This window comes from Akebia trifoliata, unplaced genomic scaffold (genome assembly GCF_017979445.1).
Source record: "Akebia trifoliata isolate Shusen 1 unplaced genomic scaffold, ASM1797944v1 Contig00256, whole genome shotgun sequence".
Lineage (NCBI taxonomy): Eukaryota > Viridiplantae > Streptophyta > Magnoliopsida > Ranunculales > Lardizabalaceae > Akebia > Akebia trifoliata.
In genome coordinates, this window is record NW_028236905.1 from 1 (window position 1) to 53,334 (window position 53,334).

Genomic DNA, 53,334 nt, shown 5'->3' on the forward strand with positions numbered 1-53,334 from the left:
CACTGTCGCAAGTCGCAGCCGTCGCAGAGACGAGAGACGAGAGAGAGAGAGTAGAGAGGGTTAGGGTTTTCTCTGTATTTTATTTTTAAAAATGATTTTGGTTCGGTTCTCGCTTTGATTCGGTTATTTACAAACCTTGAATCGAAAACCGAACCGAATCTATCGGTTCTTAATTTTTTTAATCCGAAACCGAACCATTATTCAGTTAAAACCGAACCAACCCAATCCAAAACTGACGGATTGGTTTAGTTCTCGGTTTGAACCGAATTAAGTTGCACCCATAGGTACAATGGTGTCGGTTCCAAACCAAGGTCATGTGGCACCCCATTTTTATGCCACGTGGTAATTTTTTTTTGTTTTGTTTTGTTTTGTTTTGTTTTGTTTTGTTTTTGTTTTGTTGTTGTTGTTGTTGTGATCTATTAACCATATGGATATGTGGTCCATCTCTTGGTGAATCTCTACACACAAAAGATGAGTTTGATTCGTGATGTGCATCCATTGATTATAGCATCGTCTTAACTCTTTAAAATGACTTTTAATCGTTGGATTTAAACTATTTTCCAAGAGCTTAGATCTAATGGATACAAGTTATCAAACATGAGGAAGAGAAGAGTTTCTTGGTGACGTGTCCAGTGCTTCACATCCTTTAACTTGGTGGAAGTGTTAGTGTTTATTAATTGAGTAATGTGAGAATCGATGTCAATTTTAATGTTACTATAGCATTTTCCTTTGGGGTTAAATTAATAGTTGTGCTAGAGTGACCTCAGGGGACACATGGACGTGGTGGCGTACACATGTCCATAGATGCATTTTACTCATATTTCGGAGAAAATGCATTTATGGCATGCGCACCACGACGTCAACATGTCCCCCATATATCCTCATATATTGTGATAATACCGTAGTTATATTCTTCTCTAACAATGAAAAATACTTGAACGATGTGTAACACATAAAAGTCAAGTACTTGGTGATTAGAGAAAGAGTCAAAAAATAGTTAGTGTGATTAGAAAACATTAGTACCATTCTATTGATATGTATAGAATATTATTTGAAGATGTGGAATTTTGATTTGATTAACTGAGATAAAATATCAGCCTATGGTTGTTAAAAGGACGGTAAACATTCCCTTGGATGGAAGACAATTCAAAATGCGAGTTAAACTGTTTATCGAGCATTCCCTTTGAAAAGAATTCGGGTGTTGGAGAAAAATTGAATTTTTATTGTCAATTGAAATAAATTGTAATTTGGAACTACTATTTTCTATGTGAATTCAAAATGTGAGTTGAACTGTTAATCCAGAATTTTTACGTTTTACATGAATTGTTCAAATGAGACACGTTTTCAATTCAGAACCCTATTATAGGTGTCAAGTTAGGTAATGGATTTCCCAGCCCACCTCACTATAGTTATATTGCAGTCCACATTCAGAGCAGCTGATATAGATTGGTTCGCATCGATGAAGAAATATGTTACCAATTTAGTGTTTATTGATCGAAGATCTGGAGATTTGATTGGCGGCTTTTGTGGTAAATTATAGCTATGGATTGTCAACAACGGATGGTAGTCGCAAATTAGTGGATAGCATGACATAATATCAGTATAAAGGTGAATTGTGAATTGTACAAGGTAGTTGGTGAGTTATTTTATATATAGTGGATATGTAGATCGCCTAGGAATGGAAATATGTGCAAAAGATCAAACCTGGGATTTTCAAAGTCTCTGAGTTGATGCATCTTTGGGGGTGTATCGTCTTTTGCTTGCAGTAACATTGTTTTGCAGATGTGAGAAACATCTTAAATAGAGCAACCTTGTCTGCACCTCAACCTAGTTCATCTTCAATTTTGATTGTAGGTTGTATTCAACATCTACTTCGCAAGCAATTATTTGGAAAGAGATTGAGGTACCACACAAATTTATTTTCAAGATATCTAACAGGATCTCATGTTGCTTGAATTCGATTCTCCAATTCTATAGCTTCAGTAACAGCTTTTTGGTGTTCGTCCGAGCTATCTTTGTTTCGCTTCTCTTTATTGTTGCTTGTCGTTTTATCTGGTGAAGATAGAGACAAAACAGGAAGAGATGCAGAGCCCCCGTAGTCGGCTGGGGTCACTGCAAGGGAACTTAATGCAATTGCACCATCGCTAATCATGGGACGTAGGGTAGCTTCGTCTTGGAGACTCATGGCAGAAACACCTTTTTCGGTCTTGAAAAGTGGTTGTGCCTGTGCAAAGATTTGTTAGTAGAAGAGTTCTCCAGCAATCCAATGTTCATTCTGCCAATCAAACCCAGCAGATTACATGGCCTCTTTAAGGTCTTCTATAGGATATTCTGAATTGTATCCAGATAATTTTCCTTTTGCCATACATTGTATTCTTGAGGAGGATGCGTCTCGGCACTCCTATGTAAGAGTCTAATTCTTCATCTATTTTAGCCCGAACCCCCAAATACCTTCCAAAAAAAAACTCAAATAAACACATAAAGTTGATCTCACAACATTATGAAAATGCACGTAAAGCTCAACATCCATAGCTTATCGAAGAAATTTTTTGTGTTAGTTGAAAACCAACCAGCAAGATTCGATAAAAACTACGAAGATGTTACAAGCTTTTGATAGTAAAATAAGCCATTGAATAGTTCTATACTTGCTCAATAATATACTTTTTGTAGAAGCTGCAACTTAAGCCCACTGGACAACAAAAGCGCACACCTGTAGTTACATTGCAAGATACAACCATGAAGACATTCTTGACAAATGAGTCGACTGTTTTGCGAGCAGGTTGGTCCAAACTCCAAACACAAATCTCCTTAGAGAAACTATTGAAGACTACTAATTGGACTCTTTAGAGCAGACCAATTAATAGCCAAGGAAGTTCAAAGGTCTTCCATCAGGTCCGCTACCTCACAATGTTACTTGATACCTGAACAAGTTGATTCTAAGAGCGTTTGGTGAACAAATGTTAACATCCATTGAATAACCCTTTGTCCAACAAAATGTTCGCTGACTTCATATCACGATGTATAACAGGGGGAATGGCCCTGTCATGCAAATATTCAAGACCTTTGACGGTTCCTGTTGCTATTTTCATTCTTGTATACCAGCCTAATGGCTTTTGGCCCCGGTGCAAGATCTACAAAAGAATATGTAACGTATATTGAATTACTGTAAATTCAAAGGAAGATTATCAATTAAAATGTTTCCTTCGATGCAATATTGTGAAATCAAAAGATTTAATATAATTGACATACGTAGAAGATGTTTTTCTAGAGGCCTCAATGGGATGTACTCCTAAAACAAATGCCTCTCATCTCCATCTGCACAATATCCAATGAGATTAACCAGATTTTGATGGTGGAGGAGATCTAACATTAAAACCTCAACAAGAAACTCCTCATGCCCTTGCAACCCATTATTGTTAAGTTGCTTAATAGCCACAACCTGATCGTAATGAACCGAAATAAGATGAATAAGAAGAAGAAGAAAGTCTCAATTCAAGCACTAGAGTGGTTACTGCCATAGACTGATATTCACCATTAGCACTAGAGTGGGCCACTGTAGGTTGCTTTATAGATATCCAATAAATACAATTTGCACCAAGAAAAACACAATATCATGAGGTTGATCTTCTTGTATCAGGGTATCCAACCCAACCAGCATCAGAGAAGGCTTACATAAATTAAAGGTGGTTTGAGTGGTAAGACAGAGACCAGAGTCAATTGAGCTTTTAACATATCGAAAAATTCGTTTCACAGCAAATGACAAATATTGTTGTAGAGCTCCAACAATACTTAGATAAAATTAGAGTCAGACTGAAGATGAGGAGTCTGTTTCAAGATGTAAGTGATGTTTCTGAGGAAGAGGAGTAGAAAGGAGCTTACAATCCAGAAGGGAAAATTTTGAGGGTATATTTAGCTTGAGACAAGAATATACCACTAGAGGATCAATACCAAGAAAATAATGCAAATCACGCAAATCATTAAGAGAAAACTTAGAACCCTGTCGGTCAATCAAACATAAAATCATATTCAGATTAGAACTTGTAATCAAGATGTCATCCACATAGATAAGCATAAGAATCAACCCATGTGGATAATGTAACACAAATACTGAAGAATCAACTTTATTGCAGTAGAAACCAGAACTCAATAAATAAAGAGACATGCAATCAAGTCAGAGAAGGGAGAAAATGATCCAAACCATTCACCATCATTGAGATATTTTGATGAGGGGACACAAATTTAATGGCAACACATCCAACTGGATCTCCTGTTGTTTTCTTTATTGTCGCTTGACATTTTATCTGGTACAGATAGAGACAAAACAGGAAGAGATGCAGAGGCCCCCTCATCAGCTGGGGCCACAGCAAGGAAACTTAATACAATTGCAACATCGCTAATCAAGGGACGTAGGGTAGCCTCCTCTTGGAGACACATGGCAGCAACAGCAAGCGCTTGATACAAACTTCTTATTGAGAAGTCCCCTTGAAGAAGTGGATCTGCCATTTGAGGGAATCTTCTTCGGTCCTTGAAAAGTGGTCGAGCCTGTTCAACAAAATAACAACATTAACATTGTAAAGAAACGACTTTTAATCACAGTTTCAATCAACTCGAATATAAACTAGACATGTACGCATGATTGGACTTGGATATATATATATATATATATATATATAAGGTATATGACAAGGCTCACTCATCCATAAAGTTGATCTCGCAACATTATGAAAATGCGTGTAGAATCTCAACATCTATGACTTATCAAAGAAATTTTACATATTAACAGAAAACAAACTAGCGAGATTCGATAAAAACTACAAAGATGTTACGAGCTTTTGATAGTAAAATGAACCATTGAAGTGTTCTATACTTGCTCAATGGTACTTATCCATCAAAAGTATGAGAAGCTCCAGCTTAAGATCTCCGGACAAGAAAAGCGCACGACTCTAGGTACATTACAAAATGCAACCTTAAATACATTCTTCACAAACGAGACAACTGTTTTGCGAACAGGTTGATACCAACACATACCTCCTTAGAAAAATATAATTGAAGACTACTAATTGGACTCTTTTAAGCAAACTAATTAGTAGCCAAGGACACTCATAGGTCCTCTGCCAGATCTCCTACCTCACTATGTTGCTTTGATACTCGAACAAGTTGATTTTAAGAGCATTAGCTTAGACTGAATACATTTACATGGACGATTCGTAAAAAATGGTCTGTCATGAGTCCTATATTTAACACAAAATGATGGGATTGACCTCATAAGAATTACGACTTGTCCCAGCTCTTCTAGAAGCCATGGGAGCTCTTATTAACTTGAACAGTAGCTTTTATTTCATCCACAACAATTCCAAATTCCTATTCATAGAAAATAAAACAAAAAACAAAAAAAACAACAACTCTTAACGGATTCACATTCAAGCAAGGAGAAACAAAAAAAGTAAAGAGCAAGGAAGAAAATTACCCAAGGAACTAAATTTTGCTCTTCTGTTGGCCTAGTGGTGTCGATGGTTCTTCGCCCTGTGATTAACTCAAGTAAAACAACTCCAAAACTGTAAACATCCGATTTCAAGGTCTGCTGACCTTTTCTTGCATACTCCGGGGCACAATATCCATATGTGCCCATCACCCTCCTTGATACATGAGTCTTATCTCCAATAGGACCAAGCCTTGCAAACCCAAAATCCGAGATTTTCGGAATGAACCCTTCATCCAACAAAATGTTGGACGATTTCAGATCACGATGTATAATAGGGGGATTGGCATTGTCATGCAAATATGCCAGACCTTTAGCAGCTCCTGCTGCTATTTTCATTCTTGTATACCAACCTAACGGCTTCTGGTCTGGTGCAAGATCTACAAAAAAACATAAGACACGTATTGAAATATGTGGCGTGTATTGAATTATTGCAAATTCAAAGGAATATTATTACTTAAAATGTTTCCTTCAAAGAGAGATCACAAAATCAAAAGATTAAATATATTTTTGCCATACCTAGAAGATGATTTTCTAGAGACCCAAGTGGCATATATTCATAAACCAAAAGCCTCTGATCTCCATCAGCACAATATCCAATGAGATTAACTAGATTTTGATGGTGAAGACGACTTAGCAATAAAACCTCAACAAGAAACTGTTTGTTTCCTTGCAACCCATTCTTGTCAAGTTGCTTAATAGCCGCAAGCTGATCATAATGAACCAAAATCAGTCCTAAGTTTCTTCAATTATTCCAAGAAGCACTCAACTCAATTCATAGTAGTTAATTTAGTCCTCATTTACCTGCCCACTCTCAAGGCATCCCTTGTAAACTCTTCCAAACCCGCCAGCACCCAATAGACATTCTGCTCGAAAATTCTTAGTTGCCAAGGCAAGCTCATGGAAGGTGAACGTTTTTGCAGCAATAGATACATTATTGTCTTTTTCATTGGCTTCTTTTTTGTTTTTGGTTTCAGGTGAGGTTTCTTGATTAGGATTCTCTGCAAAACAAAGTGTGGGTGAATAAGTTTTTAATGACCAAAATAATTTTACACTTGCCAATCGATGTTTATAATAATTATGTCTGCTCAAATCTAGTTTTCTATCAAATTAAGCTCATTAATAGCCAATGCCAGTAAGAAATATCATATCCAAGTGCCTTACAAACTAAGAAGAATGAACCTAAAGGAAGGGAAATGTTTGCTCATCTTGAAGTTTTTTGAAGAGTAATGATTTTCTGACTCCTCCACGTGGCATACTAAAATTACTCTCCTGTTGTGGCATGTGCTAGAACCATAGATCTTTTTCCTCGTGATACACAACTGCACATATTTATGGGGATGTGCAGATGTGTATCCCGATGCATAAAATATATGGTTCTAGCACATGCCATGCCAGGAGAGTATTTGAGTATGCCACATGAGGGAGTCAGATTATTACGACTTGTGTTTCGAAACTGATTATAATTGAATTTGATTTTTTTTTCCTTTTTCTAAAGAATAGAGTCTCATTTTATGGAAACCAGTCGTGCACAAATAACTTTACAAGTTGCAAGGAAACATAAAATCTTAGATCATCCGATAGTGAAAATTTTGTATCGGATGCATTATGAAATGACGTTGGAGTAGGGGAGAGGGATATATTAATAGTTAAATAGATGTCCAGTCCAAAAGTTACACCTTAAAAGCTATGATTTGTTTTTGCACCAAAACAAACGTGGATGGAGGTAGTGAGAGTAGATATGAACACATTTGAACTAATAGAAATCAGTATTTTTTAAGGAAAGGCTTTGAGTATGATTCTCTTCCATATATGCTAAGGCAAACAGATTACTCACCGAACGGTGAAATGGATTCTTTAGGAGAAGCTGGTGGCAACTGTAAGCTCTTGCTACTATTTATTCTCTTTGACGCCTTCTTCTCATGGGCTGCGAAACACGAAAAGCAATTTTTGAGTCGATAAACCAATAAATTCTTTTTGAATTCTCAGATATGGAACCTTCAAAACATCAATGGAACCTTGAAAATCTTAGGTCATGTTTGATTGCAGGGAGAATAATTATCTGGCAAATCCTTTTCCTATGTTTGAGTACAACATGGAAAATCACGCTAAAAAATCACATTAAATTGGGTGTATAAGTTTATCTTATTTGAGTAAGTCTGGCCTTACTAATGGGTTGTTGAGCCACCTTGTGGCTTCCAAAAGCATGATTCAATGTCGCAGTGATGTAGAGGACAAAATTCTATGAACTTTAAAGAAAAAAAAAAAAAACCTTGAAAAAGGTTATTTTTCAGTGCTAGATTTTAATTTTAAATTTTGGAGTTCGATGGGAGTTTGGTAACCGTCTATTCTTAAAACCTTGGATCAAGTAAAAAAAAAAAAACAAAAAATCAATTTTTTTTTATGATCTGAGTATTTCCATGAAATCAAGAGGGCTATGGTGTTGGATTGCCAATTTGATACGTATTTGAGCTCGACGGCTTAGTAAGATTCGAAATCTTACTTAGCTCTCTCTTTTTTAAAAACAATTAAATTAGAAGAAGGTACAAGCGGTTTCATATGTATCTAAAGAGCTTATTTGTAATTTAAAATATTGATTATAGGATTTTAAAGATTACACTTCCGAAAAAAAAGAAAATATTTTTAATAGATTTGAAAATGAAACAAATCATACCTTCCATGTTGTCTTCTTGAACATAGTGATTGAGGTCAAGTCCACTGTTCACAGTAATCCTATTTGTGATTTGTTCCTGAATATAGTGATTGCGGTCAAATCCACTGTTCGTTGTAACATTATAATATGTGTTGAGCTCTTGATGTTCAATGCGATGGTTCAAACCAAAGCCATCACTGTTGACCGTAGGCTTAATGTATGTGTCGAGCTCTTGATGATCAATGCGATGATTCAAGCCAAATCCGCTGTTGGCCGTAAGATTATTAAATGTGTTGGACTCATCAATTTGGTGGTTCAAGCCAAATCCACTATTGGTAGTTGAACTATCCATGCATATTAATGTATAATGGATATCTAATATTGGGGTTGATTATGATCTATTTCGGTTCCATATTTTTATAAGTAGAAGGCTCAATCTGCAAAGAAGAAAACAAATACACCTTAGAGAGGTTATGAAAATTGAAAAAAACATAAGGGTACTGATAATCTGACTTAGCAACTCAATCGACTTACTTGACGTGACAAGCTTGGGAATTGCAGATGTGCTCTCCTTGGGATACAGAACTACGGTTCCCCATAAAAAGGTGCAGTTTTGTATCCCAAGGAGAAGGCATCTACAATTTGCAAGCCTGTCATGTCAAATAAGTCGATTGAGTATGCCACGTGCCTAAGTCAGATTATCACGCCTTAAAATATAAATGGTGAAAAAGGCTAAAATTCAAACAAAAATCACTGAACTCTTACTCTCTCTCTCTTTTGGCTGATTTACCAAAAGATGCGTTCAAAATTGTAGACTATTCATTTTAATTGCAAAAATGGTAAATTACTATTTTTGAAATTAAAATATTTTACATAAATAGGAAATATTATTATATATATATCATAAATATTTTTCTCGCTAAAATTTTAATAAAAATAGGTTTAAAAAAATGTCACCTTATAAAATAGTAAATTTACCCTTACTAACGTAAAATAATTTAATTTCAAAAATTATAATTTACCATTTTCAAAATTAAAATGAGCATTGTATCATTTTTGAAGTCTTCAACTTTTTCTCTACCGGTTAGGTAATTTCCATATCAGCATATAATAATATAATAATAATAATAATAAATAATAACAAGAAACCCTCATATTTGAACTGAAATTAAACATTGCTTAAGGATACCCTTAGATGCATTTTTAACTTACAAGATATGTAGAAGCAAAAGATGTCGTTGGAGAGAGAAAGAGAAAACCTGTATTTGGGTGCAAGATTCCTCCATATATATATATGCGGAGGAGTTCGTCGAAGCTACCCAAAAATTAACTACTTTTTGGACGATTGTGTGTCGAAACTACACATAAATTAAGAACTTTTTGGATGAGTACAATGGTGTCCGTTCCAAACCAAGGTCATGTGGCACCCCACTATTATGCCACGTGGTAATTTTTGTTTTTTTGTTTTTGTTTCGTTTTGTTGATGTGATCTGTTAACCGTATGGGTATGTGGTCCATCTCTTGGTGAATCTACACACAAAAGATCAGTTTGATTGGTGATGTGCATCCATTGATTATAGGATTGTCTTAACTCTTAATAATGATTTCTAATTGTTGGATTTAAACTCTTTTCTAGGAACTTAGATTTAATGGATACAAGTCATCAAACATGAGGAAGAGAAGAGTTTCTTGGTGACATGTCCAGTGTTTCACATCCTTTAACTTAGTGAAAGTGTTAGTGTTTATTAATTGAGAAATATGGGAACATTTTCCTTTAGAGTTAAATTAAGAGTCGTGCTAGAGTGACTTTAGGGGGGACACATGGATGTGGTGGTGCACGTATGTTCGTAGATGCATTTTACTCGTATGTCAAAGAAAATACATCTATGGCATGCGCACCACCATGTCAAGATGTCCCATGTGTGTCCCCATATATTGTAATAATATCGTAGTTATGTTCTTCTCCAAGAATGAGAAGTACTCGGACAATGTAAAATGCATAAATGTCAAGTACTTGATAGTTAAATAAAGAGTTCAAAAACAGTTAGTGTGATTAGAAAACATTAGGACCACTCTATTGACAAAATGATCATCACAAAAAACTTACAGAGAATATATTATCAAGATGAGTCTTTTGAAAAAATCTTTTATATATTTAGAATAGATTACTTTAAAGTGATTATGTAATTGACATTAACATTTGTACTAAATAAAATCTGTTTTTGTTTATTTTTTGTTTCTTATTATATTATGCATATTTTGTTTGGATTTAAGTAATATATACAGAAAATATTTTGACAAAGCAAATGACATGAGCACAATTAAATATTATATTAGAAGGGTGTTAATGACTTGGTATATGTAAGGAAATATGACATGAATGACATATAATCGCCACGATTCACATTAATTTCTTTCTCTCTCTCTCTTTCTTGCTGATTCATCAAAACATGCGTTGAAAATTGAAATTTAAAAAAATAAAAATAAATTACCATTTCCAATTAAAATATTTTATGTAAATGGAGAAAAAACTATTTACATCACAATATTTTTCAACTTTGATTTTAGTGATCAATTATAAAAGCATTTTGTTTTATAAAACAAAAGTTTTTGTCTCACACAAAATGTTATAATTCCGAAAATTATACCATTTTCAAAATTAAAATTAAAAGTATACCATTTTTGAAAAATTCAATATTTCTCTATTAATTTAATAATCCACCCCCACCCCTCCTCTTTTGTGCCAGGCAGGCACTAGGTTACCGATCAAACCTTTGCCAATTTAGCTAATTAAGTTGGCACTTTAAAGAAGAGAACGATCTACATGACAGTTCAATAAATGAGAAATTCCATTTATCTTGATCATGCACATTAAAAGCATAAGAAATCATACTAACCTATCGAATAATAATAATAATAATAATAGTAATGCACATTTGAATTGAAAATTAAAGTTGTAATATATATATATATACAGGAAATGTTCAGCAACAAACATTTTGGCAAAACATTTTTTAAAACATGGGTTAGAGGTTTTGGAATGGGCTGATTTTTGGTGAGGATGATCTCTTCGGTGAGGAGATCATCATCACCAAAAATCAGCCCATTCCAAAACTTCTAACCCCATCAAAAATGGTTTACAAAGAATGGACGGTCCACGATTTTTCAACTTGTAAACTGGGGCTAGAAATTTTGGAATGGGCTGATTTTTGGTGAGGATGATCTCCTCACCGTAGAGATCATCCTCACCAAAAATCAGCCCATTCCAAAACCTCTAACCCATGTTTTGAAAAATGTTTGCCAAAATGTTTGTTGCTGAACGGGACCCTATATATATATAACTTAAACTTGTAGGACAAATTAAAATTTATTTTATAAAAGGCCCACCATGAAAGAAAACAAAGGCGAAGTTCTCCAAGCTACCAATAAATTAAGTACTTTTTGGATCTATTGTAGGCTGACGGATTCAACAATGTATGATTGTATATAAAGTCTAGACACTTTGTTGGTTTAGGTGGGGAAGAATAGTTTGTTAGTGACGTGTTTGTCCATTGGTCATCTTTTTTTCTTTTTTAAAGAAGTCGACGATGCCTATGTAGCATGTTTTGGTTGGATTTAAAGTAAATAGGGCTGCGTGCACAACTTGTTTGAGGAGCCATTTATTTTAAACACCAATTGTTTAAGTATAGTTTACCATTATTTCTTTTTGACTAGTAATAAATTGACTAAAAAACACACTTAAAAATTCACTCAATTGACGTGGCATGTGTACCTAGCCAAAAAGTTTTTCCTCAGGATAAATTTCTTGTATCTATGATTCTATATATAGAGTTGAGGTTATTTTAGTTTTTGGTAGCCAAGGGACTATCCCCACCTTAGGTGAGACTAGTATGCCTGGGCCGCACGCACAATCCCATACTCTTCATGTGTTATATTAAGTAAGTAGCCACTTTACATGAAAGGGCGGGCATATAGAGACTTGAACACATGACATGGGGAGCAAACCCAATCATGCCTTACCATCTCAACGAATCCTTGGTGGGTTCAGGGACTTTCACCCAAGGGAATTTCACTGCCCTTGCAATTTTCATTGTCAATTGCACTAATTGTGATATGGAACTACTATTTTAATTGTGAAATCAAAATGTGAGAAAAATTCTTTATCAAGATTTTGTACGTTTTACATGAATTGTTTCAATGAGGCACATTTTCAATTCAGATTATAAGTATCGAGTTTCTTAATGGGCTTCCCATCTCACCTTCCTATTGCAGTCTAGATTCAGAGCAGGTGATATAGAGTGGATTGCATTGATAAAGAAATGAGTTATGAATTAGTGTTTAGTGACCGAAGATCGATCTAGAGGTCTGATTGGCAGCTTATGTTGTAAATTATAGCTATGGATTGGCAACAATATCCGGCTTAATGGCCAATTATGAATTGTATAATTAAGATAGTTGGTGAGTTATTTTAGATGTTCTGGTTAGAATATTGTATACAGTGGATATGTAGATCATATAGGAATGGAAATATTTGATGCAGATGTATGAGGATGGGATATCTGTTTATTTTAGCTTATGCTGTGATTTAGATATTTAGTCGATAAAACATAATTAATTTAGATTTTGAAGAAAAAAATTAATCTGAGGCATTTTTTATCTAATGAAAGATCCACATATTCAGAGTTGGAATGTTTGGATCTCAGGGCGGCGTGACAAACATAAAGGTTGAAGAGCTTGAAGATGACAGATTTTTGGGAGAACAATCAAGGGCTTTTTGCTAGAGTTTGAATATGAAAGAATTTAAGTCATTTTTCGTAAGTCTATAAGATAAGATTGAGGTCAAGGGATAGAGGGGTATCTCATATATTTACTAAAACATGGAGAGGAATCTCTAATAAAATGAGTGTAGCAAAGAAAGGACGTTGAGACGGATAAGTAGAAAGAATATGAAAGATAAAATATAAAAAAATACGCGATGAACTAAGAAAAAGTTGGCTGAGATGGTTCGAGCATGTTAAACAGAGAGCGATTACAAACATAATTAAAATAAATATTCAAGTTGAAGGTCCTAAAAGGGCAAGAAGAAGACCCAAAAGAACGTTGATAGAAATAGTGAAAACATATATATAGCTCTCTCTCAATAACATGAGGCATAGCTTTGGAAAAAGTGAAATGGAGGAATAAAATTCATTTAGTAGATAACACAAGAATATCTGTAAGATCTGTAAAATAATGTATCTCGACATAATTCAACGATAGAGTGGTAAAACAACAATATTATATATATTCCAAATTCATCCAATGATACACAAAAGTCCTTCATTTTATAACATATATGAAATGGGATCTCCTGTCATTTTCTTTGTTTGAATTCGAATCCCATTCTATCACTTAAGCAACTTCACATTTATCTGATGAAGATGGAGATGAAACAGGAAGAGAGGTAGAGCCCCTCTTGTCAGCTGGGGCCATTGCAAGGTAATGTAGTGCAATTGCAACATCGCTAATCAATGGACGAAGGGCAACTGCCTCTTGGAGACACATGAAAGCAATAGCAATTGCTTGATAGAATCCTCTCATTGGGAAGTCCCCTTGAAGAAGTGGATCTGCCAACCGTGGGTACTTCCTTTGGTCCTTGAGAAATGGTCGTGCCTGTTCAACAAAATAACAACATCAACACCAAGTAAATATCGGAGAAACAATATAAAGAAATGATTTGTAATGACAGTTTCAATCAACTCAAATGTAAACTAGACATGAACGCATTGTTGGCCTTGGATAGATATATAAGGTACATGGCAAGGCTCACTCATTTGTAAAGTTGATCCCTTAACATTATGAAAATGCATGTAGAAGCTCAACATCCATTGCTTATCAAAGAAATTTTAGGTGTTTAACTAAAAATCAACAAGCACGATTTGATAAAAATAAAATGATGGGAATGACCTCATAAGGTTTATGTTAGACTAAACCCTATGATTCGAAGTATAAATCAAGCAAGAACACAAGAATCTCACATGACACAAAATATACGTGGTTCGGTCAAAGAATCGACCTACGTCCACGGGCGAAAACGGCGATTTCACTATATTAACCAAAGAAGAACACGGTTACAATTTCTCTCTGTTTCTCGTATATTTCTCTCACCCTTTAGGGTTTCATCTCTTACCCTTTATATACTCAGGATTACAAAGAGGTTAAACGGGTCGGATCCAAAACCAAACCAAATGGGCCCAAAAAGATTCAAAACCAAACCAAACCAAATGGAAACCCCACACATTACCAATTAAACGGGTCATGTGGGTTGTTAACGGATCTCAAAAGATCCGAGTTGAATCCCCGACAACCCTCCACATACAAGAATAGAAGACATAACCAACAGTTTACAATTCATCCCACCAACTCTTCTAGAAACTACGAGCCCTCTTATCGACTACCTCTAAAATAGTAAGTTTTGTTTCATCGATTACCCTTGCATACTTGACCTGGCAATCACTGAGGGATCTATGAGCAAAAAAATGATTCAATCTAGAGATATCTGGAGTGCAATTTTGATGAACCCCACTTTAGAGACTCCGCATAACCATTGGTCCACAGATTTTTTTCACACGTTGTGAATTTGTTCTTCCAAAACTAAACTCAATAATTAATGGCAATTTAATGGTAACAAATAAAATTTCAAAATCTTTAGGACTCTACATGTGTTAAATCAATTACTATTATACAAAAAAAAAACTATTTATTTTTTTAACAATTAAGTCTAAAAAAAAAAAAAATTTAGTACTTAAAAAACCGTTGTTTCTTGCATCCATGAAAAGAGAGTTGCTATTGGCACCCCAACTTTACTTATCACACTCCAATTAAAAAAAAATAAGTAAACGATTGAGAATAAGTAAAAGTCGGGTTGCATGCAAGTATGAACTCTCCCTCACAGCTAAGTTTTTTATTTTCTATTTTTTACATGAAATTATTTGAATGAGTGCTATAATGTTTTGTATTGTTGAGATTATAATTTTGGCCAAACCTTTGTAACCAATTAATATTTAATACTAAAAAAAAAAAAAAAAGACTCCAACTCCAACAAGTTCAACCAATTAATACTTAAAAAAATGTTGATTTTCTCAGTCCTTCAGAGTCCATTTTAAAACTAGTCTTAATTGTCCCTTAAGTCGAGTCAAGTCGACAACTTTTGAGTTGACATAGACAAATCAAAAAAAAAAAAATTAAATCTTTAAATAACATAAATAATAAAAATATTTATTTTTGTTCTATATATATGTTTTGCTCGACTTGATGCCTTTGAAATTGACCCGGACTGAATCGACAAGTTGACTCATTATTTTTAGAGTTGGTTTAGTAAATTGATTCAATTAATGGATTTTCTTATAGGATTAACGTAACTCTTGTTTTGCCAAAACCAACCTATCGTGACTATCACTACAGTAAAATATGGCTATAGCGACGGTCGAGACCGTCGGTAGTTGTCCCTAAATAGTCCATCGCTGAATGTACATGAGTTATAGCGACAGCCGCGCTGGCCGTCGCTATAGAGTATTATTTAAAAAAAAAAACATTTGTCATTTAGCTACGGTTTTGGCCGTCCCTGTAAAAGCTTTAAAAAAAAAAAAAATTATTTTACACCAGCCCCCTCATGTATTGTTGAATATTGGAAATACCCCTATGTTTTGAAATTAATGACCTTGACCCCTATTACCAGTATGAAAAGACCCAAATGCCCCTCCTATCTTCAACTTTAAAAAATCTATTTACCAATCCAAATTCTAATCTACAATTTGAAACTCCTGCAATAAGCATTCCAGATGCATACAAGACAACCTTCACTTGCAAGTTCATCTACTTTGTTTTGTAGAATATAAATAAGAAACTATCGGTAGCGTGCCTCCCTCAAATCTACAATACTTCGTCTTACTTGTCGTGATAACAACACTATTTTGTGGCGATGTTTCCCAAATACATATATACTTGTCTAATTCCATTGTGGATTAATTCCAACACTCAGTAACTGCAACCACGAAAAATCAAAAAAATAGAAGATCATAAGTAGAATTTTAAAAAAATCAAAATTTTAAAAGCACAATTGAAGATGAATCTATTGTGCATGAATCGGATCAAGAATTATCCCTACAGATCTGAACAAATCCAATTTCTGAGTTAGCTTTATTGCAACAAAATCGTTGCAAATATCTTATAGATGAAAAATGATAATCTAGGACTAGTTTAGAAACAAATTGCAGTCTAGAATCATACAAATGAAGACGAAATTGAACTATAAAAACCAATCCAAAGACATGATTTCTAGCACTAATTCAGCTAAATATAAAGAACAAACGTGAAATCCATAACATTTAGAAAGAACAGATGAAATAGAACTCACCATCAAGGCCTCCTTCATGGTGATTGGAGCATTTGCAGCAGCCATGGTGCCAAGTGGTTTCGATCGCTGCCAGATCTGAAGCAACCAAGGAAACCTATACATATAAATTGTTCAACAACCAAACTAAGAGATAATATATAGCTCAAATGATGAAATGAGAAGCCATTTAAATACTCACATGTACTCAAATGAAATATTTTGTCATGCAAACTACTGTACCCCAGAAAAAACTAAGTCCTACTTCAAAATACCTCACAAGTACTATCTGCCGACACTCTTTCCCCAGAAAAAACCAAGTCCTACTTCAAAAACCAAGTGCAAACCACACCATAGCTCACAAACCAATTCACCAATTCGAAGGGGTGGGAAGGGGGGAAGGGCATGTAGGTTTGTTCTAGCTAATCACACTGCATGATTAGGCATTAGCCGCTGCTGCTCATCTAAAAGTTTCAGTTCAAATAGAGGAAAAACCACCAAATATCATATTAAAGTTGAATGACCAAATCTGGAAGTAGTCGCAGGGGTTGTCATCGAAGGAGAAAACCTGAGCCCCAGCTGTGAAAGGAGAGATTTTGAAGCCCTCCCATGAAGGGCACTGACCCCAGTTGGAGAGCTGGGAATAGGTGACAAGGGAATGGCCATCTCCGCTAAGGTTGATTCCCAAAAAGGAGCTATGTGTAAACCATATTATGAAGACACCCACAGTTGCTATTCCGACATAGAGCCCAATAACCTGTAAACATGAAGGTTAGAATGATAATTTTGGAATCTAAATGAAGTTCATTTTGACTGAGAGAGAAAACAGCTTTAAGTACCAGATAGCGGAATAAAATCCAAGCGCTGATCAATGAGTCATCACTTCTTCGAGGAGGTTTCTTCATTATATCTTTATCTGGTGGACTGAATCCCAAAGTTGTTGCGGGTGGGCCATCGGTAACGAGATTGACCCACAGAAGCTGCACTGGGATTAGGCCTTCTGGGATACCTAAAGCTGCTGTTAGAAATATAGAGGCGACCTCACAAATATTCGACGAGATCATGTACCTGCAATATTGTGAAGACAGAGAAATGGACCCATATAAAACAAAATTCCAAAGGGGATAAAAACCATACTTGTTACAATTCCAAGCTAGAACACAGATAAACCCACTTGGTATTCCAAAATTTAGAGAAAAAAACTTAATATACAATAATCAGTTTCTGGTATAAAAATATGTTACAATAAAAGAAAATGAGAGGATAAAAGACCAACCAAATCTGACTAGATAATCAAGGATTTGAACAGGCAACAATGAAAGAAAAGCCTCCTACACCATTTCTCTACCAATCCCATTCCCTTGATAAAACCTAGAACTGAATCTAAAACCATAGAGGCCATAAACTACACTGTAGAAAGGAAGAAAATAAACGTTAAAACATACAACCTTCTAGCGTCAATGAAACAAAGCCAAACTCACTCCATTTCCTATACCACTGCTGTAAATACCATTTAAGCCAAAAACTCAACCTTCTTGTTATCTCCAGTAATAACCATAACACGGATGCCGGCTGCTCTACAGTCCTCAATTGCTTTGTGAACCTCTTCTCGAGGAGGGTCTTGTGATGGTTTGGAGTTTAAGATAAACATGGTTAGTCCATGAGAATCCAAAGGAGCAGAGGTACGGAAAATTGTACAGTTGCAAGAAAAAATTCAAAGATTATGCACAGTCACCCTAAGCCCAACCAAGCCAACAAAAATCAGGCCACTTTCAATGTTTGAATAATTGGCGGGATTGAGTAAAAGCTCATGGGCAGGGTGATCCTCATCACCATTATAGGTAGCAAATTCGGAAAGTTCCTCCTTGTACGCGAAACCTAAACAGCATAATGCAGTTGTGGACATTTCATGAAGGGCTTGTAAGATATGAGAAAATGAAATAAAATTACAGTAGCTAAATATTCATCTAAAGGTTTATAAATAAAACCAGTGATTCAAGCCTCATAGAATTCAAAACATTCTTAGGAAATAAGTATTTGAAGAATCTACATCGTTCCCTGTTTTTGCAGTCTTCTTTATCTCCGCAACAAGCTTCTTTTCCTGTCATAGAGGTGGCTCAAGGTAAATTGAACACAAACTTTTAACTCTTTAGAGGTACATATAGATGGACTAGAAATCAGATAAAATCTGAAAATTCTTAATATACTTATAATTAAAATGCACTAATTTCCTTCTCAATACTTGAAACAAGATAAAAGGTCAACAAGAACAACTAGTGTGAGTACAAATAGTAAATACTCTTGAGAGCTAATCCTTTAGACCTCCAAATTCTCAGTTCTTTGATGCATAACTAAAATAGCACAATTAAAAAAATGATAATAGTAACAATAGAAGTAGTAGAGAGTGTCAACCAATGCTTAGAATTTTTTAAAATTTTAAAAAATCCTAACTGAAGTAGCTCCCTTTTTTATTGTTACTCCATTTGCACTCCATCTATGAGAATTGGCACCCCACATGGGATTCCCCATCAAAAGCCCAGGAGCAACCTATACTTAAAAACAAGTAGTAACTTACGCTTATATACAAAAGATACTATTGCTTATATTTGCTATTGAAATAGAGAAAATAAAATCTTCACAAACTTCAATCCAAAGAAGACTAAATAAAAAAGAAAATGTCATGTACAAAACAAAATTTCTATATTATGGTGAAAAATCACACCATTCATACAAACCTGATTCCCCGAAGTTTTAGAAATTCGTTCTTATTCCTAAAGGGCCTCTTCAACTTTCTGCACTGCAGCTCTGGCATTCTCAATTTGAACACGAACAAAAGCCCTTTCCTTGTCAACTAGTCTTTTGGCATCTTCTGAAGCCTGGAAATAATCACACTAAATCCAGTAAAAGAAAATACAAATATATGTGAATAATATACATGAGGAAAAACAAGTATATTTGAGAATTATTTCAAATGGTTATCATTTTTGTTTTTAAATCTAGGAAAAATAATCAAATCAACAGTTTATATAAATTCTGGGGAGATTGAAGATTGGATCTAAAGCAACCTTATCTTAAATGTTCCAGTAACCTCAATGATTACACATTGTTCAGTTTCAACTACAAAAATGCATGATTAATTTATGATTTTCCATAAGTTGCTTTCCTTACTTACATCTTTATGCAGTTTCCAGTCACTTGTTTTCTTTGATTTCATGATTGCTATAACCTGTATTTTACGTCCTTATACAGACTTTAAATCGAACATTTGAAGAACATTTATTAATATCACACACCTCAAAACCCCTAAGCTCCACATTTAAGGATTCAAAGGAGGAAAATAAATAATTTATACAATTTTACACATTAACCATCAAATAAAATGTAGCAAAAATTAATCAATCAAAGATCAAAGGAAAGAGTGGGTGATCCAGAGATTTGTTAATGAAATTAGTTACATTTTTTAACTAATTGAGAAGTAAACAAATATAAATAATAAAATCTGTAGATCTGGAAACTACGCGAGCCAAACTGAGTTGGGGATCTTCATAGAGGACTCAAACGAAAGCAAGAGAGGCATGCAAGACCTGGCATCTGACTGAAACAGATGATTAAAGTGAAATTAGGGTTCAATTTTTCAAATTAGGGTTCTTATAACCTTAAAACAATCCAAATTGAGATGGAGAGAACTAACCGAACTACTTATTTTTTACTTCAAATATTATTGATTTTTTTTTCTAAAGAAGAAGAGTATATATTAAAAAAAAGGTGCAGAAGAAGAGAGAAAATATAGTCAAATTCTAGATTGAGATGGAGTACTTATTTTCGATTTCAAATATCATCGATTTTATTGATCTATGCGAGAAAATCAAGAAAGGGTATTTTGATGGTGAGAGAGGTGGAGAACAAGAGAGAGAACAGAGAGATTGAGAAGAGAGTTAAATTCGTGCAATAAAAAATTTGCTAGACTTATAGCGACGGCTAAACAATATGACCGTGGCTAAATGTGTTTATAGCGACAGATGGGAAATGGCCGTCACAAAAAGTCGTCGCTATAGACTGAATTTCCTGTAGTGTATGGTTAATATTTGTATTAAGGATTCAAAATTTATCCTCAAGTTGTAAATAAAAAATTTACATTCGTACAATTACAATTAACAAAATCATAAATTTCAAATTCAGTACTTTAAAAAAAATATGCATATGAATAAAAATGTATAGTCTAATAAAAAAATTGGGAAAAGATTTAGAGTTCTAACTTATGTAGGAGAAAAAGACTATCAAGAAGATTGCGGAAGATGAAGACAGAGGTGAGAACAACGATCCAATTATCACTCTAAATTAGTATAATCATTGAGGTTATTTTTGGAAAAATAGAAATCGTTGGTTTGCTTATTACACCCCAACTTTTTAATTATTTATCACACCCCAATTAAAGAGGAGAGAAAGAAAGAGTTCATATTTGCACCCCAACTTTTACTTATTCTCAATATTTACTTATTTTTTTTTAATTAGAGTGTAAAAAGTAAAGTTGGGGCGTGAATAGCAGCTCTCTTATTATGGATGCAAGAAACCATGATTTTTTTAGTATTAATTTGTTTTTAAGAATTAATTGTTAAATTTTTTTTTTTTTTCGTATAGAGTTCTAAAGATTTTGTAATGTTATTCTTTACCCTTAAATTACTATTAATGATTGAAGTTAGTTTTGGAAGAACAAAATCACAGCGTGTGAGAGAAAATCTGTTAAATTTACCATGCCACGTGAACCATCGGGTATGCGGGGTCTCTAGAGTGGGGGTCACCAAAATCGTACTCAGTTGATAGAGTTTGTTGGTGGCATGTACATGTATCGGTGCTTCACATCTTTCTTTTTTTTTATAGAACGCTGAAATCACCTCAATATTTATTTTTTGTTTTTCTATAGTTCTAGCCATAAGTTTTTTTTGAATATTTTGGGGTTATTGGGCCTGTTGAACGTCCCACACTACAGTTTTTAGAGGATATAAAAGATTTGGTGTTAAAGAAAATAACAAATTACCTTTTGGAAGGTTAGGTTGGTACTTGGAAATAGAAATGGAAATATTTGATGTAGATGCGTGATCGAGGATGGGATATATCTATGAATAATTGGGTATATGAAGTGTGAATATGCCTGCATTGTTCTATCAACAATAATTTTCATAAGTTATGTATTTATATCTGTGTTTTATCCTCCGCTCTGATTTAGATATTTTGTAGATAAAAAATAAGATTTATTTACGAAAAAGTGATCAACTTTTGACGAATTTACAATTCCGGTTGGCTCACTGTTCATAATTATCAAAACATGAATGATAATGAATCCGGGGGGTTTTAACGTGACTATTTCACAGGTTTAAAGTGACAATTGTCACTTTAAACCACCGAAATAGTCTCTTCGTTCGGATTTTTTTTTAAACGAAAATGTGATTGCTCACATTTTGGTAATTAAAATGAATAGTGAGTTGGAATCGTAAATAACTTATTTTTAGCTCACAAAATAGTAATTCACTAAAAAAATAATGAATTTCTATTTTCAAAAAAAAAAAAAAAAAAAAAAACTAATCTCAGGCATTTTCGATCTGAGAGAAGTAACTAGTTTTCAAGTCTATTGGTCTACTTCATTCAATATTCCGGTGAGTGTCTTGAAAAAAATAGAAAATGCTCTCAATAACTTTCTTTGGAGGGGTCCTTCTCTTTTAAGGTCTATCCATCCTATCAGTTGGGCAAGTGTATGTAAACCATATGATAAAGGAGGTCTTGGCATTCGACGCCTAAGGGATATAAATAAATTGGGATAGCAAAGTTGTTTTGGAGAGTGGTGGAAAATAAATCCTCTTGGGCAGATTGGATGAGGAAGAGATATGTGGGGGATTCGGATATTGGGGGATGTCAGCAAGCAAATAATGCTTCTAGGGCGTGCAGAGGCATTTTAAGGGAGAGAGAATTTGTTTGGAAGCATGTTCGCTTTTTAATTGGTAATGGGGAAGACACTTGTATTTGGAGAGAACCTTTGCTTCAAGAAGGGAGCATAATATCTAGATTTGGCAATCGAATTATTAATCAATTTGATAATCATTTAAATGCAAAGATCAAGGATTTTATTGTCGACAAGAAGTGGATTTTCCCAAGACCTTACAATGACCGAATGAAATTAGTCATTGATCATATTACATCCAATCCAATTCCGAAAATATTGATGAGGGACAGAGTTGTTTGGAGCTTGACAGCAAATGGCCAGTTCACATCGAAATCAGCACATGAGATGTTAATTGAAGGGCAAGGTTCAGTTGGTTGGAAAAAAATTATATGGAATAAGAACCGTATTCCAAGATTTTCCTTTATTACTTGGTTAGCTGTACAAAAGAAGCTTTCAACTGTTGAAAATCTGAATAAGAAGGGGTTCAAATGGGTGTCACGGTGCTCCCTGTGTGGTAACAATCAAGAGATGAATGACCATCTATTTTTTCGATGTCCATATACGCAATGGATTTGGATCCAATGTTTAAAGAAATTTGGAATTAACAGAGTTGGAACAGGATCAATAGAAGATGAATTGCAAGTGATTAACAGTGTGCGGTTCAAATGTAATCAGATTATGCATATGTTATACTTAGCATTTTGTGCAGTTATTTATTATTGCTGGAAGGAATGGAATCAACGTATAGTTGCGGAAGTTCAGTCTGCAAAGGAGATAGTGTTGAATCAAGTGGGAGAGGTGGTGAAGAAATGTTTTGATGGAGCAGAAATTGAAGATGATTCGAGAAACATAACAGTGTATATCATGAATAAATGGAGATGCAGCTACTCAGTCATCAAACCAATGCTCAAACATTTTTTTTTGGGGTACACCGGAGGAGAATGAAGTCAAGATAAACACAGATGGAGCGAGTTCTCAGCATGGGTCGGGATTTGGATTCATAGGCAGAAATAATGTGGGAGAATTTCTTTTTGCAAGGTGGAGTAATACGGATTCTGCAGATATAGTTCAGATTGAGCTTCAAGCTATTTTAGAGGCTATGAGATATGCAAGGATGAAGGGAATTCAACGAATTATAATCTCCTCTGATTCTTTATACTCAATTAAAAGTATTAAGCATGAAATCGAGCCTTCATGGAAGTATAGTGAAATTCTGCTAGAAATTTCAAAACAAATCGAATTTTTTGTAAAATGTACTTTTGAATGTTATTGGAGAGAAACAAATAGGGCGGCGGATTACTTAGCAAAATTGGGATGCTATTCGAATAATTATTTTATTATGGAAGAGAGGAGTAATGTTCCTCAAGATCTAGTGAGAATTATTGAGGAAGATTTAATGTGTATGTACACTCGTTAGTAGTGTTTTCAGGGTGGGGTCCCTTTAATCCCAGCTTATCAATCAAAAAAAAAAAAAGATGAATATATGAGCCTCGATCATCAAATGATCAAAAATCAATGCCGCATTTCGTCATTGTAATGAGCTCTAGCTTCGATCCGATCATAGTAAATACCAATCTTGTTTGGGTTCCTCACAACTAATTTGAGTTCAAATTTGTAGTGAAGTATGTTATCGCTAGTGAGATTGAATTCAGTGAGAGAAGCATCGATGACAAGGAATTTAACTTTGGAAGGACGAAGGACTAGCCAAAATACGAGGACTGCGATGCCCACGATAAGGACAATGATGATTGGGTTGCTGGTTGTGGTTGTGGTGGTGGTGGTGCTGCTGTTGTGGGCACTACTTGCAGATAATGTAGCAGTTTCCCTTTAACGAGGATCATGAAAGAGTCTTACTCCTTCGGTTGTTTCAAATTGTGCTGTCAAATACCGTCCAAAACATAGCACAAAAGTAGATGTTTAGGAAACATGATCATAAAGTAAAAGTAGATGTTTAGGAAATATGATCATAAAGTATTCTAAGTATATAATACTTGAAAATAAAAATGAAAAATGGAAATAACAAACCTATAACAAGGCCTCTCTGGTTTATCTCTTAGATGTCACTATATAATTATAGGATTGCCAAACTATTTCTGGCAAAAGCACAACTTTCAACATGTCTTCCAAGAACTTCAAGTATTCTACATTGTTTGGTGACGAGTCATATATTTTTAACACAAAATGATGGGAATGACCTCGTACGGATTACCATTCGTTCTAGCTCTGCTAGAAGCCACGATCTTTCTTATCGACTAAGAATAATAACTTTTATTTCATCGACAACATTTCCAAATTCCAATTTATAGAAAATCAAACCTCCGATGGATTCACATCCAAGAAAGGAGAAAAAAAAAAGTAAAGAGCAAGGGAGAAAATTACTCAAGAAACTAAATATTGTTCTTTAATTGGCCTCCTGGTGTCGATGACCCTTCGCCCTGTGATTAGCTCTGGTAAAACAACTCCAAAACTAAAAATATCTGATTTCAAGGTCAGCTAACCTATTCTTGCATACTCTGGGGCACAATACCCATATGTCCCCACCACTTTTGAGGATAGATGAGTCTTATCTCCCGTAGGACCAAGCCTTGCAAGACTGGAATTTGAGAGTTTCGGAATGAACCCTTTGTCCAACAAAATGTTGGACGATTTCAGATCACGATGTATTACAGGGGGATTGGCCTTGTCATGCAAATATTCCAAACCATTAGCGGCTCCTGCTGCTATCTTCATTCTTGTATACCAGCCTAATGACTTCTGGTCCGGTGCAAGATCTACAAACAAATATGGGACATGTATTGAAACGTGTGACGCCCATTGAATTATTGCAAATTCGGAAGAAGATTATTATTATAATGTTTTTTTTTTGTGGATAAATATCGTGAAATTAAATTTTTTTGTAGAATTGATGACATACCTAGTAGATGATCTTCTAGAGACCCCAATGGCATATACTCGTAAACCAAGAGGCTCTAATCTCCATCAACACAATGTCCAATGAGATTAACCAGATTTTGATGGTGAAGGATACCCAAATGTTAAAACCTCAACAAGAAACTCTTTGTTGCCTTGCAACCCATTCCTGTTAGGTTGCTTAATAGCCACAAGCTGAATGATGAACCAAAATCAGCCCTAAGTTCCTTCAATTATTGCAACAACAAAAAAAAGGTCCCAATTCAGTTCAGGTTTAGTTCACATTTATCTTCCCACTATTCTAAAGGTGCCCCTTGTATACTCTTCCAAACACCTTCTCCCAGTAGACATTCTGGATGACAACTCTGAGTTGCTTCAGCGAGCTCAAGAAAGGTGAATGTTTTATCTGCAAGTACTTCTTTGTTTTTGTTTTCATGTGTAGTCTTTTGATTAGGATTCTCTACAAAAGAAAGTGTGGATCATCAAAATTTTGAACTATTTTATATATATATATGGGAAATGTTCAACACCCTAAGCTTTACCCTACACTTTAACAAACGTGTTTTATCCTACATGGGTTACAAGTTTTGGAATGGGCTGATTTTTGGTGAGGATGATCTCTATGATTAGAAGATCATCCTCACCAAAAATCAGCCCATTCCGAAATTTTTAGCCCCATGTTTACAAGTTGAAAATCGTGGACCGTTGATCGATTGTAAAACTTGCTAAATAAATGTAGAGATTAAGATTAAGAAATGGACTTTGGGTAAGTCGAATTCGTTCCATAGGGACAATGAGGATTCAAAGATTCATTCGGTTAGAAACCAAAACAAAGTTTTGAAACAGATTGATTTAAAAACAGAATTGATTTGTTGCACAAATGAAATGAAAATTACTTGCAATTGAAATTAAAAACAGAAAATAGAGAGTGAAAATCTATGAGAGAAAGCTTAGAGAAGTCAATCAAACCTTTGCAAATCATCCATAATATAGATTAGTTCTAAGAGATAACTCAATCCATAGAGCAAGTCATTGCTCATTGATCGGAAGGTGAAACAATTGAACCATTGAAAGTAATCAAAAGCTATCCATGAAAATACTAATATGATTTAGATTGCCTAACTTATCTTCTTATTTTTCACAGAGCATAGCCATTCTTGAACTTATCTAAGTAATAGCTATCTAAGTTGGATCAAACTATAAGCTAGATTATCTTAATCATAAGAGAACTTTCAGAATAATAAACATGTAAACAAAGTAAGAATCTAAAACTATATTAGAGGGATGAATTTGCTATGGCTTTCTTAACTTCTCTAATAAGAATTTAGCCAATCATCGCAAGAATTAAAATTGCAGAAATTAATAAAAGAGCAAAGAACATGGGTGAAGAAGATGATGATCAATCTGAAATTCTTCTTCTATATCTCTCCAAAGAATTACAAAAATAATGAAATCCCACTCTTGATGTTCTCACTACACTCAAGAGCTTTCTCACAAGGAAATTACAGAGAATTCTAAGAAAGAAAAATAAAAAATTATGGAAGAAGAGAAGAGGAGAAGAGCCCCTTTCTCTAAAATCAACCTCCCAATTTATAATGTTCGTATTCGGGTAATCAGGGTGATTTGGCGGATAATTCGATTCAAATGACCCAATCAGTTACAACCACCGAAGCTTCTAGAAGTTTCTGTAAAAATCTCGAAGATAAATTCCTCGAAATGACCGCGGCGCGGTGACATGGCGCCCAAAATCCTCGAGATTTTGTCAGATGCTTCCTTTTTGCTCGCATGTTGTAACAGTAATTATTATTTCTTTTGTTGATTTCCGAATGTGCCCTTTTCACCTGAAATTAGTAACAAACTATTGTTAGTCACATTAATTTGGGATTTAATAAAATTTATTATTATTTTAAGGGAACTAGTATTTATACGATGGTAATCTCAATGAAATTATGGTCCCAAAGTGAGATTATTGGGACCTTATCACACCCCCAAACCTCAATTTTGCTAGTCCGAGCAAAACTTAAATCTAAACAATTCCTCTTTCGTGAGGTTCCCGACTGTATTTAGCTTATGCAGTAAGCCCTTGAACCCCTAGGTTACCCCTAGTGGACGAGTTTGACTCGTGAGGGTTTGCAGTGAATATCCCACAAAATTCTAACATTTTAAAAGATAACAACTTCAAAATTATTGTATATAATGCCATCACACCAATTTTCAAAATTCAGTCAAAGGTCTATTTGAGCATAAATTCTTTTTATTCCTCATTTTCAGAAATATCTTGAGTGTGTGCACAAATTTTTCTGATTGTAACATAGGTTTTTCGGAACAAGGTTTCCCTTCTTAACTGCTAAGATGGTTGGGTCTGCCTAACTTCTAACTCGGAACTGAGCCTCCTGTCTGGGATTGTGAGAAGTATGGATGTTTACTTTAATACCTCTAAGGGGCTTTATCTGTGATATTCCAATGTACTCACGTTTTTACCATTGACGGCTTTCACTCTATTGAACTATTTTGGTCTCATTGGACTCTTTTCACAATTTGCACTTTTTCAGTTCTAACCTTCACATCTTTCTGCTTTTCTTTTCAACATTTTTCATGCTTTATCATTTTTTCGATATTCTTTTTTTTTTTTCAAAAATCAGGTAGCCCTTTTCAAGGTACCCAGTCTAATCCTATGGTTGCTGTCTCAAAAATATCAACTACAGTTCTGTTTTTCTTCTATTCAGCCAACCAAAGGACAAGGAGGTCAAAGTTCAGTATTTTTCAAGCTTTCCCTCTCATTCTAGACAGCGAAGAAGACAACTCTTAATCCAAAATAACATTTTCACTACAATCAGAAGTGACGTGAATTTTGTTTTTCAAAATATCTTGTTTTTGAGGAATAAGAATTTATAAACAAATTGGACATGAGCCTGGTTTAAAAAATTTGTATGATGACAGTACATATAAACATTTTGATGAAGGTATTTTTGAAAATGTACCGAAAACAATGTACAAAAATTTTTAAAAATTGAAATGTGCTATCCCACACCCCCAAACCTAAATTTAGCATTGTCCTCAATGATTAAAGAGTAAAGGTTTAGAGTACACCTGAAAACAGAATTCATTACATCGCAAAAGTTGTGAGAACAACCAAAAGTAGTATTCCGTACAGGATAGAAAAGCTAAAAGGGACACCACACAGAGTTAAAATACAGCAAACCATACATACTAAAATTAACAAAACACATCACCACACACAATCCTTCTTAAAAACACACCATCACACATCACCAGAAACACTCCTACAAGCAAATAGTCTACTCGGAATTGGAACTAGGTGGAGCTCTCGCTCGAGCACATGCACGCTTCTCCTCGTTATAAGCTAATAACTGTCCCTGTTGCTCAATGATTAGTTGCTGATCATCCTTAATAGTCTTCTGACCTTCTTGAATTTCTTTGTAGCGAGAGTTGACTTTTTTCAAGCCTTTGAAAATTTTGGAGAAAGCCGTACGGTGGCCTTTTTGAGGCACTTGAGCGAGCCAAGTATCATCATTGAAATCTGGACTTGGAGTACGAATATCCTCCGGGGCCTGCTCATCAAATTCTTCTCCTGCCCTTCCATACCCACGTGGACTGTCATGTTCGTGCTCCTGCATCAATTCTGGCGTCTACATACCGGGAACACAGGTTTTTAAAGCTCGTCCGCCCACAAATTCCTTGATACCAATAATGCGCCCTTGAGGTGCTAACTCAACGAGAGACACACCTAAACGATGTTGGAGGAGGCGACATACTAAGTGAGGGAGGATCAAGGAACGGTGTTTGTTCGACAAGGCATCGATAAGAGATTCCAAAAGTAGATGGTTCATACAAAACGTGGGATCTCTCGTTTGGATGGCATGAAGGAAATACACGTGTTTGTTATACAACAAAGTAGTGTTTTGAGTGCCGAGTACATTATTGGCAAGCCATCGCCAAGCAACATATTGATCCTCCAAGAGGCTACTAGACTTAAGTGCACTATCTTCGATCTGAATGCTATTGGCCGAAAGGCCTAAACGTGTAAAATAATAATCGAAAGTGTAGAGTGGCATACACGTACCTGACTCAACTTGAGGAATACCAAGAATGGCTTCGATGTCGGATCCATCAATGGTAAATTAGATACCATTAAACTTGACGGTGATGGACGGAGTTGAGGGAGAGGCGGAGATGAATGAACGGTAGAAGATCCGAACGGCCTCCTCGTTAAATTGGGAATTTCCTTTATAAAGGAGAGGGCCCCATCCACGCCGAAAAATCTCATCACCGAATCAAAGTCCAGGGATATCTTCGTAGATATGTGCAATCTCTACTTCGGGAAAAATGGTATTTGTTCTTCGAGCCATCGAGGAAAAATGGTACCAAAACAATCTAGGAACCAAGGAGGTGTTGTGAAAAAAATTTGAGATCGATCAGCCTCGAGATGACAGCGGCGCGGTCTTGGTTAGCCGCGGCGCGGTGAGGTTTCTGCGGCGCGGTCGTTTGGTGATGATGAGTGTTTTGATGATTTTTGTAATTTTTTTGGACTTTTAGATTGGATTTTGTGGAAGAAAAATGAAGGAAAGAAGAAAAATGGAAATGAAGGCTAGATATGGAGAAGAAGAGAAAGATATGGAGAGAGAAAAGTGTGGTAGGGTTTAAGAAGTGTCCAAATTTTTTTTAGGAAAATAAATTTTCCTTTATGCAAAATTCTTGGAAAATAAATTTTCCAAGAAAATTTTTGAAAGAAAAATATTTTTTTTCTAGGAAACTGTCTTGCAAGTGAGAACGTGTTAGATTTACTAGGAAAATAAATTTTTCTTCATAGAAAATCTCTGGAAAATAAATTTTCCAGGAAAATTTTAGAAAGAAAATATTTTTTCCGAGAAAATTTCTTGCAAGAAAGTTTAAAACATTTTACACATTTTTAACCCTTCAAAAGTTAAAAAAATGGATGGAAAGTAGATGAGAAGAATGCATGGAGAATATTTACAGAAATCAAGGGTTGCCTCCCGATGTAGCGCTAAGTTTAATGTCTTCAGCCAGACATGGAATTAGAGCTAATCCTGGTACACAAGATTACTCAGAAATGAGTCTTTTACTGATGAATGAGGGAGATTCTGAAATGGCTTAAGTCTTTGGCCATTGACTTGGAAAATATTTCCATTGGCTGGATTGAGTACCTCGATGTTTCCATGAGGGTGAATATTGTGGATCAAAAATGGTCCAGTCCAACGGGACTTTAATTTCCCGGGAAATAAATGAAGGCGAGAGTTATACAGGAGCACTTTCTGGCCTACGTGGAAAGATTTTCTCTGAATGTGCCTATCATGCCAGATTCTCGTTCGATCTTTGCAAAGTTTTGTGCTATGGTAAGCATCATTCCTTAATTCTTCCAACTCAGTGAGTTGGAGTTTTCTGAGCTCGCCGGCCTTCGCTAGATCAAACTTTTTATGTTTGATCGCCCAATAAGCTCGATGTTCGAGTTCGACTGACAAATGACAAGCTCTACCAAAGATTAAATGATAAGGGGACATTCCTATTGGAGTTTTGAACGCTGTTCTGTAGGCCCACAAGGCATCAGATAATCCTAAGGACCAATCTTTACGAGTCGGATTGACGGTTTTTTCAAGAATGGTTTTGATCTCACGATTAGAAATTTCAACCTACCCACTGGTTTGTGGGTGATACGGAGTAGCTACTTTATGAGTGATTGAATATTTGTGCATCAAACTTTCGGAAACTCGGTTACAGAAATGTTTCCCTCCATCACTAATGATAGCACGAGGGGTACCAAATCGGGCAAACACTGTGTTTTTGAGGAATTGAACAACAACCTTATGATTATTCGTTCGACAAGCTGTGGCTTCAACCCATTTTGACACGTAGTCGACTACGACTAAAATGTATTGGAATCCGTGTGAAATGGGGAAGGGACCCATGAAGTCAATGCTCCAAACATCGAAGATTTCAATGATCAAAATTGGTTGTTGGGGCATCTCATTTCTTCGATTGATTTTTCCTACACGTTGACATCTATCACAAGATTTAGCAAAGAGATGAGCGTCACGAAAGATTGTAGGCCAATAAAAACCACACTGTAAGATTTTAACTGCCGTTTTCTTTCCTCCAAAATGCCCACCACAAGCATGATTGTGGCAAAACTCGAGAATTCCACTCTGTTCTGTCTCATCAACGCACCGACGAATTATCTGGTCTGGGCAGTATTTAAATAAATACGGATCATCCCAGAAGAACCATTTGGCTTGGGCAAGGAAACGCAAACGATTTTGTTTACTCCAAGAGGTGGGAGTTTGACCTGTCACCAGGTAGTTGACAATGTCAACGTACCAAGGTGTGTCAGAATTGGAAATTACCATGATTTGCTCGTCAGGAAAATTTTCAGAAATTGGGAGAGAGTCAGAAAGAGTTTCAACTACTAGCCCTAAATAGGTGGTCTGTAACCACATTCTCGCATCCCTTTTATCTCGAATTTTGAGATCAAACTCTTGAAGAAGAAGGATCCATCGTATCAACCTCGCCTTCGCATCCTTCTTGGCAAGAAGGTATTTCAGCGCTGCGTGGTCAGTGAAAATGACTACTTTGGACCCGATAAGGTAGGAATGAAATTTATCTAAGGCAAAAACTACTGCTAGTAGTTCCTTCTCAGTGGTGGAATAATTGAGTTGGGCATCATTTAGAGTCTTGCTGGCATACTAAATGACATGGGGGAGTTTTTCAACTCGTTGCCCCAATACAACACCTATAGCGTAATCGGATGCATCACACATCACCTCAAATGGGAGATCCCAATTGGGAGGTTGAATAATAGGTGTTGAGGTCAACTTAGTTTTCAACTTCTCAAAGGCGGATAAACAAGGGTTAGAAAACTCGAAAAAAATGTCTTTGGCTAACAGATCACACAGGGATTTTGAAATTTTTCCAAAGTCTTTGATAAACCTTCTGTAAAACCCTGCATGCCCTAGGAACGAACGAACTTCTTTCACAATTCTAGGTGGAGGCAAATTTGCTATAAGATCGACCTTGCTTTATCTACCTCAATTCCTTTATGAGAAATAATATGCCCTAGAACTATCCCAGAGGTGATCATGAAATGACACTTCTCCCAATTTAGCACGAGCTGCTTCTCCTGACATCTTTTCAAAATTAGCTTTAAATGATTCAAACAGTCATCAAAACTCGACCTGAATACAGAAAAATCGTCTATGAAGACTTCAAGAAAGTCTTCGATCATATCAGAAAATATACTCAACATGCACCTTTGAAAGGTGGTAGGAGCATTACATAGCCCAAAGGGCATGCGTCGATAGGCGAAGGTCCCAAATGGACAGGTAAACGTTATCTTTTCTTGGTCTTCAGGAGCAATTGGGATTTGGTTGTATCCCGAATATCCATCAAGAAAATAATAATAGGCATGACCGGCTAAACGTTCAAGCATCTGATCGATGAATGGAAGAGGGAAGTGATCCTTACGTGTCATCGTGTTTAGTTTTCGGTAGTCTATACAAACTCTCCATCCGGTTTGGACTCGAGTAGGTATGAGTTCATTATCCTGATTGGTCACAACTGTGACACCCGACTTTTTAGTGACAACCTGAATTGGACTAACCCATTTACTATCCGAGATGGGGTATATAATACCCACATCTAAAAGTTTGATGACTTCTTTTTAGACTACTTCTTGTAACACCGGATTGAGTCGCCTCTGTGGTTCTTTCGATGGTTTGAAATTTTTCTCAAGATGAATTTGATGCATTACCACAGAAGGATTGATGCCTTTAATATCAGCTATGATCCACCCAATAGCTTCTCGATTTTCGTGAAGAACGTCAAGTAATCGATTTTCTTGTGATTTTTCTAGAGTAGGGGAGATAATGACAGGGAAGGTTTCAGCATTACCCAAAAATACGTATTTCAGCGTATCAGGCAATTGCTTTAACTCAAGCTTTGGAATTTCTTCCACTATTGGGGATGACGAGAGAGAGGACAGACTCTGTACTTTTGGTTACCAATCCATCATAGGGACATATTCAAGAAGAGAGTTCACCATCCTGATGGATTTCTCAGTATCGAACTCAAGGTCGAATTGGCCAAAATACTCTTCAAACGGATCCTTGTTCTCCGTTTCTTTAAAAGTACTACTAACCAGGGTGTCGATCATGTTGACTTCTTCCAAATCATCCATATCAGTAGATTGAAACTTATTTTGAAAGACATTCATTTTAACCTTCATGTCCCCAAATGATAGGGTCATGATACCATTGCGATACTTGATGACTGCATTGAAAGTGGCTAAGAAAGGTCTTCCTAAGATGACTGGAACATGAGAATTTGGGTTAATGACAGGTTTAGTGTCAAGAACTACGAAGTCGGCAGGAAAGTAGAAATCCTTCACTTTGATAATCACATCGTCCACTATTCCCTTGGGAATCTTCACCGATCTATCTGCTAGACTTAGAGTGATATCCGTAGGTTTAAGTTCCCCTAAACCTAATTGCTGGTAGATTGAGAAAAGAAGAAGATTCACACTAGCCCCAAAATCTAATAGACATTTCTCAATCATCGTATCTCCATTGTGTACAGAAATTGTAGGACAGCCTGGGTCCTTGAATTTAGGAATAATTGTCTGCTGAATCAGACAAGAAGATTGGACTGTCATCACAGCCTCTCTTGGCACAAGAGTTTTTCGCTTCACTGTGGTAAGATCCTTGACAAATTTGGCATACGAGGGAATTTGACGAATTGCGTCAAGGAAGGGAATATTTATTTGCACATTTTTGTGCACTTTTAAAATTCCTTCTAATTGTTTTCCCTTTTTGTTGTCTAGAAGTCTATGAGGGAACGGGGCTTTGGGAATGATCACTCGACTCTCGAGAGGAGGAGGTGTTTCCTTGGACTGGTCTTCTTTTTCTGTGGAAGGTGCTCTAGAGGTTGTTTCTTTGGATAGAACCTCCTCAGGCATTTCAACTTTATTGTCCACCAATTTACCAGATCGTAAGGTGTGGACGGCTTGGACAGAATTAGAGGGACCTGCCTGACTATTGATTTCATACTGTCCTCTTGGAACAGTTCCTGCTGGATTAGGCACAGTTTGACTGGGAAACTGGCATTTGTTTTTCTCTCCTATGGATGAAGCTAACTGACCCATCTGAACCTCTAAATTTTTGATTGCTTGTGTAGTAACCCGGTTGGTCTGAGATTGGTTCTGGGTAGTTTGGATTTGTTGCTGTATGAGTTGCTATTGTTGCTTTAATATCTCAGCCATCATTGATTCTAATACTGAGTTTGGTTGAGCAACAGGAGGAGAGTAATTGGTCATAGGGTCGACAATGATCGCCCGTTGATCAGAATTTTGAGGTGAATAATAGGATGGCTGCGAAACCAAAGATAGGTTCGTACTGGCATGAGTTTGAGGATTGAAATTTTTCTGAAATCCTGGAGGACCTCCTGATTGGATAGGTTCACTTTGTCAATATGAAAAATTGGGGTGAAACCTATTGTCGGGATGGTACGTCTGACTATAGGAGTTAGGAGTGGGTTTCCTATATGTGCTGTAATTTCCAACAGCATTGGCTTGCTCTGACTGCGAGAGAGGCAAGGTGGGACAATTCTCCGTAGAATGATTGAAATTTTCACACAGCTGACATGATGAAAATGTCTTTGTGGCAATTTGTAGGATTGGAGTGGCTTCTTGGAAGTTGGTTTTGACACTGAAAGCGTCGAACTTTTTGTTGAGACTATGTAAGCTACTCACAAGGCTATTCATGACATTCTTAAGTTCAGGATCAGACTTAACCTCATACATGCCCGGCTTCTTGACTCTTAAATCTCTTCTATCGAAATCCCTTATGTTTGTGCTCCAATTTCGAGCATTTTCAGCCAATTCGACTAAGAATTCATAAGCTTGATTGGGAGTTTGATTCATGAATTTACCCTGATGCATAGACTCGAGAAGAATACGCTGGGTTGTTGGAAGACCTTGGTAAAAGAAATTAACTAATTGGGCTTTATCTATCCCATGGTGCGGACACTTAACAAGAAGGTCATTGAACCTTTCCCAAGTCTGGGAGAATTCTTCATCCGGTCTTCCCTTGATGTTCCGAATGGCATTTTTGAATTGTTCCGTCTTTGCCATAGGGAAGAATTTAGCCATGAATTTTTTCGACAATTCATCCCCCGTAGTGATAGAGTTGGAGGACAAGGAGTTTAACCAAGCCGCAGCATGGTCTTCGATAGAGAGTGGAAATAACCAAAGCTTGACATTCTCATCGTCGAGGTGACCATTTTTGAATGTCTGGTATAAGGTCAAGAATTTATTGAGGTGATTGTACGGTTGTTCGCTTTCGAAACCGTGGAATTTGGGCAGCATATTGATGGTGGCTGCCCGTATTTCAAATTATGCCACATTAGCGGCAGGTAAAATTATACATGATGGAGGGTTGGCAGTAATAGGTGCGAACAACTCATTGAGCGTTCGTTGATCCTCATGGATGTGATGAGGTGGAAGTGGATGTGGATCTATTTCTGGGACTGGTGGAGTAAGAACGGTGTTGCTTTCTCGTCTAACCTTAGGTAGAGGGTGAGACCTTGTAATCTCTGGATAAAAAATAATTGGATTTTTCTTGCAATCTCCTACCTAACATACACTACCAAATTGCATACAATAGGAGGGAAAAATTCACACGTGAAAACTAGGTGCCTATTACTAGACAGCTCCTAACTGGTTTAAAGGATTAATCAAAGCCTCCAACCCAAATCTCTGAAATTGGAACAGCCAGTTTAATCTCCAGAGGAGAGGTGGCGTACAATGCTGAGCAAGGGCACTCTTAGATCACTTCTCGTCTTGAATAGACGTGTGTTTATCTCCTGAATTCACGTAGAACTACAAGGCAAGATTGCGCTTAGGCACTGTTCACGATCAAGAAGTGCAATTGGTGCAACTTTTGATTAGCTTTGCTTAATCAGCTCGATGGAACCTAGAGTCCAGTCTAATCAAATTTTAATTAATTAATTTGTTGTGAATTTGATTTTCCTAGAAGGGCAAGATATCGGTAATGAACTCCGATTCTTATCTTATGGTGCCATTCTCGTAAGGGTGTCCTTATTACTATGTGCGATCCAATGAGTACAGATTAGTCACTCAAAAGCAATACAGAAACTCACTAGCGAAAGATGCGTGAGTGTTTCGAAATTTACCTCCCGTTCTAGACGGGGGATGATCGAGTTGAGTCGACTCGGGCCACCAACACCAAATTTGGTGTACGAACCCGAGGGGCTGAGATAGTTTCGTCCCACTATCGTCCGTCCCTAAATCTATTACAATCCGAGCCCTCTCGGATACTATTAAAATTTAATACAAGTTCAAGTTCCTAATACAAGTTGTTTTCTAAGAAAAAAATAAAAAAAAATACAGAGAAAATTTGAATTTGCTGATCTTCTTGGTGATAGAATCAATTCAGTAGATAAAAATTCCACGTGTCGCCTTCCGTCAATTTCCGTCTAGTCCGTCACCTGAAAATAACAAAAATTATTCCAATCAGAATGCTACAGAAAAACCAGTATGTCCATTACAATGTCCATGATGTCAGAAACTTGTTCAACAAAAATCAGTAGAAAATATTGCCATGTCACCACGATGCACCTAGGGGCAACCGCGAGGCGGTAAAATTTTGATGAAAATCGATTTTTCAAATTGGAAATGGTTTCTGATATCCTGATGATTGTAATGAAAATTTTTTCAAATTTTTTTCTGTTCGTTTGGCTTCTGTTTCAAGCAAAACACGTTCGGTTCTGTTTTGGATATTTTTCGAATTGGAAAATGAATCAACTCGCTGTCCCCGGCAGTGGCGCCATTTTGATCGATTGTAAAACTTGCTAAATAAATGCAGAGATTAAGATTAAGAAATGGACTTTGAGTAAGTCGAATTCGTTCCATAGGGACAATGAGGATTCAAAGATTCATTCGGTTAGAAACCAAAACAAAGTTTTGAAACAGATTGATTTAAAAACAGAATTGATTTGTTGCACAAATGAAATGAAAATTACTTGCAATTGAAATTAAAAACAGAAAATAGAGAGTGAAAATCTATGAGAGAAAGCTTAGAGAAGTCAATCAAACCTTTGCAAATCATCTACAATATAAATTAGTTCTAAGAGATTACTCAATCCATAAAGCAAGTCATTGCTCATGGAGCGGAAGGTGAAACAATTGAACCATTGAAAGTAATCAAAAGCTATCCATGAAAATACTAATATGATTTAGATTGCCTAACTTATCTTTTGATTTTTCACAGAGCATAGCCATTCTTGAACTTATCTAAGTAATAGCTATTTAAGTTGGATCAGACTATAAGCTAGATTATCTTAATCATAAAAGAATTTTCAGAATAATAAACATGTAAACAAAGTAAGAATCTAAAACTATATTAAAGGGATGAATTTGCTATGGCTTTCTTAACTTCTCTAATAAGAATTTAGCCAATCATCGCAAGAATTAAAATTACAGAAATTAATAAAAGAGTAAAGAACATGGGTGAAGAAGATGATGATCGATCTGAAATTCTTCTTCTATATCTCTCCAAAGAATTACAAAAATAATGAAATCCCACTCTTGATGTTCTCACTACACTCAAGAGCTTTCTCACAAGGAAATTACAGAGAATTCTAAGAAAGAAAAATAAAAAATTATGGAAGAAGAGAAGAGGAGAAGAGCCCCTTTCTCTAAAATCAACCTCCCAATTTATAATGTTCGTGTTCGGGTAATCGGGGTGATTTGACGAATAATTCAATTCAAATGACCCAATCAGTTACAACCACCGAAGCTTCTGTAAAAATCTCGAAGACAAATTCCTCGAAATGACCGCGGCGCGATCTTGGCTATCCCCGGCGCGGTGATGTGGCGCCCAAAATCCTCGAGAATTTGCCGGATGCTTGCTTTTTGCTCGCATGTTGTAACAGTAATTATTATTTCTTTTGTTGGTTTCCGAATGTGCCATTTTCACATGAAATTAGTAACAAACTATTGTTAGCCACATTAATTTTGGATTTAATAAAATTTATTATTATTTTAAGGGAACTAGTATTTATACGATGGTAATCTCGGTGAAATTACAGTTGGGACCTTATTACCGTCCATTTTTTGTAAATCATTTTTTATGGGGTTAGAAGTTTTGGAATGGGTTGATTTTTGGTGAGGATGATCTCCTCACCATAGAGATCAACCTCACCAAAAATCAACCTATTCCAAAACTTCTAACCCATGTAGGACAAAACGTGTTTGTTAAAGTGTAGGGTAAAGCTTAGGGTGGTGAACGGGACCATATATATATATATATATGAATGGCATTATTACGACCCCCTTTGCGACACACCATTTTGTCTTATATGGGCAAAAATGTTTGGAATGGGCTGATTTTTTGTGAGGATGATCTCTGTGATGAGGGGATCATCCTGGAAAAAAGTCATCCCATTCCAAAACTTCTAACCCCATCAAAATGGATTTACAAAAATTGGACGGTCTAAAATTTTTCAACTTGAAAACATAGGGCTAGAAATTTCATAATGAGCTGATTTTTGGTAAGGATGATCTCCTCACCATAGAGATCATCCTCACAAAAAATCAGCCCATTCCAAACATTTTTGCCCGTATAAGACAAAATGGGGTGTCGCAAAGGGGGTCGTAATAACCCGACCCTATATATATATATGGGTCCCATTCAGCAACAAACATTTTGACAAAACATTTTTCAAAACATGGGTTAGAGGTTTTGGAATGGGTTGATTTTTGGTGAGGATGATCTCTACGGTGAGGAGATCATCCTCACCAAAAATCAGCCCATTCCAAAACTTCTAGCCCCAATTTACAAGTTGAAAAATTGTGGACCGTCCATTTTTTGTAAAACATTTTTGATGGGGTTAGAAGTTTTGGAATGGGCTGATTTTTGGTGATGATGATCTCCTCACCGTAGAGATCATCTTCATCAAAAATCAGCCCATTCCAAAACCTCTAACTCATGTTTTGAAAAATGTTTGTCAAAATGTTTGTTGCTGAACATTTCCCTATATATATATATATATGGTCCCGTTATTTGGCCAACAGTTTGGCAAACATTTTGGCAAACAGTTTTTCAAAACATGGGTTAGAGGTCTTGGAATGGGCTGATTTTTGGTGAGGATGATCTCTATGGTGAGGAGATCATCCTCACCAAAAATCAGCTCATTCCAAAACTTCTAGCCCCAGTTTACAAGTTGAAAAATCGTGAACCATCCTTTTTTTGTAAACCATTTTTGATGGGGTAAAAAGTTTTGGAATGGGCTGATTTTTGGTGATGATGATCTCCTCATCGTAGAGATCATCCTCACAAAAAATCAGCCCATTCCAAGACCTCTAACCCATGTTTTGAAAAATGTGTTTGCCAAAATGTTTGCCAAACTGTTGGCCAAATAACTCTACCCATATATATATATAATATATATATATATATATATATATATAGGGAAATGTTCATCAACAAACATTTTGACAAAACATTTTGGCAAAACATTTTTCAAAATATGGGTTAGAAGTTTTGGAATGGGCTGATTTTTGGTGAGGATGATCGCTACGGTGAGGAGATCATCATCACCAAAAATCAGCCCATTCCAAAACCTCTTACCCATCAAAAATGGCTTACAAAAAATGGACGGTCCACGATTTCCCAACTTGTAAACATGGGGTTAGAAGTTTTGGAATGGGCTGATTTTTGATGAGGATGATCTCCTCACCATAGAGATCATGCTCATCAAAAATTAGCCCATTCCAAAACCTCTAACCCATGTTTTGAAAAATGTTTTGCCAAAATGTTTGCCAAAATGTTTGTTGCTGAAAGGGACCCATATATATATATAGGGAAATGTTCAGCAACAAACATTTTGACAAATATTTTGGCAAAACATTTTTGAAAATATGGGTTACAGGTTTTGGAATGGGCTGATTTTTGGTGAGGATGATCTCTACAGGGAATAGATCATCATCACCAAAAATCAGCCCATTCCAAAACTTCTAACCCCATCAAAAATGGTTTACAAAAAATGGACGGTCCACGATTTTTCAACCTGTTAATATGGGGCTAGAAGTTTTGAAATGGGCTGATTTTTGATGAGGATGATCTCCTCACCGTAGAGATCATCCTCACCAAAAATCAGCCCATTCCAAAACCTCTAACCCATGTTTTGAAAAATGTTTTGCCAAAATGTTTGTCAAAATGTTTGTTGCTGAAAGGGACCCATATATATATATATATATATATAGGGTCCCGTTCAGCACCCTAAGCTTTACCACACACTTTAACAAACGTGTTTTGTCTTACATAGGTTAGAAGTTTTGGAATGGGCTGATTTTTGGTGAGGATGATCTCTATGGTGAGGAGATCATCCTCACCAAAAATCAGCTCATTCCAAAACTTCTAACCCCATCAAAAATGGTTTACAAAAAATGGACGGTCCACAATTTTTCAACGTGTAAACATGGGGCTAAACATTTTGGAATGGGCTGATTTTTGGGGAGGAAGATCTTCTGATCATAGAGATCATCCTCACCAAAAATCAACCAATTCCAAAACTTCTAACCCATGTAGGACAAAAAACGTTTGTTAAAGTGTGTGGTAAAACTTAGGGTGCTGAACATTTCCCATATATATATATATATATATAGGGTAGCGTTCAATGGCAAACTTTTTAACAAACTTTTTGGCAAAACATTTTTCAAAACATGAGTTAGAGGTTTTGGAATGGGCTGATTTTTGGTGAGGATGATCTCTACGGTGAGGAGATCATCCTCACGAAAAATCAGCCCATTCAAAACTTCTAACCCCATCAAAAATAGTTTACAAAAAATGGACGGTCCACGATTTTTCAGCTTGTAAACATGGGTTAGAAGTTTTGGAATGGGCTGATTTTTGGTGAGGATGATCTCCTCACCGTAGAGATCATCCTCACCAAAAATCAGCCCATTCCAAAACCTCTAACTCATGTTTTGAAAAATGTTTTGCCAAAAAGTTTGCTAAAAAGTTGGCCATTGAACGCCCCCCATATATATATATATATATATATATATAGGATTAGGATCTGTATACACATAAAGCTACTCATAAAGCTACAACGTGTTTTGTCTTATATGGGTAAAAATGTTTGGAATGGGCTGATTTTTTGTGAGGATGATATTTACGGTGAGGAGATCATTCTTGCCAAAAATCAGCCCATTATGAAACTTCTAACTTCATGTTTACAAGTTAAAAAATTTTAGACCATCCAATTTTTGTAAATCATTTTTGATGAGGTTAGAAGTTTTGGAATTGAATGATTTTTTGCAAGGATGATCCCCTCACCACAGAGATCATCCTCACAAAAAATCAATCCAGTCCGAACATTTTTAACCATATAAGACAAAAACGTTGTCGTTTTATGAGTAACTTTATGTGTCTACAGAACCTGACATATAGGGTCCCGTTCAATGGCTAACTTTTTGGCAAAACATTTTTCAAAACATGAGTTAGAAGTTTTAGAATGGGCTAATTTTTGGTGAGGATGATCTCTACGGTGAGGAGATCATCATCACCAAAAATCAGCCCATTCCAAAACTTCTAACCCCATCAAAAATAGTTTACAAAAAATGGACGGTCCACGATTTTTCAACTTGTAAACATGAGTTAGAAGTTTTGGAATTGGCTGATTTTTGGTGAGGATGATCTCCTCACCGTAGAGATCATCCTCACAAAAAATCAGCTCATTCCAAAACTTCTAACTCATGTTTTGAAATATGTTTTGCCAAAAAGTTAGCCATTGAACGCTACCCATATATATATATATATATAGGGAGCAGTTCGGCAACCCTAAAGTTTGCCAAAATTTTTTTGTAAATCACTTTTGACGGGGTTAGAAGTTTTGAAATAGGCTGATTTTTTGTGAGGATGATCTCTACGGTGAAGAGATCATCTTCACTAAAAATCAACTCATTTTGAAACTTCTTACCCAAATCGTGGACCGTCCAATTTTTGTAAATCACTTTTGATGGGGTTAGAAGTTTTGGAATAAACTTATTTTTGGTGAGGATGATCTTCTCATCATAGAGATCATCCTCACAAAAAATCAGCTCATTCCAAAGCTTCTAACTCATGTTTTGAAAAATGTTTGGCACAATGTTTGGAAAACTTTAGGACTGCTGAACCGTCCCCATATATATATATAGGGAAATTTTCAACACCCTACGCTTTACCAAACGTGTTTTGTCTTACATGGGTTAGAAGTTTTGGAATGGGCTGATTTTTTGTGAGGATGATCTCTACGATTACAAGATCATCCTCACCAAAAATCAGCCCATTCTAAAATTTCTAACCTCATGTTTACAAGTTGAAAATTGTGGACCGTCCATTTTTTGTAAACCATTTTTGATGGGGTTAGAAGTTTTGGAATGGGCTGATTTTTGTTGAGGATGATCTCCTCACCAAAAATCAGCCTATTCCAAAACTTCTAACCCAAGTAGGACAAAACACGTAGGGTAAGTGTAGGGTAAGACGTAGGGTGTTGAACGGGACCCATATATATATATATATATATATATATATATATATATATATATATATATAGGGTCCCTATCCGTGGCCAACAGTTTGGCAAACACTTTTTCAAAACATGGGTTAGAGGTCTTGGAATGGGCTGATTTTTGGTGAGGATGATCTCTACGGTGAGGAGATCATCCTCACCAAAAATCAGCTCATTCCAAAACTTCTAGCCCCATTTTACAAGTTGAAAAATCGTGAACCGTCCATTTTTTGTAAACCCTTTTTGATGAGGTTAGAAGTTTTGGAATGGGCTGATTTTTGGTGAGGATATCACCAAAAATCAGCCCATTCCAAGACCTCTAACCCATGTTTTGAAAAATGTGTTTGTCAAAATGTTTGCCAAACTGTTGGCCATTGAACGCTACTCATATATATATATATATATAGGGTCGGGTTCCTACGACCCCCATTACGACCCCCATCGCGACACATGAATTAAACCGTCCGATTAACGACAGATCTACGGTTCAGATTGTTTTAACTTTAGAAACGATTGTTTACAAATGAAATTTCATTATTTGCAACTAACTCCCCGTAAACAAACAATTCGAGTTCAGCTCCTCATCTCAACTTCGTCTTCTTCGCTCTAACCTCTGCGTTTGAAGCCATTTTCTACAGATTCCTCATCTCATCTTCCTCGATCTCTCTCTGTTTCTTTTTCGGGTCTTCCTCTTCGACAGAGATCAGAGATCAGATCTGACTTCATTTTCTTTCCTTCCTCGTCTTCTTCCTTCCTCGAGGAAGGATCAGATCTGACTTCGTTTCTTTACTGTAAACGAAGGTCACGGTCTTCCTCATCTCTCTCTCTCTCTCTTTGCAAAGAAATGGAGAGCTCGATAGAAGAAATCCTAAGGTAAGAAATCACAAACCCTTAATTAGTTTTTTTTTTTTTTTTTTTAATTTCATGTTCTGCTGAGTTTTATGTATGGATTTTGACGAATCATCGAAAACAAAGATTCGTAAGGAAATTTTATGATTGCTGTATTTTTATGTATGGATATGTACATAGTTGCATCTTTTAACTGTTCAAAAACCCTCAGCATTCGAAGATTGGCGTCTCTGACGACCCCCAGCTGAATTGGCTCCTATCTTTTAGATTTAGATAAATATAGCCAAATTGGTTGAAGACCACTGCTGCACCATTACTCACAATATTGCTTGTCCAATAAGCTTTGTAATTGTTTTCCTTAGGCCGAGCTAAGGGATACATAACAAGATTACCATCACCTTGTAGAATAAACTCGAATCTTCCTGTCGAGTAGTCGTTTTTGGTTCGTTAAGAAACGAGTTTACCACCAAGGCTTAGTGTCTGGTTAAACAAGATTGTGTTTGTTGGTGCATCAAAGCTTTGCCAATTGTTAACGGATTGTGCGTTCCTTAGCACGAAGTTTCCTGTGTCAAGCATGGCAGCGGAGGTGGCTTGGGTACTGTCTGAGGGTTCGGCCTTCCAAAGTTCTGTACCATTTGGAGCATTGAGGACAAAAACAACATTGGATGTTAATTCAATTTTGGAACCTTTCTGCACTGGGTTACCTCCATTTGCTGTCCAAACAATGTTTTCAACTTGTATTTTAGCAAACCAGATTGCTAACAAGAATTGATCCCTTGAATGGGATGGAGATCAATTCCTGCTTACAAATAGTTCATAATGAGTTCTATTGGTTAAACCTTGGCCTAAAAAATGGCTGTGTGTCCCATGTAACTTTTTTCCAAACCTTGGCCTAAAAAATTTAAGGTTCTAAAAAATTTCTTTTTCTAAGCCATATTCATTGAATCATTTCTATATGTGTCTTTTTTAATCTTTTGTGTATAGTTCGTCAAACCATATAGTTAGCTTCAAACTTGATATCATTTTTTGTAGGTGATGCTAGTTGAAAGTTGCATTTGACAACAACACAATAAAAAAGAAAAAATTAAGAAAATGTAACCACATTTCTTTTAGAACATGTAATTTTTGTGCGTTGTCGATCTGTCGATGAACAATACAGCCATTGTTCGTTACTAACTGTATATAATAAGTTACATTATTTCTTTGTAGGTGGTGCCGAGGAGCTCCATTTAGTCCAATACCGAGGGTCGAGGAGTGGTTCGAGCTGCCACTTCATGCATTTGGCTACACTTACTATTCTTGAATTTCAAATTATGAACAACATGAGGAAATGCCTAAAGTGGAAGATTTCATGGTTGCGGCTTGAAGGAGATGAAGAAGCCTGCTTTCGTTCCTTTGGACTTTCTGTTGACTTCTATTTCATATACATATCTTATGAAAAAAAGGGTTCCATGTTCTAGGAGGCAATATTATTTAGGAAAAAATGTGGAGGACATTCAATAGGGTCATCTTGGACCAATCAAACCACATTGTAGGGAGGACCTACAGCAACATACTCCCAATCCATTAGATCTGTGGCATTTGTAGGCATATTATGTTGTGCTCAATCTCTTTTGACTTCTCTATTATATTATTGACACTTCTTTCCTTAAGCAAAAATATAACAATGTTAACCAATTTCGCATTGGATTCAGCAACACAAATCAGATTTTACAATTCAACTCTATAATGAGACATATCATTAGTTGAGGGGCATGTCTTTGGGTCTTATCACTCCCATCCAATTAAACAAATATGCCATCAAATATTTAGAAATCTACGCAGGATTATTAAAAAATCAGATTTTGGAACGATTAGAAAATTACAAAAAATGAAACCATTCAGCTTGAGCAACAAAGAGTAATTAATCAAGTTCACCAACTAGTTTTCCAAAAAAAAGCCTTACTACAAAGAGCACATTATATCGGACATGGCACATTCATTTACAACTTTGTGGATTAGAATCAAGCCCTTCATGAGTTAGAAATACTAAGAAGAGAAATAGCGTGTCCAGTCCAAGGCATTTCCCACAACACTGAAATATGTCGTATGAACCTCCAATCTGAACCGAACCTGTGAGTTAGAAAGGAGGAAAGTCACTCCCAAGCACCTCCCATACGTCGTTATGCAAATAGTTTATGAAAAGTCGATAGTGTTGATAAACCCCACTTCTCTGCTTTGAATCAATTCTTCCTAGCTTCTTCAAAATAGCAACTATGTCAGCTCCAGGAAGATGACCCCCCACGTTTTACAACAATGTCACACACCTCAGCCACCACTTCTGTCATCATTGGAGTAGAATCTGCGATCTGTGATTGAAAGACTATAAGGATTATTCGGCAATCCATATCCATTAGGTACTGAATTTTACACAATCTAGTATCATGCCCCAAAAATTTCATTCAGTTTCTCACCAACCACTTCACAGTCCTCTGATGTATCTTGATGCATGGCAGCCATATCAGGAGACCTGCATAAATCAAAACTTCAGATATTTATTTCCCATGCAATGTGTTTCTTAATTCTTATACTTACTATGACCTTGTAATTCAAATATTTTCCACCACTAACATCTTTCTGGATAGAGAAATTCTACTTGCAACATTTCTAAGACTGTAAAACATATATGGCAATATAGACTTTGTATATAGCAATTTAGTTTTCAATATATGGCAATCTTACTGTGGGTAACAAAAAATGGCAAAGTGCATGAATTGAGCCAAAAGGAAAGAGGCCAGCATTTAAATCCCATGAATTCTACCACCTGGGCATCAATCCATATAGAAACTAGAAAGTTCCTGTCCAATAACAGTCCACCATGCAGCTACAAGAGGTATCAATTCACCACACAGACTCTATGCTATTCTCAACCATTAATGAGTTTTCTTTTTCTTCTTCCCTTTCCAGCTATGTATTTACTATTACTATCAATATGTGAAAAAACAAAGACTACTTAAAAGCGCATTACAACCAAATGGTTTCATTTTATGCTTGAGAAGTAGTTCCTTAAAAATATTTGTTCAGTGAAGTTGTTATAATCTTACTCACATCAACAAATTCTATGATCAGCATTCCAAACAGCAAGTAATTTACTTTTCTAAAAGGTTAATGAAAATAATAATCCCCTTTATTAGATAAGGAAAGTAGACAATGGATATTTGGGACACTTTGATGTCCTAGCTTGATCCTAGACAATGCCAATCGCAGGTATCACCTTCTACACTTATCCATGTTTGTCAGTGGTGCACTAGAATTGCATATAAACAAGCCAACAAAATTCCAAGTCACAAACAGACCACGATCATGTTTGTCAGTGGTGCACTAGAATTGCATATAAACAAGCCAACAAAATTCCAAGTCACAAACAGACCACGATCTTGAACAGGATGATTAACTATTGCCAAGCATCCTATGGCACACTTCCTAAGATAATTCTTTAATAGCAGAGGCCTAATAGCATTGAAGCAAATTACCAATACTATCAAGACTTGAACTACTTAACACTGGTATGTTCATGAGAAAGCCTTATCTACATGATTTACTCTCTCCAATTTTTTTAAGTAATTGATAATTTTTTTTTCTCTTTAATTTCCATTAAAAAAATGAGGAAGATAAATACAACAACTAATTAGTAAGTTATATTACAGAGAAGCTGGAGCAGTGGCCATTCTCAACTTGGACAGGTTCCCAAGACAAAATTTTTAAGTACATTGGATGCAAGTGTAAGTAATCCACAAAATACACAGAGTAGAGTTGTCTTTCATTCTTAAATAAGTGGCATCAAATCCTGAACTAGTTTGCTACGCTGACATTTATGATTCATACCCATATTTGGCATTTGTACAGGGAAAATGGAACTCTGAAAATAGGAATAATTTCCGCTCAACATTCGAGAATAATTTGAGTCTACAGCTTTCAGAATCTAAACAATTTCCGTTAGGCTCCAACTACCCTGCTGTATCACCCAATTCAACCTCAACACTTCAAGATGTGAACTCTAAAAGCAAGAATCTTTGTTTTCGATGATTCGTCAAAATCCATACAAAAACTCAGTAGAACATGAAATTCAAAAAAAAAAAAAAAACTAATTAAGGGTTTGTGATTTCTTACCGTAGGATTTCTTCTATCGAGCTCTCCATTTCTTCGCAAAGAGAGAGAGAGAGATGAGGAAGACCGTGACCTTCGTTTACAGTAAAGAAACGAAGTCAGATCTGATCCTTCCTCAAGGAAGGAAGAAGACGAGGAAGGAAAGAAAATGAAGTCAGATCTGATCTCTGATCTCTGTCGAAGAGGAAGACCCGAAAAATAAACAGAGAGAGATCGAGGAAGATGAGATGACGAATCTGTAGAAAATGGCTTCGAACGCAGAGGTTAGAGCGAAGAAGACGAAGTTGAGATGAGGAGCTGAACTCGAATTGTTTGTTTACGGGGAGTTAGTTGCAAATAACGAAATTTCATTTGTAAACAATCGTTTATAAAGTTAAAACAATCTGAACCGTAGATCTGTCGTTTATCGGACGGTTTAATTCGTGTGTCGCGATGGGGGTCGTAATGGGGGTTGTAGGAACCCGACCCATATATATATATGGGTCAGGTTCAAAGGACAACCATTTCAACACACATATAGACAACGTGTTTTGTCTTATATGGGCAAAAATGTTTGGAATGGACTGATTTTTTGTGAGGATGATCTCTGTGATGAGGGGATCATCCTGGCAAAAAATCATCTCATTCCAAAACTTGTAACCCCATCAAAATTGATTTACAAAAATTGGACGGTCTATAATTTTTCAACAAAAATTGGACGGTTTAGAAGTTTCATAATGAGCTGATTTTTGGCAAGGATGATCTCCTCATCATAGAGATCATCCTCACAAAAAATCAGTCCATTCCAAACATTTTTGCCCATATAAGACAAAACACGTTGTCTATATGTGTGTTGAAATGGTTGTCCTTTGAACCTGACCCTATATATATATATATATATGTATATAGGGAAATGTTCAGAAACAAACATTTTGGCAAAACATTTTTCAAAACATGGGTTAGAGATTTTGGAATGGGCTGATTTTTGGTGAAGATGATCTCTACGGTGAGGAGATCATTATCACCAAAAATCAGCCTATTCCAAAACTTCTAACCCCATCAAAATGGATGGTCCACGATTTTTCAACTTGTAAATTGGGGCTAGAAGTTTTGGAATGGGCTGATTTTTGGTGAGGATGATCTCCTCACCGTAGAGATCATCCTCACCAAAAATCAGCCCATTCCAAAACCTCTAACCCATGTTTTGAAAAATGTTTTGCAAAAATGTTTGTTGCTGAACGGGACCCATTTATATATGGAAAATGTTCAGCAACAAACATTTTGGCAAAACATTTTTCAAAACATGGGTTAGAGGTTTTGGAATGGGCTGATTTTTGCTGAGGATGATCTCTACGGTGAGGAGATCATCATCACCAAAAATCAGCCCATTCCAAAATTTCTAACCCCATCAGAAATGGTTTACAAAAAATGGACGGTCCACGATTTTTCAACTTGTAAACTGGGGCTAGAAGTTTTGGAATCGGCTGATTTTTGGTGAGGATGATCTCCTCACTGTAGAGATCATCCTCACCAAAAATCAGCCCATTCCAAAACCTCTAACCCATGTTTTGAAAAATGTTTTGCTAAAATGTTTGTTGCTGAACGGGACCTATATATATATATATATATATATAGATATATATATATATATATATATATATATATATATATATATATATATATATATATATCTGTAGACAGCCCATTTTTGCATCCGCCTGATTAATCAAGTTGTCAACCCGATCGCAAAGGCTCCCAATGATGGATGTCTATTCCAATGCTTTATTTTGTTACCAGATATGTTTTAGAAATCCGGATGAGGTATCTCTAACTGACAAAACTTAGAAACCACGCTACACTAAGAAAATACGACCCCAGAAACATAGAAATCATCATCTTGTAAACCAAAAAGAAGTTTCACGATAAAAATCATTAAAAATGACTAAATTACCAAAATACCCCTAATATCAAAACAACCCTAGAGCCTGCATTACACTTAGGAAAACCCACTCAAACACATAAAACAATAAATCGAAACCAAGTAAACCACTTCGTCAATTTTCACAAATTTTGACAAAATTATGAAAATACCCCTCATAAAGTTCACGATTATTTCATACAAAAAACTTCATAAATGACAAAAACCAACATTCCCATTGAATTCCTTGCGAAAAACTGATTCCAAAACATCCTGAAACATGGAAAAACGACTTAAAACGTAAAAAATCCTCTCCGAGGGTAAAATGGTAATTTCACAATTTTAATAATTAAAAATTTCAAAATTAATAAATAAATCATTAAATAATGTAAATTGAAACATTAATAAAATTAATTTTAAAATGTGAACAAAAAAATCGATCAATCAGGCTTTCAGGCAAAATTGTTGATGGTTCGCAAGATATTTCTTTAAGGACCCCTCCATTTGAGGTCCAAAGAATTAAAGATATAATAGAGAGGGGTTCTCCAAAAATTTAAAGTCAATCAAGCAAGACTAAAGTCAAGATATTAAAGTCAATCAAATAAGACTAAAGCCAAAATTAAAGTCAATTAAGTAAGACTAAAGTCAAGTATTAAAGTCAATCTCATAAGACTAAAGTCAAAATCCTAAATCAAAACTCTAATCTAAATTAATCAAGTCAATCTCATAAGACTAAATTCAAAACCCTAAATCAAAACCCTAATCTAAACTAATCAAGTCAATCTCATAAGACTAAAGTCAAAATCCTAAGTCAAAGCCCTAAAGACTAAGTCCATCTCATGAGACCAAAGTCAAAACCCTAATTAAAACTCTAAAAGAAACCCTAATCAAACCCTAATGCTTCTGAAAACTTTATAAATAGGAGCCTCCACACCCTATTTTCGTATCAAAGAAAAAACCATAGGAAAAGTAGGTGAAGAAGCCTCCACAACCTCTCCAAAACCCTAATTTTGGAGCCTCAACTCCTGACCTAACACCCCTGCTTCGATTTTAGCCTAAAAAACACCCAAAAACCTCTAAAAAACATCCCAAAATCCACAACAAATTCGAAGCACCCAGATCCAAGAAGGAGATACCTTACCTCGGAGATCAGAAATCAGATCCGGAGATAAACGAAGTAAGGAATACGGTGCAAGGAGCCGTTTTCACCAGATCTGAGGGAATAACACTTTTGCAGATCGAAGGTAAGATTTTCATTATTTTTTAATCTAGGTTTGTCATTAGCGATGTAGATTTATTTGGGATAAATAGAGACCGGCAATGGCTGGGCGGGGTTGGTGCCTAACACCTTCCAACCCCGTAACATGATCCTCGGATTCAGATTTTCTGTAGAAGATTAGTTCATTATCCGTTTTAGAGTCAGTTTGGTTCCTAGACCATAATAACTAGGTGGCGACTCCCAAACCTCAAGGGTCAAAAGCGGATCCGCGCACCCCGCGGATCGAGGGCGCTTTCAATATCTGCAAGTACTTCTTTGTTTTTGTTTTCATGTGTAGTCTTTTGATTAGGATTCTCTACAAAAGAAAGTGTGGATTATCAAAATTTTGAACTATTTGATATATATATCTACAAGTACTTCTTTGTTTTTGTTTTCATGTGTAGTCTTTTGATTAGGATTCTCTATAAAAGAAAGTGTGGATCATCAAACTTTTGAACTATTTGATATATATATATATATATATATATATATTATATATGTAGGGTCCCGTTCAACACCCTAGGCTTTACCAAACGTGTTTTGTCCTGGAATGGGCTGATTTTTTGTGAGGATGATCTCTACGGTTAGAAGATCATCCTCACCAAAATCAGTTCATTCCGAAATTTCTAACCCCATATTTACAAGTTGAAAAATCATGGACCGTCCAATTTTTGTAAACCATTTTTTATGGGGTTAGAAGTTTTGGAATGGGCTGATTTTTGGTGAGGATGATCTCCTCACCATAGAGATCATCCTCACCAAAAATCAGCCTCTTCCAAAACTTCTAACCCATGTAGGACAAAACATGTATGGTAAAGTGTAGGGTGTTGAACGGGACCCTACCCATATCTATATATATATATATATATGGGAAATGTTCAGCACCCTAAGTTTTACCCTACATTTTAACAAACGTGTTTTGTCCTACATGGGTTAGAAGTTTTGGAATGGGCTGATTTCTGGTGAGGATGATCTCTATAATTAGAAAATCATTCTCACCAAAAATCAACCCATTCCGAATTTTTTAGCCCCATGTTTACAAGTTGAAAAATCGTGGACCGTCTATTTTTTGTAAACCATTTTTTTTGGGGTTAGAAGTTTTGGAATGAGCTGATTTTTGGTGAGGATGATCTCCTCACCATAGAGATCATCCTCACCAAAAATCAACCTATTCCAAAACTTCTAACCCATGTAGGACAAAGCACATTTGTTAAAGTGTAGGGTAAAGCTTAGGGTGGCGAACGGACCCTATATATATGTTCAATACCCTACACTTTACCCTATGCTTTACCAAACATGTTTTGTCCTACATGGGTTAGAAGTTTTGGAATGGGCTGATTTTTGGTGAGGATGATCTCTACGGTTAGAAGATCATCCTCACAAAAAATTAGCCCATTCCGAAATTTCTAACCCCATGTTTACAAGTTGAAAAATCGTGGACCGTCCATTTTTTGTAAACCATTTTTTATGGGGTTAAAAGTTTTGGAATGGGCTGATTTTTGGTGAAAATGATCTCCTCACCATAAATATCTCCTCACCAAAAATCAGTTTATTCCAGAACTTCTAACCCATGTAGGACAAAACACACAAGGTAAAGTGTAGGGTAAAGCGTAGGGTGTTGAACGGGACCCTATATATATGGGAAATGTTCAGCACTAAACATTTTGGCAAAACATGGGTTAGAAGTTTTGGAATGGGCTGATTGGTGAGGATGATCTCTACGGTTGGCAAAACATGGGTTAGAAGTTTTGGAATGGGCTGATTTTTGGTGAGGATGATCTCTACACCGTAGAGATCATCCTCACCAAAAATCAGCCCATTCCAAAACTTCTAACCCCATCAAAAATGGTTTACAAAAAATGGACGGTCCACGATTTTTCAACTTGTAAACATGGGGTGAGACGTTTTGTGAGGAGATCATCTTCACCAAAAATCAGCCCATTCCAAAACTTCTAACCCATGTAGGACAAAAATGTTGGCCCAAATGTTTGGTGCTGAACGGGACTCTATATATATATATATATATATGCAAGCACCTCTTTGTTTTTGTTTTCATGTGTAGTCTTTTGATTATGATTCTCTACAAAAGAAAGTGTGGATCATCAAAATTTTGAACTATTTGATATATATATTACCATTCTGAATACAATTTATTGATAATTTTGTCTGCTTGAACCTAATTTTCTACCAAATTAAGCTCAATGTCAATAAGAAACATCATATTCAAGATCCTTA

The 53,334-nt window shown here is 36.0% G+C and overlaps 1 protein-coding gene, 1 long non-coding RNA gene and 1 pseudogene across 4 annotated transcripts; all 3 read right to left on the bottom strand.

Moving 5' to 3' along the window:
• Positions 1–4,002: 4,002 nt before the first annotated feature.
• On the bottom strand, positions 4,003–8,555 carry LOC147381790 (putative serine/threonine-protein kinase PBL7). Its single transcript, XM_086429980.1, has 6 exons — positions 8,154–8,555; positions 7,317–7,406; positions 6,284–6,480; positions 5,999–6,188; positions 5,468–5,859; positions 4,003–4,542 (listed from the first exon to the last, which is right to left on the bottom strand). The coding sequence occupies exons 1-6, from the start codon at positions 8,482–8,484 to the stop codon at positions 4,240–4,242; spliced, it is 1,503 nt and encodes a 500-aa protein (XP_086286106.1). The 5' UTR covers positions 8,485–8,555; the 3' UTR covers positions 4,003–4,239.
• Positions 8,556–13,523: 4,968 nt separating this feature from the next.
• LOC147381791 (putative serine/threonine-protein kinase PBL7) lies at positions 13,524–34,031 on the bottom strand (annotated as a pseudogene).
• Positions 15,756–17,688, bottom strand: LOC147381792 (uncharacterized). Of its 3 annotated transcripts, none has more exons than XR_015174360.1 (4): positions 17,343–17,687; positions 16,706–17,260; positions 16,528–16,602; positions 15,756–16,155 (listed from the first exon to the last, which is right to left on the bottom strand). It is a non-coding gene; the product is annotated as an uncharacterized LOC147381792 (long non-coding RNA). The 3 variants fall into 3 exon arrangements; XR_015174359.1 differs by having other exon boundaries at positions 16,528–16,621; XR_015174358.1 differs by having other exon boundaries at positions 16,528–17,260; positions 17,343–17,688.
• Positions 34,032–53,334: the final 19,303 nt, after the last annotated feature.

Excerpts from the sequence above, each read along its gene's own strand:
- LOC147381790 (XM_086429980.1), bottom strand. The coding sequence starts at position 8,484 with ATGGATAGTTCAACTACCAATAGTGGATTTGGCTTGAACCACCAAATT. Across the intron at positions 6,481-7,316 it reads AGAATCCATTTCACCGTTCG|AGAATCCTAATCAAGAAACC; the intron begins GTGAGTAATCTG and ends TTTGTTTTGCAG. Across the intron at positions 4,543-5,467 it reads AGCAAAATTTAGTTCCTTGG|GCTCGACCACTTTTCAAGGA; the intron begins GTAATTTTCTTC and ends TTTGTTGAACAG.